General features: G+C 51.0%; 1 pseudogene across 1 annotated transcript; it reads right to left on the reverse strand.

Annotated features, from left to right (window-relative positions):
* Window positions 1–20,854: 20,854 nt before the first annotated feature.
* On the reverse strand, window positions 20,855–24,963 carry LOC148218118 (class I histocompatibility antigen, F10 alpha chain-like; annotated as a pseudogene). Its single transcript, XR_015800640.1, has 8 exons — window positions 24,851–24,963; window positions 23,277–23,540; window positions 22,771–23,047; window positions 21,985–22,257; window positions 21,788–21,892; window positions 21,655–21,689; window positions 21,497–21,529; window positions 20,855–21,027 (listed from the first exon to the last, which is right to left on the reverse strand). The product of XR_015800640.1 is annotated as a class I histocompatibility antigen, F10 alpha chain-like (transcript).
* Window positions 24,964–71,502: the final 46,539 nt, after the last annotated feature.

Consider the following 71,502-nt stretch of genomic DNA (forward strand, 5'->3'; position numbering starts at 1 on the left):
GCTGCCGGACGGGCCTGCCCGGGTGGCCATGAGCAGTGTGGGGCTGCAGCCCAGCCCCAGAAAGGCTGATTAACACCTCAGCCGCCCTCCCCAGCACGGCCTGAGCCTGGCCCAACTTTTGTAGTTGTGTTAAACTTTAACTCTTTAGTGTTCAGATAAGATTTGCAAAGCCTCCAGCCTTTCATTTGAATATGAAGGAATAAGAAGATTTCTGAAGTCAGTGATGTAAGAGCTAAGTTTCTAAGATGGAAGGAGTATGAGAAGATGCTGAAATGGCTGAAAATCTTTTTGTGAAATTGTAGGAATGAACTGATGTACTGAATATTCCTATAAACCATGGAAAGAGACATGGGGGATGGAAATGTTCCATTTAATAGATGATTTGACTAAAGAGCACCTGTGTTAAGAATTTCTGTCCTGAGAAAAGAAGGGGATTTTGGTTTTCTGAAGATGAAGCCTGAGCAGAGAAAAAGGAGACAGAGAGAATATTTGCGGTTGAACATTTCATTCTTAAAAGTAATACCCCATGAGACAGACATGGCCCACATCTACAGCTTTGGGACGGCTGTAGAGTTGGGAGGAGCGTCACGGTTGCAGGTTCCCGGGCGGATGCAAATCGTGAAAGATAAAACCACAAGAGAACTGTTTTTTTCCTTCTTGTGGGAAAAATCCCTACAACTTCAACAAGAAGAAGCTTCTCTCTCCAGAAGTGAACTGAGAAAGACTAAATTGGGCACTGACCGAAGTATTTGTTATATGTTTGTTTTGTTGTTATGAAGATTGGGAGAGGGAGGGAAGGAGTGATCTAAAAAATCTTATTCTGAAATTTTTTTTCCCTCTCTTTTTGTTTGTGTAGTTAATAAATTTTCTTTTATACTCTCTCAAGTTTTAGGCCTGCCTTGCTCTTTTGCTCCTGGTTCTGTCTCACAACAAGAAAAATAAGTTTATTCAAATTGGCAACTCAAACTCAAGACATTAATTTGGTGCGTTGGCCGGGAAAGTCAAAATTAAACCAAGACATTTTTGGTGGAGAATGCGGGCAAATTAATAAGAAAATTAATAAGAGTTGGAGTTGTGAGATGGGATTAAAGGGAGTAAGGGCAAAGCATGTATTAGAGTATAAAGTAAGAATGATAGTAGAAAGTTTATATTATAATTATGGTAAAGTATCTAGGGGTGGTGGTTAATGTTAATTAAACCAAGACAACCCAGCATTGAAACAAATGCCTCGTTAAGCTACAATGAGTTAATGAACAGAATATGGGAACACAGAAGCAGGAACTGATCTCTGTTGAGCACAGTTACTTATACAAATACCTTTGTAGACATTTTCAGCCTTTCTGGTTAAAAGAGATTTTTTAAAAATTTAATCTGGGTATATTTTCCGACCATGGAATCCCCGGCAGCCCAGTGTGTGAGTGTAACTGAGGGGCAGAGTGGAATTGTGCCGTTGTCTTCCCCAGCAGCTGTGGCAGTGCAGGCACAGAAAGCAGCGAAGCTCCAGCAGTGGCAGCAAGGATTGGCCCCAGTGTGTGGAGATGCCAAAGGAGGGTGCCCAGGCAGAGGATTTCAGCAGAGGATCTGTGGGCAGGCCCAGGGGCTTGGCCCGATGTGGAGCCCTGGCTGCTGCTGCGTTGCCTTCAGTGCAGGGTCAGTGGTGCCCTCCCATGCTGCTCCTGCAGCCGGGAAGTCCAAATTCCTTTGGCATGGCCCTATTCAACATCCACACCCCATTCCAGTTTCTCTTCTGACTCTGGTAGAGCCATGGCAGGGGTTCAATCACTTTGGTTTTTTTCATTTTCTCAAATTTTGTTCTTTTTCTTATGTCCATACAATAATATTAAGGCTGTCTGGGGTTAAAAAGTCATACAATATTCTTGCTGGAACAGAGAATCCCCAATGCAGGTCCTGCAATTCCCTATTAATCCTCAGAGTTGTCCCAGCTCCATTTTAGTGCTGGTTAATGTTACTTCTGAGATTGCCTGGTCCCTCTCTGGGTCAAGACACCACAAACCTTCAGTCAAAATATGTCCCAAATATTTAACCCTTTTCTCCAGCATTTGCATTTTTTTTCAAATACTCAAAGATGTTTTTTAGCCTGAACATTCAGCCATTTCACAGAGGCTTCTTCTACCACTTCTTGTCCTCCTGATTGCAGCAAGTCATCCACATCCTGCATTAACCCAATTCCCTGGGTGTGGGGTAAATTCTTGTGATATTTTCTGCAAGGCTTGCCCCAAGAAGGCTGGTGCTTCCGTGCATCCCTGCAGAAGGACCGTCCATGTCTTTTCCATTTTCCCTTCTATCTCTTGTTCCCACTCAAAGGCAAAATCCAGTTTACCATCCTGTGTAAGTGGGCATCCCCAGAAAGCATCTTTGCCATCAAGGACTGAATGGTGTCAGTGTGAGGAGGGCACCTGGTTGAAGATGGTGTAAGGATGTGAGAGCCCCTGGGTGCTGGGGCCCCCTTGGGCCCTGGGGTCCATCCCTGAGGGGCTGTAGAAACTCTGCCATGGCCTTTGCCTTCCCCTTGGCCTTTTCCTCATCCCTTCTTGCATTCCCCTGCTGTGCCTTTGTGACCAAGTGCTCCAGGGGCTTCTTCTGCCCCTCCTGCAGCCCCCTCAGTGCCTGGGGGTGCTCATCCTCTGACAGCTGCTGAGCTTTCTGCTAAATCATTCCTTTCTGCACTGACCCAAGGAAAATGCTTAAAAGCTGATCTCGATGCTTGCACGTCCAATCCCCATTTCCCAGCTGTTCCTTTGTCCTGCTGCTCCTTGTGCTGTGGCTGCCGTGGCCAGCCCGTATCCCAGAGCCGGTGCCTGTCCTGCCGCAGTGTCCAAACGCGGCCCCCCCGGCGGGCAGGGCCGGCAGCTCCACGGGGCCGGGCAGCGGCCGGGGCGTCCCGCAGCCTCCTGGGGGCCGGGGGCCACTGCCGGGCCTGCAATTGCCGGGGGGTGCTGGGCTCAGGCAGCGCCCGGCGCTGAGCCCCGGCTGCCCCACAGCCCCGGCCCGGCCCCGCAGCTCCCCACAGGCCCCCAGCCCGTGCTCCCGGTGCCGCCCCTCTGCGCCCGCTCCTGCCGCTGCCCAGCACAGAGAAACCCCCTGCAATCCTGACCTCCTTGTGTGCCTGTCCTGGCAACCGGGGATACAAAGGATCTGCATCAGCTGGCAACTCTTGAGGATGAGAGCCTGCTGAAAAACATCCCCATCCTCAGTATTTTTCTCTTCCTCCTCTTTTCCATCATCCATTTTCTTCCCACATAGATTTTTCCTGCTGCCTCTTTCCTGAACCATATTCCTGCACACTCCCCTTCACCCAATCCCTTCCCAGCACACCAACACCATCCATTCCCTGTTGTCTAAATCCCTTCTGGACTTCCGTTATTGACTCCCTAGGTGTCCCTGTCCTTGATTACCTCTGGGAGAATGTGCAAACTCCCTCACCATGCTCGCAAGGGACCCTTCAGAGATATTTTGGAATCATCATCCCTTTTGCTGGGATCCCTTCCTGGCTTTTCCTTTCTACCCTCCATGCGTGCCCTGCCATGTTTAGTCCCCGAAGATGCCACTGTAGTCCCTGCTGAGATTTTCAGTGCTCTCTGGCTGCCGACTCTTCCCAGCCCCCCTGATCTGTCACTCGTCTGTCTCCTGGTCACTCTCGGGTACCCAATCCATGCCCGGCGCCGCAGCCACACAAGGGAGCCGGTCACCCAAACTGAGTGAGGCACCTTCAGCTCCATTCACTGCCCCCCCGCCCCGGACGGGGCAAGGAATTCCGGTCGAGTCCCAAGGTGTGTGGGAAAATTCACATCACCAGAGGATTCTGTGCACAAAGAAGACAGAGGAGTCCTGTAAAAGTAATTTCATTCAAAAAAAAAGGGAGAGTCAATGGGCCATTTCCCAAGGGGTCTCTGCAATTGTTGGTAGACAGAGCATCCTTTTCATCCTAATTTTCCCAGCTGCATCTCCCTCTCTCTTTTCCCATTGGCTGAACTTCTTGAGAGGTACAGACTTTCCAGTGCACCTGCTGTATTCCCCCCCCCCCCCGTTAATATGCACCCCACTTTTGAATAGCTAGCGATATTCATGGCTCTGTTAAGTGTTTGTTCTTCCTCTGGGAGTTCATGAATTGAGCAGGACCTTGGCTGAGCAGCAGTCTGTGTGATCAATTAATAACATTTTCTGACCCTGATGGCTTCTGCTGTCACTTCCTTATGTCCACGTCCCCGGCCCTGTGTCCAAGCGGATTCGCAGCATGTGTTTGTAGAGACCCTTTGCTGTTGTTCCTTGCATGGGGGTCCCCCGTTTTGGGGCCATCCCCCCTGGAGCAGGGTGTCCCGGCTTGGTGCAGCCCCGCCCCTCGGGCAGCGCTGAGCCAATGAGAGCGCGCGGCGGTGATGACGCAGCAGTGTCCAGGCAGAGCCGCAGCTCCCAGCGTTGCCCACCTGGAGCCACCTGCGCCCGGCCCGGGCCCCAGCGCCCCCCGGCAGGGGAATTTGGGGAGGTGGGAGGGGGGGAGCGCCAAGGCCGGGCCCCCCCGCGCTGTGGTGGCGGCAGCGGCTGCAGTGGGGAGCGAGTGCGGGCGGGAGCGGCCGAGAGCCCAGCGCTGCCCCAGCCCGAGCTGCCCCAGCTCCATCGCTGCCCCTGCGCTGGGATGCTGTGGGTTTGGGGGGAAGAGGGAGCCGGCAGTGGGTGCTGGGCCTGGGGGCAGCAGCAGAAGGAAAGGAGAAGCGGGGTTGAAGAACAAAATGGTCAAACGCTGCACGTGGGAGGAGCAGGTGGGATTGTGCAGGAGAAAGAAGAATAATGGGCGGGAGTGTGAGGAAGAGCAGGGACACCGCAGGAGGGTCAGAAATGAGAAGCAGCACAATGTTCCACCCCTCCCTGTATCTGTAGCCTCTCCCCCAGCCCCAGGAGCCTTGCTCCCCCCATATGCAGCAAGTGACCGAAGAGGATGATCCATGATTTTCACAGGGGTGTATCTTGGTGTTTGTGAGCTTTATAGGGCTAAATGTTGGTGCTTTGGTTTTTTGCAGGGGCTGAATCTTTATATTTTGGAGGGGATTTGGGCTGCAACTTACTTTTTGGGGAGTGTTTGATCTATGTCTTGATGTTTGGATAATTTTTGTGCTGAATCGTGGTGTTTTGGAGGTTCTTATAGACACAAGATGCCAAATGACTTCCTGAGATGAACTTTGGAAGGAGGAACCCTCAGCCCAAGGTGCTCTTTTTTTTTTTTCCCCCTCAAACTAGGATTTGTCATTCCCATGCCGTGGGTAGATGGAGGAGGAGGAGGAAAAGCCCCAGAGATCTCTCAGGACGAGGAGGGGCTGCAAACCCAGCCCAGGGAGCTGCGAGGAGGAAAGACCCTCCCTGAGCCGGGAAGGCGGCCGGAGATCCAGGCAGAGCTCAGAGCTGGTGGAGAAGCCTCCTGGAGGGGAGAAGCCCCACGAGTGCTTGGAATGTGGGAAGGGTTTCAGGTGGAGCTGCAAGCTGATCCGGCACCAGATGATGCACACTGGAGAACGGCCCTATGAGTGTGGGAAATGTGGGAAGAACTTCAGGACTATTTCTCATCTGATGGAGCACCAGGTGATCCACACAGGGGAACGGCCCTACACCTGCTTGGAATGTGGGAAGAGCTTTGGGTGGATCTCTGCCCTGAGATACCACCAGCACATCCACACCGGGGAGAGGCCCTACGAGTGTCCCAAGTGTGGGAAGAGGTTTCAGACCAGCTCCGATTGCCTCAAACATGAGCGGATTCACACAGAGGAGAGGCCCTTCCGCTGCCCCGACTGCGGGAAGGGATTCAACCGCAACGACATCCTCACTGTCCACCGGCGCATCCACACTGGGGAGAGGCCCTACGAGTGTCCTGAGTGTGGGAAGAGCTTCTCACACAGCTCAGCCTTGACCCGACACCAACGGAGTCTCCACTAAGGGAAGCCCTGTGAGTGCCCCGAGTGTGGGAAGAGCTTCGTGCTCTGCTCCAGCTCCATCCCCAATGGGAGGATTGGTGTTGGATGGTAGAAAAAAACACAAAAACACAACAAACAAACAAAAAACCCCCCCAAACAAACAAACAAAACAACAAAAAAAACCCCAAAAAACCAAAACCAAAAACCCACCAAAATAGTGATATGCACAGAAGCAATATAAAAACACCGAAATCAAGCAAAAGGAATAGTCAGCTTCGAAATAAAGAATGGAGAAAAGTCATGAACTAACATTTCTCTTTTTTTTTAAACTATGGAGAAAAAACTCTTGTTTCCTCTAAAACATGTAAAAATATTTTGAAGTGAATATGACTGTTCCAACTGTACATATAAAGAAAAGCATTAATATTAAAGTAAACAAATGTTAAAATTGCAGTAATCTCCTAGGTTTAAATAATAAGAAAACCCCTGCTGTCCCCCCCAATAAAACAAAAAGGAAAAAACTCTATTCTCAAAAATGAAGTAAGGTTTTGTTTAAACTGTTATAATCCTTAAACTGTGCATCAGAAGTTAATATAGTCCTCAATAAAAGTTATGAGAAAAATTGTTAGTCTGTATAAAGGGTTTTTAGATAGTAATCAGATTTCCATTCTCCTGGGAAGCTAATCACTGTAATATCAAAACAAGAAGAATCCGTTTTCTTATGAAGAAATCTCCATAGACTGAAAAAAAGTCTCCTCTTTCAAGTAAATGAGTGAAAAACTATTTTAGAGATGGTAGACTGAGTTGTTTTTGTACGTGTTTAGTATTAAAAAAATGTATGGAAGAAAAAGTAGTAGACTAAAGTTTTCTTCTAAGGGTTTTTTCTTATAGTTTCTAGTAATAAAATTTCTCTTTATACCATTTAAAGTAAAACCTGTTTTTTGTCTACTTCTTAATCCTCTCTCACAACAAAAAAATTCAAATTAATAAACCAAAACTACTACATTTAACCTCAGTGATTCCAGGATTTTGATTTCCTATTACTCTAGGGTATCTTCTGGAGCCAAATGGTGATTGACTGGGGCAAAGACCAACATTTTGGAGACAGTGGGGTGGAAACTCCTCCAAAAATGTTCTTCCCTCCCTCCCAAGCACGTGGATCCTCTACTTGCACAGACACAGAAATTCTTTTCTTTTGGCCTTGATTTGCTTTTCATTTCTCTTCATCCCTTTAAAACATCCAACACTGGCTAAAAATAAAGACACTGAACTGAGACATGAGTGGGGACACGGGGGGACAATGACATGGTGGGACACAGACATGGAGAGTGACATGGGGACACATGGACATGGAGGGGGATGTGGCCATTCGTGGGGACATGGGGGGACACAGGTATGGATGGAGATGTGGGGGACAGTGACAGGGATGGAAACATGGTGGGGACACAGCCATGGGTGAGGACATGGTGGGACATGGCCAGTGACATGTGGGGACACGGCCACGGCCGGTGCCATGGGGGGAACTTGCAGGGGCTGTGGGGGATGCTGGCTTGGAGGGAGTTGAGGGTTCCTGGCAGGGACTTGGGGCTCGCTGAGGCCTTTGGGGACCCCAGGCCGAGCGGCTCCGGCTGCGCTGGGAGACCCTGGCGGAGGTTCTGGGGCAGCTGCTCAAGGACCCCCTGCCCTGGAGCCCCAGCCGGGCATTGGGCTCCTGGAAGGGAATGAACGTCCTTGTCCCCAGCAGGACAGATTTCTTATTTCTTGCAGGTGCAAATGGTTCTCTTACCAGAATAGCTTGTTGTGTTAATTGTTTTCAGGTTTAAGATTGTTTTCACCTGGGAACAAGCAAGTAACTTAGCTGCACATAGAAGAAGTGACAGGCTAGCTATTAATTTAGCAGAGAGCAAGACCTGATTTTATGAAGCCTTTTATAATTTGTCTGACTGCAACATCTCACCCTTTTTCATTAATTCAAAGAAGGCTCATATGTTCTGATGATAAAATAGCTCTCTCTTGTGAGGCTGTTATCTCATTAAGGTTATCACTGGTTATCTCTTAGATATGGGATAAGATACACAAAAGACCGATTACAATCAACAAAACTTAGTAAATTCTATCATGTCATTGACACAGGGTTTCACAGCATGAGAAAACAAAAGAATAATGTCCAGTGTGTCCTAGGGAAATGGAAATAAATGACCATTGTTTTAAAGTCCAAATAGTCCATTAGCTGGAAATGTTGATCTTTGACATCACTGAATGTGCTCTTGGATCCTGGAACAGGGAATAACTGAAGAAGGTTAGTAGGAACACTATTCCATGATGATGACCTAAGGCTTTTGTTGGCAATTTGCCTGTAAATTTCCAGACACAGCCATGTCTTGGCAGTCCTACTTCTGGTTTTGTTCTGGCCACGAAGGCTGCATGGTGATTAGGTTCTTCTTCTTCTCAATGGGCTTCATTTTCTTGGAGGCAATTGATGTTTGGCTGAATGAACAGGTGACTACTTTGAAGTTGTTGATGATAAAAACACATGCATACCTTCTCCTTAAGTTAATGAATTTATTAGTCTTTGTAAATTCAATTGATGAGCCTTATCTAAAAATATTTACTTTTTTTGTATAAATATAAATATGTTTTGTATAAATATAAATATATATTAATTTCCCCTTCTTTGTTTTAAAAACAACATGCGTGGCTCTTGCCATGCATATGAAGCAAACATCAAAACATAACAATATATACAGTAAAACCAAAAATCTTGAAGTCCCAGGGCTGGAGCTGACATGAGTCCCTTTAGCTGGTTGAAGGCTCGTGATGCTTCTGTTGTCCACTGAAGATCCCTGCTCCCTTCCCTGATTAAGGCATACAGGGGTTTAACTAACAGTCCATAGTTATAAATCCACAGTCTGCACCACCCTGTCATGCCTAGAAAGGTTCTCAGTTCTTTCACTGTCTGGGGTTTCAGGGTTTGGCATATTGCTTCCTTATGGTCTTGCCCCAAGGCCCTTCTTCCTGCACTCACTTCATAGCCCAGGTAAATAAGTGTCTGCGTCACCATCTGGGCTTTCTTTTGGGATACCTGATACCCCTGCAGGCCCAAAAAGTTTAGGAGGCTTACTGTGCAATCCACACGTGCCTGCTGGGTCTGGGTGCCTATTGAGAGCTCATCCACGTACTGGATGACACATACATTCAATATGCTTCACATACTGAAGCAGCTGTCCTTCTCCTGGTGGGGATTCCCAAGACTCCAAATCCATTGCCAGCTGCTCTCCAAATATGGTGGAGGAGTTCTTGAACCCCTGGGGTGGTACACATCATGTGAGCTGAGTTTTATGTCCAGTTTTGGAATTCTCCAATTCAAATGCAAAAATTTTCTGGCTGGCTTTGTGGAGAGGGAGGCAAAAGAAAGCATCCTTCAAATCTAAAAGGATTAACCAGGTTAGTTCAGGTGTTAAATGAGTTAACAAGGTGTAAGCGTTGGCAACCACTGGATATAAATCTTTTCTTATTAACAGCCCTTAAATCTTGTACTAACCTATATGATCCATCAGTCTTTTTCATGGGCAAAATAGGAGTATTAAAATCAGATTGACATCTTTTAATACTCTTATTTGCAAAAAGTTCTCAATGATTAGGCTGATCCCTTCTCTGTATTCCTTTTTCAAAGGACATTGTTTGACCCTTACTGATGGTTTTCCCTCTTTGAGCCTGATTTGCACTGGTAAAGCATTCTTTGCCCTCCCTGGTATTTTAGAGGCCCACACTCCAGGGAACACCAGATCCGTTATTTTCTTAATAAATTCCTTCTTCATTTTCAGCTTCAATTTCTCTGGTTACTAGCATTAAGTTTAACAATTCCATGTATTGTTGATCTTTTACCTCCAAACTAATTTTCCCATCTTTAAATATTTTTACTTCCAACTGCTCTAGCAGATCCCTGCCCTAAAGTGCAGATGGAGCTTTAGGCAAGTACAAAAATCAATGAATTCCCCCTCTAGGGTAGGGCCCTCTGGTCCCCTTCAATCCTCCTTTACCTGAGCCACCACCCCTTTTTCGGTCACCTTTTCTCTGTTTGTCACCCCTTCTTAGTTCTAGACACTGTTTTTTCCAGTGTCCAAATTTCTAGCAAAATGTTTTTTTCCTGGTCGAGGTGGTCCTTGTTTTGGGGCATCTTGCTCATGTTTCCCTTTTACATTTTCCTGTATTATTGATAGTTATTTCTTCGTCCCTGGTTTACACCCCTGTTCCTGATTGCTGAAAACTCTCCACGCCTTGTCCAGCAAAGTCTCTAAGCCCCAGCTCGTTGGGCCCCGGATCTTCTGGAGCCTGATGTCACTTTTAGATTGCCCTAAAAACAAGTTTACCAACTGTTGTGTTCTGTCAGTGGATTCAGGATCCAGGGTGGTGTGTCGGTGCATTGCCTCTCACAACGGGTCTAGAAATTCAGAAGGGACCCTGTTTAATAGCATACAGGGCTGACCAGTTCATGGTTCTAGGAATTGCTCTTTCCAGCCCCTTCACTATCAATTCCTGGTATTTTGTTAGCTGTGCTGATTCCTCTGGCCTATTAGGGTTCCAGCCTGGATCCTGAAGGGGAAATAAATCCTTAACATCCTCCTGTGTTGTTCTGCAATCATCCTCGGCCAGATCTTTAGCCACCTTCAAAGCCAACTGCTTCTCTGAGTCTGTTAAAGAATCAAGCAGTAGCTGGAGGTCAGTCCAACCAGGCCTGTGCTGTCTAACCATAAACTTCATTCTCTTAGCACCACCCATTGGATCGCTCTGATAACTCTTAGCAATCTTTTCCCAGGAATCCAGATCCAATGCAGAAAAGGGAACTTTAACTGGCACTGTTGTTCCCTCAGAGGTTACTGTCTCCTTCAGAGGAGTCTCTCTAATTTGTTTTCGGGACCTTGATGCTGCAGGACCCTGTGGGGAGGGCCCTTCCTCCTCACTGTCACTGGGGTGACGGTGGGTACAGTCAGGTTGGTTCTCATGCTTTGGGAATTGGGGGAAATCCTGCTTTAATTCCTGTTCTCCCGAGGGAAGGTGATGCAGGGGATGAAGTGGGGATAGAGGCTGGAGTTGATGGCTACTCTGAATCTACTTTCTCTATCACCCCTCCCCTTTCCTGCCTTTTAGAGGGTGTTTTAAGCAATTCTTCTGTTTCTTTTTCCTGAGCTTCCATACTATATTCCTTGTCAGGATGTGTGCATCTTTGGTTTACTGAACACTTACTGCAACATCGCTTGGGTTTTCCCCTGTTAGCTTTATTATCTTTTTCCAGAGCCAACACTGAAGGGTCAGATGGTGGCCTAATCCCACAATCCCTTTGCCACTTGTAGTGATTCCAAAGGGTGGAAAACTTCAGGATAATAACCTCCTGCAATTTTTGTTCACGCCTAAGTAAAAGCATTAGCTGTAACAAAGTTTCATAGTCACGCATCCCGGCTGGTGGCCATTTCACCCCTCCTCAAGTCTATAAAGTGGCCACCACTGCGGGCACAGCTTAACAAACTCTCTCTTGGTTTCTGTACCACCATGGCCCACCAGCTCTTTCCAACGTGTCAAAATACATCCCAAGGGGCTGTCTTTAGGAATCTCTCTGCTCTCACTCGCCCCCATGCTGAGAGTTCCTCCTCTCTCAACGCCTTTTAATCTTGTCCCAACTCCGAAGCTTCACCTGGTGATAATCAGGTACAAAGGTACACTGAGTGCACTCACCCCTAAGGATCTGCGCTGGTTTCTGTGGGGTTCCTGAAATCCCGTTTTCTAACAGCTCAAATATTCTATTGCTACCGTGTGCCTCCTGACCAGTGACCAATAAAATCCATATAACTATCTGGGAAGCCTTTTATTCCTTTCTGTGACAAAGATCGCAAATTCCATTTCTAGGCATCCTCCACTTGTGTACTCGCCAGACCCACAATTCTCGACAAATTACACAACGAAACACAACCCACGGGTTACAGTCACAGCTCCCCCTTGGACAGGGAAGTTCCTTTGGCCTGGGATCCCCCTCCCTGAACCTTCTATTCCTAGGCATATAATTTTACCAGCAGGAGAGAAAGGGAAAAGATAAAAGCAACTGAAGGAAAAGGGTTAACAGTGAAAGCAGCGAACCAAATCACTGAAGCTCTGCAATTATAATCTTTGACACAAGATGGCTGTGTTGCCTAAAGAATGAAACCCTTCAACACAAAATGGCGATATCTTTCTAAAATACTCACAACGCGCACTACACAACTAAAAAAAAAGTTCCTTTTTATTCACCTCTAAAGGAATTCATGTATCACAACCAAACACTTCCAAACACTTCACTCACAACACTTTTACAAAATGGCAAAATTCAAAACAAAAATTCGTTTTCTCCCCCTTCAAATTTCTGATCACAGTTCGCTGGCAAACCAAGCCTCTCTCGTTGTACCTTGGGCTGAATATTCACAAAGCCACGCCGAAAATCCGGCAAACTTCGGCCAAGGCACAATTCCTCTGCGGGGGGAGGGTAGCTCTGAACTCACGTCGCTGCCTCTCCCCTCCGCACCTAGGGACCAACAACAATTGTCAGAATAGTGCCCCACACACTGGTGATTTTAAAGCCTCACAAACAACTAACTATATTTTCTCGCAGTTAAAACAGCCACAATTAAAACTTCGGGGTTGGACGGAAACCGAGAAATGTTGCTCAAAGCTGCAAACCCGCAGTACCGGGTACCGGGGTTACTCCCGACTGTGCCGGATGTAATTTCAAACCGCACCCGCACTGCTCGCTTCCTTTAAACACAAAACAAACAGCTTAAACACAAAACTGCCGCTCTCACTGCTTGCACACACACACAGCCAAAGCTCACACGCATCAACCAAAACTCACACACACAGCCAAAGCTCACACACACAGCCAAAACTCACACACACAGCCAAAGCTCACACACACACAGCCAAAACTCACACACACACAGCCAAAGCTCACACACCACCCCAGCCCCCGCGATTCAAGTGTAATACAAGTGCTTTGGGTTCCTCCGCCCTCCCGGGTGTATCTCTTCTGCTAATCAGCCGCAAATCTCAAAATTCTTCCACAACCTACACATACATAAATTCAAAACACATACAATACTTTGCGAACATGCTCCCAAAACCACACAAACCAAAGTGCATACAGCACACCGCTAACCCACAGTCTAAGCACACAAAACAAGTTCCATCCACACGCTCAAGAACACACGCACATCTGGAGCACACAGACTGTGATCACCATATTCTGCAACCCAAAAATGGAGTCACCCACACACCACCACTCGTGACGGATCCCTCAAGCTAAAAGCCCACCACGCTGCTTTTAAACCACAGATAGAACTGGAGCCACCACAGCTCCCGTACCACAGCCCTGCCATGAACGCTGTTATTGCCCTGCCCCAGCTCTGCCCACGCTGCCGGGCGAGCTCCGCTCCCGGCGGCCGCCACCGGCCCCGCTTCGGGACAAGAGTTCCTGGGGCTGTTACTGATCTCACCCGGAACACAAACCACTGCCAAATTCCACGGAAAGTTACAAACAAATCCACTTCAGGCTTTTTCACTGCGCGCTTGACGTCTCGCAGCATCTTATCAGTTTGCCTTTCTTAAAGGTGGTTATCTTTAATTTTTAACCATACCTTTTTTGTCCGTATCTCCGGCAGATCTCGTTCTTTCCCCCGGGGTGCCAGCGAGGAAAAGGAGCCCTCTTCCTAGGAAGATCCCAGGTGGGCGCCCAAGAGGGGTCCCGAACCTCGCTGGCCCTCGGCCAGAGAGAAGAGAGTCCTGCTGCGGTCACCAAATGATTTACCAAAATAAGAGTATTGGCCTATTACTGATACCCAACTGTGACGGACAAAAGACTCTTTAGCAATTTAAAGTTAGAAAGTGTATGTTTATTCAGTGCTGGGCAGCAACCTGAGGTAACCCTCCAATACACACTGCAAAATTACAGGTGATCACAGAGTCGATTTATTGACAAAAGCTTCAAACAAATACATATTCATAATACCAGCCTCTCCCATCCCCCCCGCTTCCTGTGGTAATTAGCTTGAATAGCTATTAAGCATGCGTGGTTGGCTTCTTGAATTAAGTCTGGGGTCGTTTTTGTGGGGAGGGGTCTTAAAAAGAGGAAGAAAGGCGAGTCTTCCTCGCCCTGAACTCTCGACCCTTTCTATCGACGACAATACAAATGGCTTCTGGGAGAACCCCAATTTTCCCTCCCTTCATGACTTTGAATAAGTTTCTGCTTGCAATTGAAACTACTTACTAGTTTCATCTGTTCCCGTTGCAAGCACAGCTGAGCAAACATAAAATGACAGTCAATAAATTATTTAAGTTTCAGATAACCATCTGAAGGCCAGTTTCTTCTAACTTCTAACTCTTAATTATTTTCAGCAAGGCCTATGTTTATTCAGCGCCATTTAATAAACTCTAGTAAATAACTAACTTTTAACTAATCCTAATTTCTCTAAGACTAAGTGTTTCACTTGGGTGACACATTGTAGTGTATGCACCCCATGCCACAGCAGCTGTACACAAACTAAAGGGGGGACATTGGCTGGCCGGGAATAGGATGCTTAAATACCAATCGCTGTTATTAGAGCAGGATGGTGTTACCTTGGGAACAACTTCTGTTGTTAAGCCTGCCATGTTTCTGTCCTCCACCTTAACTGACGATGTGCCTGATCAGGACTGTTTGCAGACAATTGAAGAGGTCTATTCCAGCTGGTCAGACCTGAAGGACGTGCCCCTGGAAAATCCAGATCGGGAGCTTTTTACAGATGGCAGCTAGCCCAGAGAGGACATGAAAACATTTCAATATTTTTGTGTTGAAAATCTTTTGAAACATCTAAAACAGGTAATAATAGGAAAAGGAATGACTGACATTGTACAATCAGTAGCGAGCAAATATTAAATCTGCTGTAGAAACAACCCTGATATGAGAAAAAAAGTTGTGTTAGGAGTAACAAAGGCCAGGGATCTTCCTGGAGATTACTGGCAAATAGATTTTGCAGCATTACCAGGCAAAGAGGGATACTGGTCCATACTGGTATTAGCTGACACTTTCAGTGGATGGCCGGAAGTTTTCCTCTGTTGCACTAACACAGCCAAGGAAGGAGTGAAAGTTTTGCTCAATCATGTAATTCCAAGGTTTGGGGTTCCCTTGGGGATGTCATCAGATAGGGAACAGCACTTTGTCACAACAGTGGTTAAAGAAGCGAGCCGGATTTTGGGAATTACTTGGGATCTGCACACACCTTACAGACCCCAAGCAAGTGGTGAAATTGAACGTATGCATGGGACCCTCAAAACACAAATTAGTAAACTTGGTCATGAAACATCCATGACATTGGTTCAAGCCTTGCCTGAAGCTTTACTGAGTATCCACATCCAACTGAGGTGGAGGGAAAACATCAGTCCCTATGAAATACTGTATGGCAGCCATATCAGATTCCACATGTTCCAGGTGAAATTCACGTGAAGGGCAAACTTGATTCACAGAGATATCTGATGGCTTTGGCTCCACATTGCAGAAGCTCCAGAATTACATCCTGCTGTCCAGACCCATAGGACTGGACACACCTGCACATCCCTTCCAGCCTGGACACTGGGTCTGTGTGAAGTGGTGGGACAGTGATCCTCTGCAAGCCAAGTGGAGAGGACCATTCCAAGTCCTGCTGACCACCTTCACTGCAGTCAAAGCTGCTGGCAAAGGATCCTGGATTCACTGCTCCAGAGTTAAGAAGGCTTCTGCTCCTGAAACTACTAAAAGAACAGAGATTGATGCAGATAAAAATATGTTTTAAATGATTCCTCTTTTATGCCCAAAGAAATGTTCATAACAATCATTATTCTTCTTTGCATGATAGCCAACTGTGCAAGACATTTCTACTGTTAGATATTTATCTATTATTAGATATTTATCTGCTGATAAATATTTCTTATTGTTATTTACTATATTTTAGATACTTATCCATTATTAAACACCTATTATTAGCAGATATTTAGAATAGAGACTTGACAAGGTAAAGGCCTTGTTAAGCCTTTAAAGGGGGGAAAAGATGCCTTAATTTTCAATTTTCATATTTTTCAGATTCTGTGCTACCCTAGTGCATGACTCTGAACTTCAAATAAAGTGTTAGCAAGTTCTCTTCACAGCTTAGTTAGACAAAACAATCATTTTCCAGCCTGAGAACCAAGGACACCATTGCAGCTTCAGGCCCAAAAATTGTAAACAACAATGAATTGAGGAGAGCAATCTGGGTGAATGAGACTTCATAACCTAGACTCTAATTGGACAATTAACTCCAAGATGTAAATTGACCAAAACTGATAAAAGTGTGGAAATCTGTGACCGCTCGTCCATCTTGGGTAGAGCCACGGCCGGGCTCTTGTACTGCCCAAGGTGAATCCTTTGAAGGCCTTTTAGTAAAAACCTCCTTGACTCCTTTAACTCTGTCCAGCCTCTCTAGACATCAGTTAGAGATTCCCCAGTGACCCTGGTGATCCGTGTTGGGAAGACACCTGGCTGGGGGGCTCCACATCTTCCTGGCTCCCTGTGGACACCTGGATGAATGCAGGGGCAGGAACGTCCATTGGGACCCAAACTGACATTGGGAATTCCTTGGGGAGAGCAGATTTGTTGACTTCAAGCAAAAAAAAATCTTCTGCATTCAGTCCTATCTTCTGGTGGCATCAAAGAATACTGAACAGTCTTGGAGATCTTTTCCAACCTCAGTGATTCCACAATTTTGATTTCCTATTGCCCAAGGGTGTCTTCTGCAGCAAATACTGATGAACTGGAGCAAAGACCAAGATTTTGGAGACAGTGGGGTGGGAACACCTCCAAAACAGGTTCTTCCCTCCCACCAAAGCACATGGATCCTCAGCTGGCATGGACAAGGAAATTCCTTTCTTTTGACCTTGATTCGCTTTTCATTTTTCTTCATGGGGTAAAAATAAAAAAATAAAAATTCTTCTTGAGGTAAAAATAAAGACCTTGAACTGAGATATAGGTGAGGACATGGGGGGATGTAATAATTATGTTGAGATGGACATGACTGGCATCATCAACAGTCCTTTATTAAAAACTTTTCATGCCTTATTTCAATGGACTTCTCTTAGGCAACTCTGACTCCTTCCCTCACAGGCAGCTCCACACAGCTCTGACTCCTCCTCTCCTCTCTGCAAGTTTCCTTCTTCCTTCTACATCACTGGCTAAACCTCATCCTGTCCCTTACCCAGCCACCTAACCCTGTCTGTCACAACAACTTCTTACCTTATCTGTCCCTGGCACAACCCCATGTTCCTTCTCTCCTCACAGCACAGCCAGCAGACTCCACCCCAAACTGCAGCAGATCCTCAGTCTCAAGCTCCAACTGCCAGTGTGACTGTGACTAGTGGCCAGCTAGCCCACTCTTTTATAAAACACCCATCCTCACTGGGCAGGCAAGGCTGTTTGCACTCCTCAGTAACCAGTACAGGTGTAGTTCATTGTGAAAGATTGCCTTCTAGCCTTTCAACCTATCTTCCCACAAATTCCCCCTTTTTTATTTAATTAAAATAAATTGACATGATGACACATTCACATATTTCACCTCAGACTAACAGTTATACAATTGTTTGGGCAACACATCACAATAAGGACATATACTTGAAATCTTAGTTCTCAAATATCACAAGTAGTTTGCCTAGCTTTACTTCATGGTTGTTTCTTTCAGCAAGTTCTTATATAAGAAATAATTGTCTGCATGCTGTAGATTGATTAGACATTTACCTTTCCCCAGAGCCAAGAGTCTTATTATTTTTCTCCTCACATATAACCAATTTATTCCGTTTTCATTACCCAAAGTGAAAGTTTACAGCAGCATTAACAACCACATCCAATTAATTCTGATTGATTCTTCATTCTTTTCTCAGTGATTGTTAACTTTCTTTTTAAAATTACTTTGGTATAAATTTGGCTTTTAGCAGTACAGAACATCAACCTAAGGATTCTCTTAGCTCTGAAATGCCTTTGTGAATTAAGCTTGATACATTACCCAGATTCACACAGTACATACTATTAAAGCTCAAAAAGCAGAAAGCTGCAATTCATAAACACAATATATATATTTCAGCATCAAACAGACACATTGCATTCAACAGCAGAACCACCATCTCCAGCTTTTCCTGTGTCTTGTTCCTTTAATTACTTCACTTTTTCCTTCTTCAGCTTAGTTGCTTTTGTAAAGTTATTTTAACTAACTGCTGTGCAGGAGTAACATATTTGAACTTGACTCTTAATTCAGCTTTTTGGGGGACACAGAGGCAGCTCTAGCAGGCTCTACTTCAGGGAAAGGCACATTCTCAAGCTGAACTTCATTCTTCTCTTGCTCCCCATTAACTTCAATTTCTAGCTCTGATTCTTCTTCTACCTCCTGCTCTGTTTTCTATTCTTTTAGAGTCTCATAGAGCAATCTCCAGGTGGCAGTCAAATTTGCAGCTGCCTTGTCCCCTTTGCATACTGCATCCCACGGTCTTTCCCCAACTTCTTTCCATACTCTAACACTAAAGGCAGTGCTTTCATCAACCTTAATAACATATTTTTTTCCCCAAGTGTTTTTTTAATACACATAAAACAGTCTGTTGCTAGTGGCTCATCTGGATAAGCATCCCTTCAGGTGTCACAGTCAATCAGGTTCAGACCAGCGGCTTCCCCCACTGCTCTCAGCTTCCCTGGGCTCCATCTCTTGCTGTACCTCACCCTACAGCCCAAGTCCAACCACGTTGGCACCACCATTATGTAGTAACTATGTTGAGACGGACTGGACTGATACCACCATCAATCCTTTATTAAAAACTTTACATGCCTTCTTTCTGTGGACTTCTCTCAGCCAACCCTAACCCCTTCCCTCAAAGGCAGCTCCACACAGCACTGACTCCTTTTCTTACAGGCAGCTCCATACAGCTCTGACTCTGTCTCTCCTCTCTGCAAGTTTCCTTCTACATCACTGGCTAAACCCCAGCCTGTCCCTTATCTGGCCACCTAACCCTGTCTGTCACAACAACTTCTTACCTTATCTGCCCCTTGCACAACCCCATGTTCCTTCTCTCCTCACAGCACAGCCAGCAGACTCCACCCCAAACTGCAGCAGATCCTCAGTCTCAAGCTCCAACTGTAACTGTGACTGTGACTAGTGGCCAGCTAGCCCACTCTTTTATAAAACACCCATCCTCACTGGGCAGGCAAGGCTGTTTGCACTCCTCAGTAATTAGTACAGGTGTAATTCATTGGGAAAGATTGCCTTCTGCACTATCCTTTCAACCTATCTTCCCACACTTATTCTGTAAGGCTTTTCTTATTTCCTATAGTCATGGTCACCTCACAGTCACCTCATGGTCACAATCGTCTCACAGCCATGGTTGTGTCATGATCATCTCATGGTCTTGATCACCACATAGCCATGGTGTGTTGTGGTCATCTCGTGGTCACCTCTTGGTCAAGATGTGTCATGGTCACAGTCATGATCAACTCATGGCCTTCAGGATTTCATGGCCGTGGTGGTGTCATGGCAATCTCGTGGTCATCTCATTGTCACCATCATCTTGTGGTCATCTCATGGTCAGGGCCATCTCATGGTCATGGTCATTTCCTGATCACCATCATCTTATGCTCACGGTCATCTCACTGTAATGGTCACCTCATGATCATGTCATGGTCACCTCATGGTCATCTCATGGCCACGATCACATCAGGGTCACCCCAAGGCCATGGTTGTGCCACAGCCAACCCATGGTCATCTCTTGGTCCAAATCATCTCTTGGTCAGGGTTGTGGTTGTGTCATGGTCATCTCATGGCCATGGTCACTCTCATCCCATGGCCATCTTGTACTTGTGTCATGGCCATGGTCATGGCCAGGGAACTTCTCCAAGCCCCAGTTTTGGAACACTCAAGGACCATTGGGGGCAACGATGCCTGGCCTGACCCCTCTCCCATCCCACTGCCCTTCCAGGAGCCTGACATGGCCAAACTTGTCGGGGCTTGGCCTGCCCTGACCCCGGGCTGGTGTCAGTGAAATGGCTAAATAAATAATAAAGGGACTGGAATGACTAAAGGGCTAGAAACTGAAAGTGTAAGGAGAAATAAAAAGGGTGCACAAAGGCCCCTTTAGAAGACCCTAAAATGGGGTTGAGCAGACACTGATACAGACTATGAAGGAATGTTCTAGAAAGCTTCCAGCCAATCACAGACCCTTGTGCAGTCTCTATTTGCATGGTTATGCCCAGTAGTTCCCATAATCCTTTTCTTCTCCTCTACTGCTCGCCATAGTGTGACTGGATGTTGTCTGTCTTGGCTCCTCAGTGTCCAGGGTTGTTACCTGCTGTGGGGCCAGTTCCCAGCCTGTCCCTTCCATGATGGACTGCTACACAGACTCTCCTGGGGACACATGGGATATGGGACATGGAGCAGGAAACAAAACCTGGGGGATGGAATTGGGTGTGGCTGAGAAGCCCTCATTTTGCTCCTGGTGTCCCCATCCCAGTCCTGGTGTCCCCCTTTATGTGTCCCCATCCCAGTCCTGGTGTCCTCACACTGATCCTGGTGTCCCCATTCCCATGAATGTGTCCCCCACCCTAGTCCTGGTCTTCCCATCCTGCTCCTGGTGTCCCCGTCCCAATTCCTGCTGTCCCCATTCCCATTCCTGCTGTTCCCATCTCTGTCCCTTGCTGTCCCTATCCCATTCTGGTGTCTCAATCCCCGCGTCCCCATCCCTGTCCCCAGTGTCCTTATCCCTGTCCCCAGTGTCCCTATTCCCACTCCTGGCTCCCAGTGAGGAACTGTCGGCCACTGGAGGAGGGAACCCGGATTTATTGCCCCAAGCAGGATTTATTGCCCAAAGTAGGATAATTTCACACCAGAACAAAAGCATTGGGAATATTTGTAATTCTTAGCTTTAAAACACTAGAAAATGGGAAATGTATCTGTTAGCAAAAGCTGTGGGTGGATGGGAACAGTGGGATGAGCTCTGCTGGCATCTCCTGGTTTCCTGGGAAGAGGGAAGGGGCCGGATCCAGCTCCATGGATCGCTCAGGCAATGATTTCTGTCAGGATGAGAGAGGGTCACGGTGTCACCCTCTCCATGTCCCCATCCCACAGGATGGACCTGGCTGGAGCCCATGGAGAGTGGGAGCTGTTTCGGAATCCCACCTCATCCCGCCCCAATCCTGCTCCATCCATCCCACGCAATCCCGTCCCATTCATTCTGCCCTAATCCCACTCTGGAATTCCACCCAATCCCACCCAATCCATCCATCCATCCATCCATCCATCCATCCATCCATCCATCCATCCATCCATCCATCCCAACTGACGCTGCTCCATCCAACCTGCAACAATCCTGCCCCATCCATCCCACCTGATCCCACTCCAGAATCCAGCCCCGATTCCACTCCACAATTCCATCTGATCCTGCTCTGGACCCCTGCATTGATCCAGAATCCCTCCCTGATCCCAATCTGTCCATCCTGCCCCGATTCTCCTCTGGAATCCCACCCTGATCCCATTGTGTACCTGTACTCAAGCCGTTGGTTCCCATGTCATTTCCTGCAGAAAGAGAAGATCCATGAGATTCCAGCACAGATCCAGTTAATCCACTGGGATTAACTCCAGGATCCATCCTGGGATCCAAACGGAGAGGATCCAGAGCTGGATCCACCACTGGTACTCACTGGCTGCCATGTTGCATCCATTCTGTCCCTCCTCCCTGTGGAAAAACAGTGGGATCAGTGTTGGTGGCACAGGATTCCCAGAACAGTGCTGGGTGGATCCGTGCCCCTTCCTGACCCCCATCCCGTGTGTTACCAGATTGGCGCTTCCAGATGACAAATCCAATGAGGACAATGAGGATGATGATGGCAGCGACGGACACAGCGACCACCACGGTGAGATTCCTGCCAGATGTTGGCTCTGAAAAATGTGGGATGGTGAGGAGGGGGAGGGGAATCCCCATTTGGGAATTCCAAATTCCAAATTCCCACATTCCACATTCCCAGCCTCACCCCAAGCGTAGATCCCAGGCTCCAACATTCCGGGATGCTCCACCCGGCACCGGTACTGCTCCCGCTCCTCCAGCCGCGCCTCGATCCTGGCCCAGGTGTGGAAGGTGCCGTCGCTGTTGGGAACGATCCCGCCCCACTCTGTCTCCTGATCCCAGATTTCATCCCCCTTCATCCAGATGACTGCGATGGAGCTGGGGTAGAATCCGTACGCGTGGCAGGACAAGATCAGCGTCCCGTGTTCCTCTTTTCCAGACACATGGACATCAGGGGGATCTGGAATGGGATAACGGTGAGAGACATCCATGGAATTCCATGGGAATGGGATGGGGGTGAGATCTGGCAATGGAATTCCCACTGGAATGAAATGGGGGTAAGATCAGCCCATGGAATTCCATTGGAATGGGATGGGGGTGAGATCTGCCACTGGAATTCTCACAGGAATTTCCATGTTACCAAGTTGTCCATTCCAAAATTCCAAATTCCTGTCACCGAATGACACAGAGGGAAAGACACACACTCAGTGACTCTGAGGAATCAAGCAGGAAAAGAACCATTTAATTTACATTTCATGTCTATTTATAGAATTCCAACAGTGACCACGGATTGGACAGTGAGGATAATACCTCCTGACCCGATAGGTCCCATCAATTCTCTCTTCCTCCAAAGAGGAATGCAAAACATTCATTGTTTACAAGAACAGAGTGTGAGAAACTGCAAAAATTATCTGTCAACAATCAGAAGGCTGAACACATGGGCAACACATTCCCACAGGAATTCTGCTCCCACCTTTGTGGTCCAGCTCCTTCTGCCCATATCTGACGTGATTTCTTGAGCCATTCCGGGCAGTCGTGCTCCAGGTAATTCGTCCAGCTCTCAGCCACTGTCCCTTCACCTTCCCAGCGCCTCCTGGTGATCTCAGCAGCGCTGTCGGCCGCCACCAATCTCCCGGATCCCAGGTCAAAGGAGATGAAATCCTGCCCATTGTAGCCATCCCGGTAGGACCCACGGACGCTCCCATCGGACAGGAGGTCACAGCTGGAAAGCCACTGTATGGTGTGGAGACCTGGGAGATTGTACCCACAGAGACCCATGGAATTGTGTCCCAGCCCCACAGAGCCTCATCCCAGCCCCATGGATCCACATCCCAACCCACGGATCACAAGATAGCCCATACCAGCCTGATGGATCCCCATCTCAGCCCCTTTCGTGCCCTGTGAATCCTCATCCCAGCCTCATAAATCCCATCCCACCCCCATGGATGCCATCCCAGCCCCACAGATGCCCCCACTCACCCCTGCTCTGGTTGTACCGGTCCCGCAGTGTCTCCAGGTTCCTGGCATCCATGTGCTGGTTCCTCTTGCAGGTCTCAGTCATCCTATCCCAATATCCCGGCTCGGCTCCATCCTTTATCCACTGTGTCAGTGGCACCGCCCGGCCCCGCTCGCTGTCGTAGCGCTCGAAGGGGATCCCATCCAGGTACCCAATCATCATGAACTCAGGGACCCCCGGGCTGGGTTCTGACACCGCCACAGACAGGTAACGCAGGGAGTGGAGAACTGGGGGGACACGGAGATTTAGGGGGGTTGAGTGAGTCATGGATCAATGAAAGAGGAACTGGGAGAGGTGGGAATGGGGTGCATGGGTCCCAGTGCCCAGGAATGGGGCTCAGGAGACTCCCAGTGTGAAGGAAAGGGGAATACAAGGACTTGGAGAGATGGAAGAGGGGCTCCAGGCAATCCCTGTGCCCAGGAAAGGAGGTCCAGGGGTCCCCAGTGCCAAGGAAAGAGGGGTCATAAGGTGGAGAGACCTGGGATGGCTGGAATGGGGGGCTCAGGGTCCTTAATGCAGAGGTCAAGGTGGGGCTGGGGACTGAGAAAAGCAGGAATGGGGGTCCGGAGGGTCTCAAGTTCAAAGAAAAGGAGGGGCTGGGGAAGGCGGGATGGACGGGAAATGGGGTGCAGGAGGGGATTGGTACTGGATAAGGGAGTGCAGGGGGGTCCCAGTGCCCAGGACTGGAAATTCAGGGGGGGGCCCAGAGCCCAGAATCCCCCCTGGGACCCTCCACGACCCCCAGAAACCCTCCCGGTCCCCTTGGGACCCCCCCCAGCAGGACGAGCAGGGGGTGGAGAAGTGGGGGGACGCAGAGACTGGGGGGGCAGGAAGCGGAATGAGGAGAGCCGGGAAGGGTCCAAGGTCAAGGAAGGGACTGGGAGAGGCGGGATCGGGGATCCAGGGGGTCCCTGTGCCCAGGAAAGGGGGTCCAAGGGTCCTCGGTGTTGAGGGAAAGTGGGGTCTGAGGCTGGGAAGAGCAGGAATGGGGGGCCAGGAGGTCTCTGGGTGACGGGAAAGGGGAGTCTGGAGCTGGAAGAGGCGAGTGGATCTCGGAGGCTCAGCCTGGGACACGGGAAAGACACGGAGGGAGTGCGGTGGGGGAGGGGACAGGGAAAAGGGGGAATTTCAGGGGGTTCATCTGGATCCTATTGGATCTCCGCTGCGACCCTCCTGAGACCCCTGGGACACCCGGGACCCTTAGGGACCCCGTTTCGGGAAGCGGCGGGAGTGGAAAACGGGGTGGGGGGGGGACGACACAGAAAGCTGGGAGGTCTGGGGAGTCCAAAGTTCAAGGAAAAGGGAGGGAATGGGGTTTGGGAAAAACGAGATGATCGAAAGGGGGTGCAGGGGTGTTCTCAGGCCGGAAATGGAGATTCAGGACTGTCCCAGTGCCCAGGAATGGGGGTTCAAGGGGGTCTCGGTGCCGGGCAAAGAGATAGGGGGATTCACAGGACCCAAAATGAGGGTTCAGAGGGGTTCCCGGTGTCCGGAAATGGAAGTTCAGGGTGGTCGCGATTTCAGGCGTCCCACTGACCTCTCGTCGCGCCCCCCGGGTCCCAGAGCAGCCCCAGGAGCCCCAAGAGCAGCCCCGGACCCAGCGCTGGAGCCATCGCGCTGCTCCGCTGCGGGCCCGTCCCCAGCACTGGCCACGCCCCAGCACTGGCCACGCCCCCAGCACTGGCCACGCCCCCAGCACTGGCCACGCCCCCAGCACTGGCCACGCCCCCAGCACTGGCCACGCCCCCCTGGATCCACCTGAGACCCTGCACAGCCCCGCACTGCGGGACCCCCGGGCCGGGCTGTGCTGCGCTCCCGGACCCTGCGCTCGAACTCTGCCCGGAACCCGCCGGGTTCGGCCCGGAGCGGGGGGAGCACCGAGATCCAATTTTTCCTGCGGGTGCTGATCCCACCCTGGCGGAGCAGGACTGGGCTCTGTGACCCCGATCTCTGATTCCCAATCTCCTTCTTTCTCTCCCTCTCCTGTTCTCTCCCTTTCCTTTGGGTGATCATACATCCCAGAGCGGCTGGAGAGCCCCGTGCCCAGTTCGGGTTTCCCAGGAAAAGGAGGCCTGGGGGTGAGGTGCCCCGGGCTGGCCGGGAATGGGGCTCTGGGGGTCCCCGGGGTGACAGAAACAGGAGATCCAGGGGCTGGCAGAGGAGGATTCCCGGGAAAGGGGGTGCAGGGGGGTCCCAGTGAATGGAAGTGGGGTAGGGCGGGTGAAGGGAAGGGACTGGGACAGACTGAGACACCGAGGTACACCAGGACTGGGACAAGAACTCTCTGGGAGCAGAACTGGGGCACTAGGGATCACACTGGGATATACTGGGACCACACTGAGGGCTACTGGGAGCAACTGGGAGCATGCAGGGGACAAGTGAGATACACTGGAAGAGACTAGTAGATTGACTGGAATCATGCTGGGAATGATCAGATCTGTAGTAGGGGTGAATAAGAGAAACTGGAAAAATGCAGGGGTAACTGGGATCACACTGGGAGCAGCTGGCCCATGCGGGGGTCATACTGGGACTGACAGGGTCACACTTGCAGTGACTGGAATAGTATTGGGAGTATCTGGGAGTAGCTGGGATCCTACTGGAGGTGACAAGGATCAAATCGGACTCACAGTGGAAGTATCTGGGATATGCCTACTGCATGTCCTCGTTAACATGCACCCCTCCTTTTGTATAACATCCGATATTCCTGGCTCTGTTAAGTGTTTCTGCTTCTCTAATTTCAGGAATTGAGCAGGATCTCGGCTGAGCAGCAGTCCGCGTCAATTAGTAACATTTTCTGAAACCGATGGTTTGTCTTCTTACTTCCTTTTGTACAAGTCCCTGGTCCTATCTCCAAGGACATTAATCCTAGTCTGTTCAAACCCTCTTCTCATTTTCTCAGTAATTATCTTCACTAACTTTATTACCATTGACTTAATTTCTTTTCCTGGGTCCTCTTTGGTTTGGGATTATTCTCAGTGACCTCATTCCCTGTCCTTTTGTAGCCGTTTCTGGATCAGGAGGCCTGGCTGCCACCTGCGTCCCCTTGCTCACCTGCTGAATGAGCTGCACTCAGTGCATGGTAAAAAGATGAGAGTTGCTGCAGCACATCAGAGGAGGAACAGCATTCGTTTAACCCATGGTCTGCCAGGGAACCACAGAAACGTGTCCCATTCTCATCCTTTCTACATTTGGACTGGTACATGAGCTACTTTCTTATTTCCTTTGTTATCGGTTTTACCACTTTTCGGTTGTCATGTATTTGCCAAGAGCAGTTTGAGTAATTTAATTTTCCACAAACTCCTCCTCATTCTGTGAATAGATAATCTGATCCCGTGCCAGGGTGAAATGTCTCGTTCTTTATTTCAGTGGATTGGTTGGCAGGAAGGTCAGGCACCCAGGAGCTGTCTGGGTTATTATTTTTTCGAGAACTTATAATATATTCTTTAAATAGGAAGAAGAAGAAGAAGAAGAAGAAGAAGAAGAAGAAGAAGAAGAAGAAGAAGAAGTTTTTAACCTAATTATGCCACTCAAATTACGGGTGAATTTTCTGTCTTCTGATATGAATTCATTGGGGTTCTCAGGGGTTGGTCAATCGATTTGTAGCATTTGTTCTGGTCTCTGTTCATATTTTCCCCATTTTTGGTTGTTTCCTCCAGCCAGGAGGCTGCAGGTGGCTGCATCAATTGGCCACTTTTTTTTAATTAAATCATCAAATAATTGAATTACCAACTGATTTCTCTGGACTAGCAAAAACACCCCAGTGCTCTAATACACCACCCTATATAACCTAGACAGGGACAGCACATGTTGGAGTGGGGAGAGGGATGATTTCCCCCCCTCTTTTTTTAGTGAAGTTTTCCCAACATTTTGCGTTTGCTGTTTCCCTTTGCAGCTTAACCAATTTCTGTTGCAGTCAGATATCCTCACTATGGGCTCTGCCTTTAGTTGTGCAAATTCCATCTGTGCAAGCAGGCAGAGCTTGGGGTGAGGGGCAGAGGGAATCAGCCCAATTCCTCCCCCAGGCAAGAAAAGTTTGTTACGTTGTCCACACATTGTCTCAGCCGTGTTAATTTGCATTTCTAAAGCTCCTCTCCTGGCTCCCTGGAATGAAGCTTCTGTTCAAGACCAGCCATTGGATGACTCGCATTTCATCTCCCTACAATCTGCTTTTTTCCCCCCCTTTTTCTTTTTAACAATATTCTAGTAACTGTTTATGCATTAAAGCATCACCATTAAAGTTCTTCTCGTCTTGCAAAATGCTACCTAAAGGTGAGCACCGAAAAACCCATACCAAAATTTTGTCATCACTAAGAGACATGCACAAAATTACACAAAAAGTTTGCAATGCAGTCAAATTTTTTCTACTTCTCCTAGGAGTAAAAAGTGATTATCACATCCCTGACCCAAACCTAACTGACAATACAGAAGTAGGATTATTACGAAAAATTATTCTTATGGTGTAATCTTGTCCCTGAAACTGCAGGAAAAACAAAAACAATCCAACACTATCTTTAGTGTTAGAGTCAAGGCATTATTTGATGCTGGCCATGGTGTGGAACAGAAATCATTTCATCCACACATAGCCCGGGTGTGCAGAGAAAATCATTCCATGGCATGTGAATTTTACGGGATTTTTCCTAAAATTTATGTGGTCTGAACCCATTGAAATCCATTGGTTTAGTGTTTATTGCTTCCAAATTGTGTAGTTCTCAGTATTTGGTTTCCTATTGGACCCGGATTTGTCACCCTCTGATGTTAATTAGGTCCGCATTCCTGGATTTCCTTCTCAGCCTTTTCCAGACCAGGTGTCCCCAGCTATGTCGAAGGCAGTGTTTGGCGTGAGTGTCCCTTGATGTTTGCTGATGGAGTTTGATGTTTTGTTGATGTTTGTTATTTTTGAGGGTATCTTTTGGGCTATTCCCAGTCTGTTGAGGTGTTAAACTCATCTCTGTTGAGTGGTCTAACATCTCTTAAAAAAACCCTTTAAAATTCCTTTCCCCAATGCAAAGGCGAACCAAGCGTGAGTAGACAAATAAGATTTGTTTTTTAAAATTAGACTTGATATGTTTTCCAGCAGTCGAATCCCCAGCAGCCCAGTGTGTGAGTGTAACTGAGGGGCAGAGTGGAATTGTGCCGTTGTCTTCCCCAGCAGCTGTGGCAGTGCAGGCACAGAAAGCAGCGAAGCTCCAGCAGTGGCAGCAAGGATTGGCCCCAGTGTGTGGAGATGCCAAAGGAGGGTGCCCAGGCAGAGGATTTCAGCAGAGGATCTGTGGGCAGGCCCAGGGGCTTGGCCCGATGTGGAGCCCTGGCTGCTGCTGCGTTGCCTTCAGTGCAGGGTCAGTGGTGCCCTCCCATGCTGCTCCTGCAGCCGGGAATTCCAAATCTCCGGGGCTTGAGAGCCCTTGAGCCCAGGGTGAGGGGTCCCCCCGTGTTGAGCTGTGCTGGCGGCTGTTTCTGTGCTCAGGGACTCTTGGCATGGGCCACGGCACTTGGCCACCAGTGGTGCTTCTTTGCACTCCTTAGGCAGGACCCGATGTCCTGGGTGGATGCTGTGAACAGCAAAGTGCCAAGGCAGGCTCTGTGCCAGCCCAGCTTCCTGTGGCAGAGATTTCACAAGAGACAGGATTCTGGCCACAGACTGCTTGAAATATACATCCCTTATCTCCAGCCCGCACTAGGTGGAGAATTCCCAGGGTAAGGAATTGCAAAGATCAATTCCAAGGGAGAGAATTGAATATCTGCCCTGGATCTGGCTCTTATTCTTGCCAAAGCCAATGGCAAAAGCGATACCCATGGCATCTTGGATTCTATTAGCAGCTTCCAAAGGAGTTTCTTTATTTCCCTATTCATTCTTTCTACCTGATTTGACCTCTAGGAATGCCAGAGCAGCGGCCGGGGCGTCCCGCAGCCTCCTGGGGGCCGGGGGCCACTGCCGGGCCTGCAATTGCCGGGGGGTGCTGGGCTCAGGCAGCGCCCGGCGCTGAGCCCCGGCTGCCCCACAGCCCCGGCCCGGCCCCGCAGCTCCCCACAGGCCCCCAGCCCGTGCTCCCGGTGCCGCCCCTCTGCGCCCGCTCCTGCCGCTGCCCAGCACAGAGAAACCCCCTGCAATCCTGACCTCCTTGTGTGCCTGTCCTGGCAACCGGGGATGCAAAGGATCTGCAGCAGCTGGCAACTTCTGAGGATAAGAGCCCGCTGGAAAACATCCCCATTCTCGGTCTTTTTTTCTTCCTCCTCTTTTCCATCACCCTTTTTCTTCCCACATAAATTGCTCCTGCTGCTTCTTGACTGAACCATATTCCTGCACACTCCCCTTCCCAGAAAACCAACAGCATCCATCCCCGTGTTGTATGAATCTCTTTTGGACTTCCCTGATTTCCCCCGTGAGTGTCCCTGTCCTTGATTACCTCTGGGAGAATGGGCAAACTCCCTCAACATGCCCCCCAAGGGACCCTTCAGAGATATTTTGAGATCATCATCCCTTTTTCCGGGATTCCTTCCTGGCTTTCCCTTTCTACCCTCCATGGGTGCCCTGCCATGTTTAGTCCCCGAAGATCCCACTGTAGTCACTGCTGAGATTTTCAGTGCTCTCTGGCTGCCGACTCTTCCCAGCCCCCCTGATCTGTCACTCGTCTGTCTCCTGGTCACTCTCGGGTACCCAATCCATGCCCGGTGCCGCCGCCACCCAAGGGAGCCGATCACCCAAACTGGGTGAGGCACCTTCAGCTCCACTCACTGTCCCCGCCCTGGATGGGGGAAGGAATTCGGGCCGAGCCCCAAGGTGTGTGGAAAAATTCACATCACCAGAGGATTCTGTGCACAAAGAAGACAGAGGACTCCTGTAAAAGTAATTTCATTCACAAATAAAGGAAGAGGCCGTGGGCCATTTCCCATGGGGTCTCTGCAATTGTTAGTAGACACAGCATCCTTTTCATCCTAATTTTCCCAGCTGCATCTCCCTCTCCCTTTTCCCATTGGCTGAAGTACTTGAGAGGTACCGACATGCCAATGCACCTGCTGAATTTCCGCCCCCCCCCCCCCCGTTAATATTCATCCACTTTTGTATAGCTAACGATATTCATTGCTCTGTTAAGTCCTTCTTCTTTTTCTGGGAGTTCATGAATTGAGCAGGACCTTGGCTGAGCAGCAGTCTGTGTGGTCAATTAATAACATTTTCTGACCCTGATGGCTTCCGCTGCCACTTCCTTATGTCCACGTCGCTGGCCCTGTGTCCAAGCGGATTCGCAGCATGTGTTTGTAGAGACCCTTTGCTGTTGTTCCTTGCATGGGGGTCCCCCGTTTTGGGGCCATCCCCCCTGGAGCAGGGTGTCCCGGCTTGGTGCAGCCCCGCCCCTCGGGCAGCGCTGAGCCAATGAGAGCGCGCGGCGGTGATGACGCAGCAGTGTCCAGGCAGAGCCGCAGCTCCCAGCGTTGCCCACCTGGAGCCACCTGCGCCCGGCCCGGGCCCCAGCGCCCCCCGGCAGGGGAATTTGGGGAGGTGGGAGGGGGGGAGCGCCAAGGCCGGGCCCTCCCGCGCTGTGGTGGCGTTTTGGAGGTTTTTCCAGGCACAAGATGCCCAGTGACTTCTTGAGATGAACCTGGGCAAGGAGAAACCCCCAGCCTAAGGCCCTCTTCTCTTTTGTTTTCCTCCAAACCAGGATTTGTCATTCCCAAGTCGTGGATGGATGGAGGAGGAGGACAAGTCCCAGGGATCCCACAGGAAGAGGGGCTGCAAACCCAGCCCAGGGAGCTGCGAGGAGGAAAGACCCTCCCTGAGCCGGGAAGGCGGCCGGAGATCCAAGGAGAGCTCAGAGCTGATGGAGAAGCCTCGTGGAGGGGAGAAGCCCCACAAGTGCTTGGAATGTGGGAAGGGTTTCAGCTACAGGTCCCATCTGACCCAGCACCAGAGGATCCACACTGGGGAAAAGCCCTACAAGTGTGGGGAATGTGGGAAGGGTTTCAACTACAGTTCCAGCCTGATGCATCACCAGGTGGTCCACACAGGGGAACGGCCCTACACCTGCTTGGAATGTGGGAAGAGCTTTCAGTGGAGCACCAACCTGAGATACCACCAGCGCATCCACACTGGGGAGAGGCCCTACGAGTGTCCCAAGTGTGGGAAGAGGTTTCAGAGAAGCTCCGATTGCCTCAAACATGAGCGGATTCACACAGAAGAGAGGCCCTTCCGCTGCCCCGACTGCGGGAAGGGCTTCAAACGCAACTCCCATCTCACTGTCCACCGGCGCATCCACACTGGGGAGAGGCCCTACGAGTGTCCTGAGTGTGGGAAGAGCTTCTCCAGGAGCTCTCACTTGACCCGACACCAACGGAGGCGCCACTAAGGGAAGCCCTGTGAGTGCCCCGAGTGTGGGAAGAGCTTCGTGCTCTGCTCCAGCTCCATCCCCCATGGGAGGATCGGTGTTGGATGATCCCCAGTGACCCCCGTTGGGCAGAGCCCTGGTGATCCGTGGTCCCGGTGATCCGTGTTGGGTGGAGGGAAGGGGTTGGAGAGATTTCTTTCCCTTCTCCTCGTGTTGCTGTGATTTGGTTGGTAATAAATTCCCTCTCTGTGCCCAGGCTGGGTGTGTTGTTCCCGTGCCGGTGCTCGGGGCGGGATCTCTCCTGTTCCTTCTCTCAACTCCCGGGCCTCTCCTCAGCCAATCAGAGAATGCGATGAAGAAGATTCAGCCAATGAGAGAGAGCAGCTGTGATGACTCACCGGTTGCCGGGCAGACCCGCAGCACCCAGTGTTCCCCACCTGGACCCCACCCTCCCCCCCAGCCACGATCCCCCCGCGGGGTTCCCCCAAGTCCTTTCCCAGTCCCTCCCCCCAGTAAACGGAACTGGGTCTAATTGGGAAGCTTTATTGGGGAGGGGGGACATGACCCCCGGGACCCCCCCACCCCACCTACTTGTACAGGTAGAAGCCGAGCACCAGGAAGATGAAGCCCAACACGGAGCCTCCGATCCCCATCAGCACCTTGCTGCGGGCGGCGTCTGGCAGCATCTCTGGGGATCCACAGGGGTCAGGACCCTCCAGACCTTCCGCAGCCCCTCTAAGCACCTTCCTAGTCAACTCCTGCCCACCCAGGACACCCTGTAACCTCCTCCCAATCTCTTCCCAGCCTCCCCAGGACCCACCAAAGCCCCTCTATTTTCGCTCAGGATCCCATAACTCCCTCCTAGTTACCTCCCCACTGCTCCAGGATCCCCAAACCCTCTCCCATTCCTTTCCAGGACCTGTCAGAACTCACCAAGGCCTTCCCAGTCTCTTCCCATCACAACCAACCTCATTCCAAGCCTTGCTTTCCAATCCCTGATCTTGTTCCAGCCCCTCCAGGCTCACTCAGATCCCTCCCAGTTCCCCCCAGCTGATCCCAGTGTGTCCCCACTGTCTCCTAATGTCCCCTAGTTTGTCCATCTCACTGTGGCCTTCGAGCTCCCAGCCCAGCCCCAGCTGCCTGCTCTGCTCCGTGATGGATTTCTACGCTGCCAAGATCCAGGTGAGGTTTTTTCCAGGGCCAGCAGGAGCTCTCGGGCCACGTGGTGGCCACCGACCTCAGATGGCCTAGACCTGCTCCCCAACAGCCCAGACTGCTCAAGTTATATCATGACAATAGTTATAGAATGATTTACATTATAAAATTACAATTGGGATTAGTTATAACTGGAAGGCCTCCAGGCCAGCTGTTAGCTACTACAGGTTTAGTGCTGGCCAAATCTTCCACTAGAATTATTTACTCATTTCCTGCTGTGAGATAGGATTAGGAGGAAGGCAAAGCAGGCTCAAACCTTAAAGGGTATAAAGAAAGAACTTCATTAACAGAACTAAAAGAATAATAAGAATCAGAATAAAACCTTCAGAACACTTCTCCTCCCCCACACCCTCTTTTCTTTACACTGACAACATGCAGGAACAATTCAGCCAGTTTACCATCTCTAAAATAGTCTTTTTCCAGTTCACTTAGGGAGAGGAGTCTCTCTTGTCATGCTATGGAGACTTCTCCACGAGAGACAATTCTCTCGTGGCTTCAAAGTCACAATGAATCAGCTGCCCAGGAGAATGGAAATCTCATCACTTTGTAAAAGTCCTTCCCCTCGACCTACAGCTTTCCCCACAATTGTTTTTGAGGGCTCAATCTTTGGCTAATGGGGTACACTTTTAAGGATGAGCTGTTCAGAAGCAAAGGTTCTCTTCATCTGTCTCTGAGATCATCTTCATCTCTGGGAACAGAGTTTCTCTTCTTCTTCCCTGGGGTAAAGGGTCTTCATCACTCTCATCTCTCTCTGTTCAAGCTACTTCAATATCTGCTGGTTCAGCATGGATGCTTTTGCTCATGTCTACAATTGAAACATTTCATCCTTCATGTGCTTTTCAACAAGCTACAGGGAAATAGAGTCTGACATATCAACTTTATCTTTCCCATAGACTTACAAGAGGATTTCAGCCCAAGAGTGAGGCATCTCCTCAATCCCTCCCATCTGGGACCTGAATTCTACTTCTCTAACCTTGGGGTCCACATGTTGTTCCTCTACGTGTCTTCACTCTGTCCTGTTCTCTCACTCAAGAGAGAATTGAAGGTCTGCAAGTCTCATCTGTACAGTGAAAGAGATAATATCTTGTTCCAAGGCCTGCAGATAATCATATGATCCCTGCTGGGTGGTGGCCAGAGCTGTTTACAGTGGAGAATTCTGAGGGGCTGTGCCAGGATTTTTAAGGGGCCCAGCCAGAACAGTGTGGCCGCTGTGGCTGCACAGCTTTTTCAGTGGTTTGACAGGTTGTCAGTTCTCAAAACTAATCACTGATTAGATTTTGTCAGACATGGAGGAAGCTCTTAGCAGCTCCTGTCAAAAAAAATCATTTCCGGGGGTGGCTTCTTCCCTCCTCACCAAATGTCAAATGTGCAAAACCAGCACAGAGGGTCTCCCCTTTCTGTTGTGAGGTCTCATGTTGTCACCCTTGGCTCCATGAGGCCCTGTAAAGTCAAAATGGATCCTTCATTCCAGGAGACCCCACAATGTCACAATGATCTCTGGACACCATAAGGCCCTGAGGCATCACAATGGCCCCTTGGTTCCAAAAATCCCCACAGAACCATAGGGGCCTCTGGATTCCATGAGACCCCACAGTGTCACAGGATCCCTTTCTTTCCCTGAAGCCCCAAAATATCAAAATGGATTCTTGGTCCCATGAGGCCCCGCAGAACTATAAGGGCCTCTGGATTCCACAAGACTCCAAAGTGTCAGAGTCACTTTATTTCTCCAAATCCTGAAAGTGTCACAATGGATTCTTGGATTCGAGAGACTCCACAGTGTCACAGCGTCCCCTCAGTTCCATGAAGTCACAGAGAATGACAAGGCCTTGTGGGATCACAATGGATCCTTGGTTCCATGAGGACCCGCAGAATCACAGGGGCCTCTGGATTCCACAAGACACTGGAGTGTCACAGTGTCCACACAGTTCCATGTGTCCCCTCAATGTCACAATGGCCCCAGGGTTCCATGTGTCCCCTCAGTGGCACAATGGTCCCACAGTTCCAAGAGGCCCTGAGGTGTCACAATGTCTCACGGTTCTGTGTGTACCCTGAATGTCACAATGTCCCCACAGTTCCATGTGTCCCCTCAGTGTCACAATGACCCCAGAGTTCCATGTGTCCCCTCAGAGTTACAATATCCCCAAAGTTCCACGTGTCCCATTAGTGTCACAATGGCCCAGGGTTCCATGTGTCCCTTCGGTATCACCATGGTCCCAAAGTTCCAAGAGACCCTGCCATGTCACAATGGCCCAATGGTTCCATGTGTCCCTTCCTGTCACAATGGCCTCAGGGTTCCATTCGTCTCCTCAGTCTGACACTGGCCTCAGGATTCCATGTTTCCCCTCAGTGACACAATGGCCGCAGGCATTCATGTGCCCACCAATGTCACAATGGCTCCACAGTTCCATGTGTCCCCTCAGTGTCACCATGGTCCCACAGTTCCAAGAGCCCCTCCTGTATCACAATGGCCAAATGGTTCCGTGTGTCCCCTCATGTCACAATGACCTCAGGGTTCCACGCTTCTCCTCAGTGACACAATGTCCCCAGGCTTTCATGTGTCCCCTCAGTGTCACAATATCTGCATGGTTTCATGTGTCCCCTGAGTGTCACTTTGGGCCAGGGTTCCATGTGTGCCCTCAATATCACAATGGTCCCACGGTTCCATGTGTCTCCTGAGTGTCACAATGGCCCCACGGTTCCAGGAGGCGCTGCAGTGTCACAGTGACCCCACGGTTCCATTTGTCCCCTCTGTGTCACAATGGCCCCAGAGTTCTCTGTGTCCTCCCAATGTCACAATGTCCCTACAGTTCCATGTGTCTCCTCAACATCACAATGGCCCCAGGGTTCCATGAGTCCCCTCAGAATCACAGTGTCCCCATGGTTCCATGTGTCCCATCAGTGTCACCATGGTCCCAAGGCACCAAGAGACCCTGCTGTGTCACAATGGCCCAATGGTTCCATGTATCCCCTCATTTCACAATGGCCTCAGGTTTCCATGTGACCCCTCAGTGTCACAATGGCATCATGGTTCCATGTTTTCCCTCAGTGTCACAATGGCCCCAGTGTTCCATGTGTACCCACAGTGACACAATATCCGCACAGTTCCACGTGTCCCCTCAGTGTTGCAATGGCCCCACACTTCCAGGAGGCTCTGCAGTGGCACAATGGCCTCAGTGTTCCATGTGTCCCCTAGTGAAACAATGGTCTCAGGGTTCCATGTGTCCCCTCAGTGAGACAATGGTCTCAGGGTTCCATATGTCCCCTCAATGTCACAATGGCTCCAAAGTGTCATGTGTGCCCTCAGTGTCACAATGGCCCCACAGTTCCACCTGTCCCCTCATTGTCACAGACAAGCAGCACTGGAGTGGGAGCAGCACCACTGGAGGGGTTGCAGCTGCACTGGAACAGGAGCAGTGGCTGTGGAACAACAGGGGAGAAGCTGTGGAACACAAGTCCTGTGAGGAGCAGCTGAGGGAGCTGGGAATGTTTATCCTGGGGAAGAGGAGGCTTAGGGGAGACCTCATCACTCTCTACAACTCCCTGACAGGAGGGTGCAGCCTGGTGGGGGTCGAGCTCTTCTCTTAGGGAACAGGGACAGGACAAGAGGACACAGCCTTAACTGCACCAAAGGAAGGTTTAGCCTGAACATTAGAAAGAATTTATTCACAGGGTGATTGGGCATTGGAATGGGCTGCCCAGGGAAGTGTTGGATTCACTTGTAAATGGGGTAACTGCACCACCTAATTAGTGCCTTGTCTTCATTTTCTTTTGCTTTTAGTCAGAGACAGGATTAAAAACACAAAGGAGGTGAATTTTCTTGAATTTGGGCTTGGTTGTTTAATGAATCTTAATGTACAGAGAGTTCTGCAACATGTCTAGCCACCAGCTAAAAGCCAGCAAAATGGAGGCGTATCAAGCTAGATACAAGGATTTTAAAGTTAAAAAGTTCAATTAAGAACTAACACCTATATTATTTATACTTTTCACTAAATAACCAAACTGCTGTGACCTACTGTGCAGCAATAACTGTCCAACCAGAATCTACTACCTGAAACCATGAAGAAAGAAGAAGAAGACAGAAAGAGACAACAATTAAAGCCTTCCGTCTTGTTCCATACTGTCCTAGGGTGATGTTATGGTGCTTGTATCTCCAGTCATGTGTTCTATTTATGCTTGGTATTATGTCCTGTGCTTTCAGGACTGAATCTGAAAGTGAAGGTTTATTTTGTCTTGTTATCAGCCGGCTCATCTCCCCCATGGTCGGTGTTTAGGAGAGGCTTGCTCGCTTGCTCACTTTTGCTCCTACTTTTTTTGCTTTTGCCCTTGCTTTTGCTTATTAGTTAGCTCAGCTAGGCAGTCCAATTTTTTCTCTGGACTGTTTTTTTTCTCTCCCTTTCCTGAATACCATCTGAACCTGTTCTGGACGGGGACCTGGGAAACACCAAGGAACACCGGCAGTCTGCATTCTGTCACCTGCAGCAGTCATTCCCCAGTGCCAGAGACTGATAACTGGTCGACCACTCGCAGGAGAGACTCTCTGAGTTTGTCATCCATTCAGAGGGGTGAAAGAGTTTTTTATCATCATGTCTTTTTTTGTGCTGGGGAGTGTTTTGCTTGTTAAATAAACAGGTTTTTTCCCACACCTCTCTGAGGAAATTTTTCCGGTGGTGGGGGGAGAAGTCGTGGGTGTTTGCTTTCTGGGGGCTCCTTCCAAAGGTTTTCCCCCCAAATTTGCCCTAAACCAAGACATATAAATTTTACTATATTCTAAAAACCCCAAATTCCAAACCCTTCACCATGTGAAATCACATATTTTATTCCAATAATACACCTGTGACTCCAACTCTATTATTCAAATTTGGAAGCCTTCTCCAAGGCCTCAAATCAAAAGCAGTGTTCTCCTGGGGGTCAGTGTCAGAAAGCACAGAAAGTTCAAAAGTACCAGGTTTCTGGGATCCAACAGTCACCGTCCCTGGAAGTGTTTAAGGAAAGACTGGATGTGGCACTCAGTGCCATGGGCTGGTGACAAGGTGCTGTTGGGTCATTGGTTGGACTGGATGATCTCAAAGGTCTTTTCCAACCCCAATTCTGTGATTCCGTGATTCAATGGAGCATCAATGGCAAATGGGTGGATAAAGAGTGGAACAGGCCTGGCAGCTGTTCTGGGAGCAGTGCTGGAGATGCCGAAGGGAACGGCGGCGGAGCGGGAATGGAGCGGCGCCGGAGATGCCGAAGCTGCGGGACACAGAGCGGCTCCGAGCGCTGTGTCCTGCAGGAGCCAGCCCTGCACACCAGAGCCGAGCCCGTCAGGCTGACCCAGAGCAGGGGGCAGAGGCAGGAATTGCTGCTGGGCCATGGGAGCTGTGGATCGAGTGCATTTAATGGTGACTTGGGGGTTTGATTCTTGTCACTGCAGCCACATTCTGTGGTGCCAAGACCCTTCCAGTTCATCTGAAGTCATGAACTCAGGACAAACTGAGAAAAAAAGGAATCAAACGGCCTTCTCAGCTGCAGGGGAACACATCTTGGTTTAATGATTTCTGATATAGGAGCCAAACTGGGTTAGCTATTGGTCTGTGGTTTGTTCTAATGCAGGAAAAAATTCCTAAGTACTGACATTTGGCATTAAAAATTAGCAACGTGCCTCATCATCTGGATATTGCACACAGAGTACAGAGCTATTTGTGGTTGTTAATATTAGGTTTCGTCTTCTTTTTTCTCCTCTACCAGAGTTAGAATTAAAAGCTCAAGAGACGGTATGTTGTGTTTGGACTGAAATGTTTATTAATTCTTGTCTAAATTACAGCGAGTTCTACAGCACGTCTAGCTAACAAGCTAAAAATGGTGATGTATCAGTCATTACAAGGTCTTTCAAGGCCTAACTGTCCAATTAAGAACAAACATCTAAATTATTTTTACTTTTAACCCAATAACCAATCACCTGTGACCTGCAATGCGGAATTTCCTATCCAATTAAACAAGATCCCACCTAGACCCATGAGAAGAAGGTGAAGAAGAAAGAAACCTCCTCCCTAAAACCTCCCTCTTGCCTTCTACATATGACTATATTCTAAAACCCTAAATTCCAAAATTTCCACCGTGTGATATTACACACTTCTATTCAAACTACACACCAGTGATCCCAGTTCTATCATTCAATTTTGGAAGCCTTCTCCACAGTCTCAGGTCAAAAACTGTATTTTCTTGTGGGTCAGTGTCTGTCAGCACAGAAAGTCTAAAACTCTCGGTGTCCAGGGTTCCAACAGTTATGATCAAGAAAACAACTGGAATTATTTTCTCTCCGGGTTTCACTCTCTCTCTAGGTTTTAGCCTCCACCAGTCCCTGCAGGTCTGCTTTCCATAATCTGCTCCTCGGGAGTTGGGATGTGACAAATGAGCAGTGGAAAGAGGGAGGATAATGGATAATGGACCATTCCTACTGCATATTCTGCATTAGCAGCCTCTGGATTTCCAGTGTTTAGAAATTACCTGACCAAATCCCACATTTCTCGCTTTTGCCCTGGCTGAAATCCTTCCTTTGGCCTTGTTTATGAACCAACCTTCAGAAACACCTCATTGCAGACGCTTTTCTGTTGGTTTTGATAAGAGATGACAAGAAAATCAGCACGAGGGGGAGGGATGAGTGAGAGGGGAAAAACAATTCCTTCCTTCTGTCTTCCTTGTGGAAAGTCTCCTCTAGAGGTTGTGCTGCAGCTGGAGACTTGGCCAGAGGGAAGGGATTGAGCTGAGGCAGCAGAGGCATCTCCTCCCTGGTTTGTAGCCCTGGGGCTGGGAGGGGACACAGGTGCCCCCCTTGCACTCCACAACCCCCTGGAATGGGGGATTCTCCCTGCCTCTGCCAGGTGCTCCTTATCCATGCCTGGCCTGGGTGCTCCTGGTCTGAGATCCCTCCCATGGTCATTCCTGATGGTGGGGAGTGGGAGGGAGGAGTTCAGTGCCAATCTGGGAGGTGCCAGCAGGGTCAGAGATGTGGGGAGGTGACAGTGACAGAGTGACAGGATGTGCAGATGGACACAGGGACAAGACAACACCTCTGGGGGAAACCTCTTGGAGATTTGGGCGGTTTTTGTTTGTAAAATACACACGGACACAGAGCAAAGCTTTGCTCAAAGGGTTTATTGATTATTCAGGGGAAATGGCCCTGGGCTCAAAGGGTTCAGGGGGTTCCTCCAGGGATGATCATCTCCTCATGCCACCAGAGGGGATCAGGACACCGGTGTCCCCACAGCTTGCAATCCTAAAAATCAAAACCCAGAAGGTGACCTCTGGTGCCCACTGGGAAATGAGAGGGGCCCTGTCCCCACCCCTCTCCCTGCAGGCACGGCTCACCTAGACACCCAGAGAGGCAGCCAGGCGCTTCTGCCGCAGAACAGCCTCCAGCTTCTCAACAAGAGGGGGCTGGGGACAAACACAGCATTAGAGACACACTGGGGGCACTGGGCTGCACTGGGAGGTGGGGAAAGAACAGGGGTCATTGGGGAAGGGGCCTGTGGGGGGAAATGGGGGGTAGGAGCTGCTGTGCTCCTGCCCAGAAGCCCTGGGGTCCTGCCAAGAGGCACAGCTGGGGCAGGGGCTGCGTCCTGGGTCACCCAGGGGGGTGCTGGGGGAACAGGGATGGGAATGCAATGGGGGCCTGGGAAAGGGGTGCTCTGGGGAGGATCTGTGGAGCAGGGGAGTTGTCTGGGGTGTCAGTAGGGGTGCACTGGGCTGTGCTGGGACAAACTGGGATGGTCTGGGGTGTGGTGGCCATGCAAGGGGAGGGTCTGACACTGCCAGAACTCGTGGTACCCACCAGAGGCGTCTCCAGGATCGCGACATCGTCTACATCAATCTGCAGAGAGACCAGGAGACCTCGCTGGGCACTGGGATGGCCCCGGTGCCAGCAAAGGATGGGGGGACACAACTGTCCCCAAATTCCCAGAGGGAATGCCCTCCAATCCCAGCACCCCACTCACCTCCCGCAGATCATCTTGGGTTCCTTCCAGGAGCGCCTGGGAAACAAGAACAAAACTTTAATCTGGATTAGATCCAGTGGGGCTGTGGGGGGACAGGGAGCAGGGTGGAGGTGATGGGGTGGGAATTCAGGGCCTCCAAGGAGATCTGTTTGAGGTGGAGGGAGAGCCAAAGACACTGAACTGGGGTCAATGGAGGGCCCAAGGGACTGGGCTGGGTCTGGGGAAGGGGCTCGGTGTGAGGTACAGGAGAGGAGAAAGGAATTGCAGGGTAGGGACATGGGAATGCAAGGGAGGGGCTGGGTGGGGACAGAAGAACGAGGATGGGTGGGGACAAAAGCGACAGGACCGAGTGAGGATTTGGGAAGGGGGCATGAGTCAGGGCATTGTTGAAGGGGACCCCGCTGCAGTAGCCAGGGAGAAAAGGAAATTATTGCGGGGGGGGGACATGGAAGAAAAGGCTTCGGGAATGGTCAATGGGAGGCGTTTGAGGACCCTGGAGAAGACACAGAGGAGGGAGCAGGGACGGAATTCCTCAAGGAACCCAAAGGGTGGGATGGGAGGGGACAAAGGGCAGGGTGTGGGGACAGCGTTTGGCTGGTGCCTCACCTTGGCCTGTGCCGGGGGGCACAGCAGGATGGAGAAGAGCAGGGCCACGCTGAGCACAGCCACCTTCATCTTCCTCTCGCACTGGGCAGCGCTGGCTGAGGCTGCAGCAGGGCAGGAGCACCTTTATCCCTGCCGGGACTCCTCCCTGCGCCCTCCCTGACAGCCCCCAGGCCAAAGCCCGGCTTGGCACAGCCCCCAGCCCTGGCCACAAGCCCAGCCCTGGCCACAAGCCCAGCCCTGGCACAGAGTCCATCCCGCCTGTGGCACGGATCCAGCCCCGCTCCCCGCATCCCTGCAGCTTCCTGCACGGGGCAGCTGCCCCTGGAGGGGACCGGGCACCCGGGGGGCCGAGGGGGGCAGGCAGGGATCCAAAGGCAGCTGGGGACCCTGTGGGGACACCCCCACTCCAACACAATCCATCCTCCAACAGCCCCCAGCCCCACAACCCCCATCTCCCGGTACCCCTCCTCTCCAAGGGTTTTTCCTTCCAGACACCCCAGAGCTGACCCCAGCCACTCACCCTGTGGGTCTGAGCAGAATTGCCACTGTTCATCCTCCTGCCCCACGGGGAAACAGGAGATGGACTGACCCCTCTTCTGGGGACAACGAGACTCCGGAATATTGGAAAATTGGGATATGAGAGGACAGAGGTGTCATGAACCTGGGAAATAGCCAGGTGATTTGGATCTCCAGGCACTGGAGACACTGGAGAGAAATGGGAAATGATCACCTCAAGACAAGGCTGAAGCTTGGGGAATTGCTCAGGTGTGGCACTTCCCACATCCACACCACCCCATTATTTCCCTTTCCCTGCATGACCCAAACTGGTCCCATCTTCAGCCCCAGGGTGGAGTCCAGGTGGGAATATCCCCTGCTCTGGGGCTGATCCTCATCCTGTCACACCTGCAGCCAATAAACCCTCCCAGAGCTCCTTGGTCCTGCTCTGCACAGCTGCCACACATGGGGGGTGCCAGCGACCCCATCCCCAACAAAGCTCCCACTCCAGCTCTGTCCCTGCCTGGGACTTGCCCACAGCTCCCCAAGGCCCTTGTCCCCACACAGGGTCTCTGCAATTCCCTTGCCTTTGAGCAGGATTTGCCCATCCTAGGGGACATGAGGAAGTTGGCACTTCTCCTAGAGCAGCCATTGGGATCTAATTGGGCAAACAGAGGTGCCCAGTCAGGGGAGGGATGTTGGTCCTGTCAGAATCTCTGATAAGCCCTGTTTACCCAGGGCCTGAAGCACCAGGAAGACATTCAGACATCTTGGGCATCCAAGAAGTGAAAATCCCCTGAGAAGTGGTTCCTGAGCCTGTCCATGGCTGTGATTCCCCCGCTGTCTGTTTTATCCCAGAGCTTTCCCCGTGGGACAGCCCAGAGCTGACCCCATCCCAAACCTGTTGGATCCGAGCAGAATTGCCCCTATTCCCGCTCTGGCACTTTGAAGAAACAGCAGTGGGCACTGACTCCTCTTCCTGGGACATCAGGAATTGGGGAAAACAGGAATGTGGGAAAACTTTAAGTCAAGGGTTGGCGGGTGATTGGGATCTGCAGTCACTGGAGACCCTGGGAACACTGGGCAATGCTGATCACCTGAAGACAAGGCTGAGGCTTGGGCAATGCCTCAGGTGTGCTTGTTCCCACAGCCAGACCACTCCATTTCCCTTTTCCTGCATGCCCCAAACCAGTCCCATTTCCAGCCCCTGAGCAGAGTCCAGACAGGAATGTCCCCTGCCCTGGGGCTGAGCCTGTCCCACCCAGAGCACCTGGGTCCTGCTCTGCACAGCTGCCACACACGGGGAGTGCCAGGGACCCCATCCCAACCAGGCTCCCATTCCAGCTCTGTCCCTCACTGGGACTTGGCTGCAGCTCCCCAAGGTCCTTGTCCCCACACAGGGTCTCTGCAATGCCCTGATCCAAGGCCAGCAGTGGCCCAGAGCAGGATGTGCCCATCCCCAGGGATATGGGGAGTGGGTGTTTGTCCCCAGACACCACTGGGATCTAATTGGGCAAACAGAGGAGCCCAGTCAGGGGAGGGATGTTGGTCCTGTCAGAATTTCTGATAAGCCCTGTTTACCCAGGGCCTGAGGCACCAGGAAGACATTCAGACATCTTGGACATCCAAGAAGTGAAAATCCCCTGAGAAGTGGTTCCTGAGGGCTATCCATGGATGTGATTCCAGTTTGACAATCCAGGGCATTAGTGAAGGCTTCTGCTTTCTCTGTCCTGTGGCTCCATCAGAGATGTGTTGTGGGCCAGCTGGGAAACATTTCAGGCCACTGCCTTGACTGTTTGACCTGGAACTTGCCCAAGGAGCCACAATGTCCACAGGGGAAGATTTTCCTCTGGAGTTTTGTTGCTTTATGCCCCATGGATGAGGGAGCAGTGTGTCCCTGTGGGAGATTCTTGACCAGATGGACAAGTGCTGTGACATCATTGGTGTGCTGACCACTATTCCTAATCACCAAAGTTACTAATCACCTTGGAGAGGAATTCAGTTGGATGTTGTGAACAGCAAAGTCCAAAGGCAAGGTCTGTGCCAGCTGAGCTTCCTTAAAAGTTATCAAGGGCTCCTGAGTGGTGGGTCCTTGGTATAATAGGAGCCCCTGACACCCCTAACAATCCATTTCCATTATCCTCTGGACTTCCTCCTCCTGAGGGTCCAGTTGTTTCTGCGGACACTCGTTTTTCCAATGCCCTTCTGCCCTGCAGACAGCACACTGGTTCTTCCCCAGCCGCTGTTTGGGTCGGCTGTCCCCTGCCGAGGAGGGAATCCCTCTGCCCCTTCCTTGTGGCCGACCCCGTCCCCTCTGTCCCTGAGGACCCCTTGGACCCTGCGGTTTATTCCTCTGGGGCTGCAAAAACTCTGCCATCATCCTTGCTTTAGCTTCTGCCTTTTCCTCATCCCTTCTTACATATATCTGCTGTGTTTTTCTAACCAATTCCTCTAGAGGCTTATTTTGCCACTCTTCATCTTTCTGTACTCCTTTCCGTATATCAGGCCAGGCCTTAGTAACAAATTGTACTTTAAGCAATGTGTTAAAGGCTGGCCCTTCAGGATCCATCCCCCCGTGCTTCCTCAAGGCATCCCTAATCCTCTCCAACCAATGAGGGCTTTCCTGTTTCTCCTGTTCTAACGACAGAGCCTTAGCTATGTTGTTAGTTCTGGGAGCCGCTGACTTGATTGCCCTGATCAAATAAGCACGGCAATCACGGTGAGCCAGACTGGCCTGGTTATTTGGGTCCCACTGGGGGTCTGCCTGGGGGATGGCATCACCCACCGTAGGTGCATTGGGTCCAGCCCCCCCTGCTGCTTGTGGGTGTTCATCCTCCCACAGCTGCTGAGCTTTCTGCAAAATCATTCGTTTCTCTGATGACCCAAACAAAATTCCCAAAAGAAAATCCCAATCCTTCCATGTATAAGCCGCATTTCCCAAATATTCCTCTATCTTTTCCCCCACCCCTATGGGATCATCCAAATATGGGGGTAATTCTTTTTTCAACCCTCTTATATCCTGGGTAGTAAGTGGTACAATTACAAACCCAAATCCTCCCCCTTGACCCCCCAAAGGAACTTGACAGAGTGGCATCTGGTGTACCCCTGTCTCTTGGGGGGCTTCTGATGCCCTAAACTGAGTTCCTCTTGTAGTTCTGGGGGGTGATACAACATGCTGCTTCCCTCCCCCTACACCATCATCCTTCTCAGGTGGGGCTGTAGGAATAACATTTCCCTGATCCCCTTGCTCTGAAAGTTGAGGATACAGACGACCTGCAGCTGGCAACACTGGAGGACAAGACGGGGGAAGGTGCTGAAAAACATCCCAATCCTCACCACTTTCCTCTTCCTCCTCTTTTTCCTCTTCTCCTTTTTTTCTTAACACATAAATTTCTCTTGTTCCTTGTCTGACCCATATTAATCCACATTCCCTTTCAATCCATCCTTTCCAATTCTCCTCTAGATACCTCCACAAAATTAGACACAAATTAATTTTATCTGTTCCATAAGGTGGCCATATAAGTCCCCTTGCCAACTTATACTCTGGCCACACAAAATAACAATATTTTACCATTATTTCCATAGTTACTTCTGGGTGAATATACAATCTGTCCCAAGACCTCAGCATTCACCCCAAGGGACTCTCCGGGGATATTATGGGATCGTCATCCCTTTTTCCAGGGCCCCTTCCCGGCTTCACCTTTCCAACCCTCTCTGGATGCCCCGTTTTACCTGTGCTACCCTCCATGGATGCCCTCTCAGGTTCACCTGTGCTACCCTCCATGGGTGCCCTCCCAGGGTTGCTCCCCGAAGATCCCATTTTACTCACCGGTGAGATTTGCAGTGGTCCTTCCCTGCGGACTCTTCACGGACCCCCCTGGTCCGCCACTCGTCTGTCTCCTGGACAGTCTCGGGAACCCAATGGATCGCCCGGTACCGGCCGGCACCGAGGGGAGCTGATCACCCAAACTGGGTGAGGCACCTTCAGCTCCACTCGCTGCCCCGGACGGTGGAAAGATCCCGGACGAGCCCCCAAATTGTCAGGAAAATTAATCCACAAACACCAGAGGTTTATGTCCAAAAAGGAGACAGAGGAGTCCTTTTTGCTTTATTCGAATAAAGGGAGAGGCCATGGGACATTCCCCTGGGATCTCTCAAATTTTCGGAGGACGCAGCCTCCTTTTTATCCTATTTTCCCGGCCGCATTTCCCTCTCTCTTTCCCCATTGGCTGAGGTACTTGAGAGGCACAGACTTCCCGGAACGCCTGATACCTGAAATTCCCCTCTAATGTATAACCCTGCCTTTTAATTTTTAATTCTTATAGAATTCATAGTTTTCCCCCCGTTGCTTCTTTCATCTTTCGATATCCAATTTCATTTATCAGCAGCCCTACAGTTTGTTTGTAAAGGCAAATATCTCTTTCCATTCATCAATCAGTGGAATCCATCCCATTGTTTCTTTTATCTCTCAGTGCTAGCCTTATCTACAGGCAGATCCAGAGCTCATTTGGAAAGACTAATTCAACATTCCTCTCATTGCCCCCCTGGGTGTCCATGTCCGTGATTACCTCTGGGAGAATGTTCAAACTCCCTCCACATGCTGCCAAGGGCCCCTTCAGAGATATTTTGGGATCATCATCCCTTTGGCCAGGAGCCCTTCCTGGCTTTCCCTTTCTACCCTCCATGGGTGCCCTGCCATGTTTAGTCCCCGAAGATCCCACTGTAGTCACTGCTGAGATTTTCAGTGCTCTCTGGCTGCCGACTCTTCCCAGCCCCCCTGATCTGTCACTCGTCTGTCTCCTGGCCCCAGCGCCCCCCGGCAGGGGAATTTGGGGAGGTGGGAGGGGGGGAGCGCCAAGGCCGGGCCCCCCCGCGCTGTGGTGGCGGCAGCGGCTGCAGTGGGGAGCGAGTGCGGGCGGGAGCGGCCGAGAGCCCAGCGCTGCCCCAGCCCGAGCTGCCCCAGCTCCATCGCTGCCCCTGCGCTGGGATGCTGTGGGTTTGGGGGGAAGAGGGAGCCGGCAGTGGGTGCTGGGCCTGGGGGCAGCAGGAGAAGGGAAGGAGAAGCAAGGTTGGAGAACAAAATGGTCAAAGGATGCACGTGGGAGGACCAGGTGGGATTGTGCAGGAGAAAGATGAGTAATGGGAGGAAGAGGAATGTGCGGAAGAGTAGGGACACCAGAGGAGGAGTAGAAATGGGAAGCAGCACAATGTTCCACCCCTCCCTGTATCTGCAGCCTCTGCCCCAGCCCCAGGAGCCTTGCTCCCCCAACATTCAGGAGGTGACTGAAGAGGACCATCCATGATTTTCACAGGGGTGAATCTTGGTGTTTGTGAGCTTTATTGGCCTAAATGTTGGTGCTTTGATTTTTTGCAGGGGCTCAATCCTTATCTTTTGGAAGGAATTTGCTGTCCCACGGGGAAAGCTCTGGGAGAAAAGAGGCAGCGGGGGAATCACAGCCATGGACAGCTCTCAGGAACCACTTCTCAGCGGATTTTTCACTTCTTGGATGTCCAAGATGTCTGAATGGCTTCCTGGTGCCTCAGGCCCTGTGTAAACAGGGCTTATCAGAGATTCTGACAGGACCAACATCCCTCCCCTGACTGGGCTCCTCTGTTTGCCCAATTAGATCCCAGTGGTGCCTGGGGACAAACACCCACTCCCCATATCCCTGGGGATGGGCACATCCTGCTCTGGGCCACTGCTGGCCTTGGATCAGGGCATTGCAGAGACCCTGTGTGGGGACAAGGGCCTTGGGGAGCTGCAGCCAAGTCCCAGTGAGGGACAGAGCTGGAATGGGAGCCTGCTTGGGGATGGGGTCCCTGGCACTCCCTGTGTGTGGCAGCTGTGCAGAGCAGGACCCAGGTGCTCTGGGTGGGACAGGCTCAGCCCCAGGGCAGGGGACATTCCTGTCTGGACTCTGCTCTGGGGCTGGAAATGGGACTGGTTTGGGGCATGCAGGAAAAGGGAAATGGAGTGGTCTGGCTGTGGGAACAAGCACACCTGAGGCATTGCCCAAGCCTCAGCCTTGTCTTCAGGTGATCAGCATTGCCCAGTGTTCCCAGGGTCTCCAGTGACTGCAGATCCCAATCACCCGCCAACCCTTGGCTTCAAGTTTTCCAACATTCCTGTTTTCCCCAATTCCTGATGTCCCAGGAAGAGGACTCAGTGCCCAGTGCTGTTTCCTCAAAGTGCCACAGCAGGAATAGGGGCAATTCTGCTCGGATCCAGCAGGTTTTGGGATGGGGTCAGCTCTGGGCTGTCCCACGGGGAAAGCTCTGGGAGCAAACAGGCAGCGGGGGAATCACAGCCATGGACAGCTCTCAGGAACCACTTCTCAGGGGATTTTCACTTCTTGGATGCCCAAGATGTCTGAATGTCTTCCTGGTGCTTCAGGTCCTGGGTAAACAGGGCTTATCAGAGATTCTGACAGGACCAACATCCCTCCCCTGACTGGGCACCTCTGTTTGTCCAATTAGCTCCCAATGGCTGCTCTAGGAGAAGTGCCAACTTCCCCATGTTCCATGGGATGGGCACATCCTGCTCAGGGCCAGTGCTGGTCTGGGCACAAGGCCAGGGCATTGCAGAGACCCTGTGTGGGGACAAGGGCCTTGGGGAGCTGTGGGCAAGTCCCAGGCAGGGACAGAGCTGGAGTGGGAGCTTTGTTGGGGATGGGGTCGCTGGCACCCCCCATGTGTGGCAGCTGTGCAGAGCAGGACCAAGGAGCTCTGGGAGGGTTTATTGGCTGCAGGTGTGACAGGATGAGGATCAGCCCCAGGGCAGGGGATATTCCCACGTGGCCTCCACCCTGGGGCTGAAGATGGGACCAGTTTGGGTCATGCAGGTAAAGGGAAATAATGGGTGGTGTGGATATGGGAAGTGCCACACCTGAGCAATTCCTCAAGCTTCAGCCTTATCTTGAGGTGATCATTTCCCAGTTCTCTTCAGTGTCTCCAGTGCCTGGAGATCCAAATCACCTGGCTATTTCCCAGGTACATGAGACCTCTGTCCTCTCATATCCCAATTTTCTGAGGTTCTGGTGTCTCGTTGTCCCAAGAAGAGGGGGTCAGTCCATCTCCTGTTTCCCCAGGGGGCAGGAGGATGAACAGTGACGATTCTGCTCAGACCCACTGGGTGAGTGGCTGGGGTCAGCTCTGGGGTGTCTGGAAGGAAAAACCCTTGGAGAGGAGGGGTACCGGGAGATGGGGGGTGTGGGGCTGGGGGCTGTTGGAGGATGGATTGTGTTGGAGTGGGGGTGTCCCCACAGGATCCCCAGCTGCCTTTGGATCCCTGCCTGCCCCCCTCGGCCCCCCGGGTGCCCGGTCCCCTCCAGGGGCAGCTGCCCCGTGCAGGAAGCTGCAGGGATGCGGGGAGCGGGGCTGGATCCGTGCCACAGCCGGGATGGACTCTGTGCCAGGGCTGGGCTTGTGGCCAGGGCTGGGGGCTGTGCCAAGCCGGGCTTTGGCCTGGGGGCTGTCAGGGAGGGCGCAGGGAGGAGTCCCGGCAGGGATAAAGGTGCTCCTGCCCTGCTGCAGCCTCAGCCAGCGCTGCCCAGTGCGAGAGGAAGATGAAGGTGGCTGTGCTCAGCGTGGCCCTGCTCTTCTCCATCCTGCTGTGCCCCCCGGCACAGGCCAAGGTGAGGCACCAGCCAAACGCTGTCCCCACACCCTGCCCTTTGTCCCCTCCCATCCCACCCTTTGGGTTCCTTGAGGAATTCCGTCCCTGCTCCCTCCTCTGTGTCTTCTCCAGGGTCCTCAAACGCCTCCCATTGACCATTCCCGAAGCCTTTTCTTCCATGTCCCCCCCCCGCAATAATTTCCTTTTCTCCCTGGCTACTGCAGCGGGGTCCCCTTCAACAATGCCCTGACTCATGCCCCCTTCCCAAATCCTCACTCGGTCCTGTCGCTTTTGTCCCCACCCATCCTCGTTCTTCTGTCCCCACCCAGCCCCTCCCTTGCATTCCCATGTCCCTACCCTGCAATTCCTTTCTCCTCTCCTGTACCTCACACCGAGCCCCTTCCCCAGACCCAGCCCAGTCCCTTGGGCCCTCCATTGACCCCAGTTCAGTGTCTTTGGCTCTCCCTCCACCTCAAACAGATCTCCTTGGAGGCCCTGAATTCCCACCCCATCACCTCCACCCTGCTCCCTGTCCCCCCACAGCCCCACTGGATCTAATCCAGATTAAAGTTTTGTTCTTGTTTCCCAGGCGCTCCTGGAAGGAACCCAAGATGATCTGCGGGAGGTGAGTGGGGTGCTGGGATTGGAGGGCATTCCCTCTGGGAATTTGGGGACAGTTGTGTCCCCCCATCCTTTGCTGGCACCGGGGCCATCCCAGTGCCCAGCGAGGTCTCCTGGTCTCTCTGCAGATTGATGTAGAAGATGTCGTGATCCTGGAGACGCCTCTGGTGGGTACCACGAGTTCTGGCAGTGTCAGACCCTCCCCTTGCATGGCCACCACACCCCAGACCATCCCAGTTTGTCCCAGCACAGCCCAGTGAACCCCTACTGACACCCCAGACAACTCCCCTGCCCCACAGATCCTCCCCAGAGCGCCCCTTTCCCAGGCCCCCATTGCATTCCCATCCCTGTTCCCCCAGCACCCCCCTGGGTGACCCAGGACGCAGCCCCTGCCCCAGCTGTGCCTCTTGGCAGGACCCCAGGGCTTCTGGGCAGGAGCACAGCAACTCCTGCCCCCCATTTCGCCCCACAGGCCCCTTCCCCAATGACCCCTGTGCTTTTCCTCACCTCCCAGTGCAGCCCAGTGCCCCCAGTGTGTCTCTAATGCTGTGTTTGTCCCCAGCCCCCTCTTGTTGAGAAGCTGGAGGCTGTTCTGCGGCAGAAGCGCCTGGCTGCCTCTCTGGGTGTCTAGGTGAGCCGTGCCTGCAGGGAGAGGGGTGGGGACAGGGCCCCTCTCATTTCCCAGTGTGCACCAGAGGTCACCTTCTGGATTTTGATTTTTAGGATTGCAAGCTGTGGGGACACCATTGTCCTAATCCCCTCTGGTGGCATGAGGAGATGATCATCCCTAGAGGAACCCCCTGAACCCTTTGAGCCCTGGGCCATTTCCCCTGAATAATCAATAAACCCTTTGAGCAAAGCTTTGCTCTGTGTCCGTGTGTATTTTACAAACAAAAACCGCCCAAATCTCCAAGAGGTTTCCCCCAGAGGTGTTGTCTTGTCCCTGTGTCCATCTGCACATCCTGTCACTCTGTCACTGTCACCTCCCCACATCTCTGACCCTGCTGGCACCTCCCAGATTGGCACTGAACTCCTCCCTCCCACTCCCCACCTCTAGGAATGACCATGGGAGGGAGCTCAGACCAGGAGCACCCAGGCCAGGCATGGATAAGGAGCACCTGGCAGAGGCAGGGAGAATCCCCCATTCCAGGGGGTTGTGGGGTGCAAGGGGGGCACCTGTGTCCCCTCCCAGCCCCAGGGCTACAAACCAGGGAGGAGATGCCTCTGCTGCCTCAGCTCAATCCCTTCCCTCTGGCCAAGTCTCCAGCTGCAGCACAACCTCTAGAGGAGACTTTCCACAAGGAAGACAGAAGGAAGGAATTGTTTCTTCCCTCTCCCTCATCCCTCCCCCTCCTGCTGATTTTCTTGTCATCTCTTATCAAAACCAACAGAAAAGCGTCTGCAATGAGGTGTTTCTGAGGGTGAGTTCCTAAACAAGGCCAAAGGAAGGATTTCAGCCAGGGCAAAAGTGAGAAACATGGGATTTGGTCAGTTAATTTCTAAACACTGGAAATTCTGAGGCTACTAAAGCAGAGTTTGCAATTGGAATGGTCCATTATCCATTATCCTCCCTCTTTCCACTGCTCATTTGTCACATCCCAACTCCCGAGGAGCAGATTATGGAAAGCAGACCTGCAGGGAGTGGTGGAGGCTTAAACCCAGAGAGAGAGTAAAACCCAGAGAGAAAATAATTCCAGTTGTTTTCTTGATCATAACTGTTGGAACCCTGGACACTGAGAGTTTTAGACTTTCTGTGCTGACAGACACTGACCCACAAGAAAATACAGTTTTTGACCTGAGGCTGTGGAGAAGGCTTCCAAAATTGAATGATAAAACTGGGATCACTGGTGTGAAGTTTAAATAAAAGTGTGTAATATCACATGGTGGAAATTTTGGAATTTAGGGTTTTAGAATATAGTAATATGTAGAAGGCAAGAGGGAGGTTTCTTTCTTTTTCACCTTCTTCTTCATGGGTCTAGGTGGGATCTTGTTTAATTAGATAGGCAATTCCTCGTTGCAGGTCACAGGTGATTGGTTATTGGTTTAAAAGTAAAAATAATTTTGGTGTTCATTCTTAATTGGACAGTTAGGCCTTAAAAGGCCTTGTAAAGACAGAGATACATCACCATTTTTAGCTTGTTAGCTAGAAGTACTGTAGAACTCACTGTAATATAGATAAGAATTAATAAACATCTGAGTCCAAACGCAACATACTGTCTCTTGAGCTTTTAATCCTGACTCTGGGAGAGGAAGAAAAAGAAGACAAAATGCAATATTAACAACCAGAAATAGCTCTGTACTCCATATGCAATATTCAGATGATGAGGCATATTGCTCGTTTTTAATGCCAAATGTCAGTACTTTGCAAATTGTTCCTGGATTAAAAAAAACCACAGGCCAATAACTGACCCAGTTTGGCTCCTGTATCAGAAATCATTAAACCAAGATGTGTTCCCCTGCAGCTGAGAAGGCAGTTTGATTCCTTTTGTTCTGAGTTTGTCCTGAGTTCGTGACTTCAGATGAACTGGAAGGGTCCTGGCACCACAGAATGTGGCTGCAGTGACAAGAATCAAAGCCCCAAGTCACCATTAAATGCACTCGATCCACACCTCCCATGGCCCAGCAGCAATTCCTGCCTCTGCCCCCTGCTCTGGGTCAGCCTGACGGGCTCGGCTCTGGTGTGCAGGGCTGGCTCCTGCAGGACACAGCGCTCGGAGCCGCTCTGTGTCCCGCAGCTTCGGCATCTCCGGCGCCGCTCCATTCCCGCTCCGCCGCCGTTCCCTTCGGCATCTCCAGCACTGCTCCCAGAACAGCTGCCAGGCCTGTTCCACTCTTTATCCACCCATTTGCCATTGATGCTCCACTGAATCACGGAATCACAGAATTGAGGTTGGAAAAGACCTCTGAGATCATCCAGTCCAACCAATGACCCAACACCACCTTGTCACCAGCCCATGGCACTGAGTGCCACATCCAGTCTTTCCTTAAACACTTCCAGGGATGGTGACTGTTGGATCCCAGAAACCTGGGAGTTTGGAACTTTTTGTACTTTCTGATACTGACCCTCAGGAAAACACTGCTTTTGACTTGAGGCCTTGGAGAAGGCTTCCAAATTTGAATAATAGAATTGGAGTCACGGGTTTCTTATTGGAATGAAAGTGTGTGATTTCACATGGTGAAGGGTTTGGAATTTGGGGCTTTTAGAATATAGTAAGAAGTATGGAACGAGATCGAAGTTTTTAAGTGTTGTCTCTTTCTGTCTTCTGCTTCCTTCTTCTTCATGGTTTCAGGTAGTAGTTTCTGGTTTGACAGTTAATGCTGCACAGTGGGTCACAGGAGTTTGGTTATTGAGTGAAAACCTATAAATAATACAGGTGTTAGTTCTTTATTGAACTTTTTAACTTTAAAAAACCTTGTAACTAGCTCTGTACGCCTCCATTTTGCTGGCTTTTAGCTGGTGGCTAGACTTGTTGCAGAACTCTCTGTACTTTAATTAAGATTTATTAAACTACCAAGCCCAAAGTCGAGAAAATTCACCTCCTTCATGTTTTTAATCCTGACTCTGAGTAAAAAGAAGAGAAAATGAAGACATGGTACTAATTAGGTGGTGCAGTTACCCCATTTACAAGTGACTCCATCACTTCCCTGGGCAGCCCATTCCAATGCCCAATCTACCTTTTCTGTGAATAAATTTTTTCTAAAGTTCAGGATAAACCTTCCTTTGGTACAGTTAAGGCTGTGTCCTCTTGTCCTGTCCCTGTTCCCTACGAGAAGAGCCCGACCCCCACCAGGCTGCACCCTCCTGTCAGGGAGTTGTACAGAGTGATGAGGTCTCCCCTGAGCCTCCTCTTCCCCAGGATAAACATTCCCAGCTCCCTCAGCTGCTCCTCACAGGACTTGTGTTCCACAGCTTCTCCCCTGTTGTTCCACAGCCACTGCTCCTGTTCCAGTGCAGCTGCAACCCCTCCAGTGGTGCTGCTCCTGCTCCAGTGCTGCTCGTCTGTGACACTGAGGGGACAGGTGGAACTCTGGGTCCCTTGTGACACTGAGGGCACACATGACACTTTGGGGCCATTGTGACGTTGAGGGGACATGGAACACTGAGGCCACTGTGTCACTGCAGAGCCTCCTGGAAGCATGGGGCATTGTGTCACTGAGGGGAAACATGCAACCGTTGGGCCATTATGACATGGCAGGGTGTCTTGGAGCTATGGGACCATGGTGACACTGAGGGGACACATGGAACTGTGGGGTCATTGTGACACTGAGGGGACACATGAAACAATGGGCCATTCTGACACTGAGGGGACACATGGAACCGTGGGGCCATTGTGACACGCAAGAGACACATGGAACTGTGGGGCTATTGTGACATTGAGGGCACACATGGAACCCTGGGCCCAAAGAGACACTCAGGGGACACACGAAACCGTGCGGATATTGTGACAATGAGGGGACACATGAAAGCCTGAGACCATTGTGTCACTGAGGGGAAACGTGGAACCTTGAGGCCATTGTGACATGAGGGGACGCCCGGAACTGTCGGGCAATTGTGATACAGCAGGGGCTCGTGGAACCATGGGTCCATGGTGACACTGAGGGGACACATGGAACTGTGGGGCCATTGTGACATGGCAGGGTCTCTTGGAACCGTGGGACCATGGAGATAGTGAAGGGACACATGGGACCCTGGGCCATTGTGACACTAATGGGACATGTGGAACTTTGGGGATATAGTAACTTTGAGGGGACACATGGAACCATGGGGCCAGTGTGACATTCAGGGTACACATCGAACTGTGAGACGTTGTGACACTTCAGGGCCTCTTGAAACTGTGGGACCATTGTGACACTGAGAGGTCACATGGCACGCTGGCACTATTGTGCCACTGAGGGGACACATGGAACTGTGGTGCCATTGTGACACTGCAGGGCCTCCTGGAACAGAATGGACATTGTGACATTGAGGGGACATGTGGGACTGTGGGGCCATTGTGACACTCAGGGGTCACATGGAACCGTGGGGCCATGGGGTCACTCCAGCGTCTTGTGGAATCCAGAGGCCCCTGTGATTCTGCAGGGCCTCATGGAACCAAGGATCCATTGTGATCCCACAAGGCCTTGTCGTTCTCCACGACTTCATGGAACTGAGGGGACACTGTGACACTGTGGGGTCTCTTGAATCCAAGAATCCATTGTGACACATTCAGGATTTGAGGAAAGAAAGTGACTCTGTGACACTTTGGGGTCTTGTAGAATCCAGAGGCCCTTATAGTTCTGTGGGGCCTCATGGGACCAAGAATCCTTTGTGATATTTTGGGGCTTCAGGGAATGAAAGGGATTCTGTGACACTGTGGGGTCTCATGCAATCCAGAGGCCCCTATGGTTCTGTGGGGATTTTTGGAACCAAGGGGCCATTGTGATGCCTCAGGGCCTTACGGTGTCCAGACATCATTATGAGACTGTGGGGTCTCCTGGAGCAAAGGATCTATTTTGACTTTACAGGGCCTCATGGAGCCAAGAGTGACAACACGAGACCTCACAACAGAAAGGGGGGACCCTCTGTGCTGGTTTTGCACATTTGACATTTTGTGAGGAGGGAAGAAGCCACCCCTGTAAATGACTTTTTTTGACAAGAGCTGCTGAGAGCTTCCTCTATGTCTGACAAAATCTAATCAGTGATTAGTTTTGAGAACTGACAACCTGTTAAACCACTGAAAAAGCTGTGCAGCCAGAGTGTCCCCACTGTCCTGGCTGGGCCCCTTGAAAATCCTGGCACAGCCCCTCAGAATTCTCCACTGTAAACAGCTCTGGCCACCACCCAGCAGGGATCATATGATTATCTGCAGGCCTTGGAACAAGATATTATCTCTTTCACTGTACAGATGAGACTTGCAGACCTTCAATTCTCTCTCGAGTGAGAGAACAGGACAGAGTGAAGACACGTAGAGGAACAACATGTGGATCCCAAGGTTAGAGAAGTAGAATTCAGGTCCTAGATGGGAGGGATTGAGGAGATGCCTCACTCTTGGGCTGAAATCCTCTTGTAAGTCTATGGGAAAGATACATCAGGCTCTATTTCCCTGTAACTTGTTGAAAAGCACATGAAGGATGAAATGTTTCAATTGTAGACATGAGCAAAAGCATCCATGCTGAACAAGCAGATATTGAAGTAGCTTGAACAGAGAGAGATGAGAGTGATGAAGACTCTTTACCCCAGGGAAGAAGAAGAGAATCTCTGTTCCCAGAGATGAAGATGATCTCAGAGATAGATGAAGAGAACCTTTGCTTCTGAACAGCTCATCCTTAAAAGTGTACCCTATTAGCCAAAGATTGAGCCCTCAAATACAATTGTGGGGAAAGCTGTAGGTCGAGGGGAGGGACTTTTATAAATTGATGAGATTTCCATTCTCCTGGGCAGCTGATTCATTGTGACTTTGAAGCCACGAGAGAATTGTCTCTTGTGGAGAAGTCTCCATAGCATGACAAAAGAGAGACTCCTCTCCCTAAGTGAACTGGAAAAAGAGTATTTTAGAGATGGTAAACTGGCTGAATTGTTCCTGCATGCTGTCAGTGTAAAGAAAAGAGGGTGTGGAGGGAGAAATGTTCTGAAGGTTTTATTCTGATTCTTATAATTCTTTTAGTTCTGTTAATAAAGTTCTTTCTTTTATACCCTTTAAAGTTTGAGCCTGCTTTGCCTTCCTCCTAATCCTGTCTCACAGCAGGAAATGAGTAAATAATTCTAGTGGAAGATTTGGCCAGCACTAAACCTGTAGTAGCTAACAGCTGGCCTGGAGGCCTTCCAGTTATAACTAATCCCAATTGTAATTTTATAATGTAAATAATTCTATAACTACTGTCATGATATAACTTGAGCAGTCTGGGCTGTTGGGGAGCAGGTCTAGGCCATCTGGGACACAGGCAGCCATTGGCCAGTTAGCCAGGTGACAACTAATTTAGCCAAGCAGAGCTAACCGTGCAGACTTCAAAGGCTATATAGGGAGAACAGCCCTCAATAAAAGTTGGCTTTTCTTGCATGAACACAGAGGTTTTTGTCATCACTTCTGTCTCAACTGCAATGAGTGGTGACCCCGATGTGATAGGCAATAGCCCGGCTGTGGGGATCGTGGTGGAGTTGGAACCCCAGTGGGGGAAGGTGACTGGGAAGAGCTGCCAGCAGTCGAGAGCTGTGGAGGTCCAGACCTTGTAAATAGAAGAACCTGCTGGGGACCCTTGTAAATAGAAGATTCTTACAAAAACAAGAAGCAGATGGAGATACAGGAATGTGATTTTCCAGAGAAGAAAGAGAAGGGGCTCAGAGCCATGGACTGGACACAGCTGCAAGAGCTGCAACAGAGACACCATGGGCAACGCCCACCTGGGAAGTGGCCAGTCAAAATTGAAATGTTTCTGCCATTCCTTCCCAGTCAGGCTCACCTCAGCCTCCAGCAGAGTCAATTCCTGCAATCCTCCCATCACCCCAGCAATGGAAACAGGATCTGCCCCCACATGTCCCAATGGCATTAGGGTACATTTTGAACCAGGATCAAGTAACACTCTATATTTCTGTGGCTCTGATGTGCCAGGACATTGGATCCACACCATCCAAATGATCCAGTTTTCCTGTGCCTCTCCCTGTCTAGAGGCAAGGCCCCTCTAGCCCTGGTTATTATTTCCTTCCTGGGCATACATACCAGAGGTTCCTTCAAGGGGATCTGACAGATCATCCTCCCTTCTGTAATACCCAACAGCTCAGTCATGGGAGGTTGAAGCATCCTTCACTTTAGTGGAGCTCCCTCAGTTAGTGTTTTCCTCCTTGAGTTGACACACCCGTGCTGCCAGGACAGAAGTGGGTTTCCCATCCCACCTTCTCATGTCTTCCCCATGGCCACGCAGAGAGAACCACAGGCAGCTTGTGGGGTGTACCCTCTCTCTAGCTGGGGGATGTTGGGTTCTGACTTTGGGGTCTGTGACTTACACAAATGCCATTTGGGAAACTGTTCCTCCTCACCTCTTCCCTCATCTCCTCTTGGAGGCTCTTAATCACAGCAGAGACATGAGCCTGCATCAGGCCATTGATCATACTCTTGTAGTTCCTAAGCTTGTTGGTGACAGAATCCACTGTTTCTCGGCTGTTACCGGCATTAATTGTTGCAATGAAGGTGCTATATTGAAATGGCTCTAGGTTTGCCAGATTCCACAACATCTGCCCTGTGCACCTGGCCTTGTCAGGGTCATTGTCATGCTGTCTATCCCTCCCAAAGAGCATCTCCAGCACTGCCACTTCTCTCAGCTGTTGGATCCCTTCCTCAAGGGTGCTCCTGCATTCTCTCTCTGTGGAAAAACATCTCTCTTACGCTCATTAAAAGTCGCTCCCAGAGGGAAAGAGATCTGAGTCCTGGGTCAAAGGTCCCAAATTCCTTGCCTCAGTACCATCCAGTTGCACACCTGCACCCATAGGGCCTCAGACCCAAAGTAACCAGGTTGTATAAGCCTCCCAACCTTCCCCTGTTCAGTTGTGTAGACTGTTAATAGCAAGTTCTCAGATCTCGTTGTTCCTATTGCTTACTTTTCGCTGCAGGAATTATAATATTGCTAACTGCTCTTTCCCATTGGATCTCTCCCTCAGACCCTGCCTTAATCCCTCCCTGCACCCCAGTGTATAAATATCCCTACCCTACCCTGGACCCTGCTTTTTTCCAGTTCATTCCCAGTACAGTGCACGCCTTCCTGTTTGTTGTTTTCACCTCATTAAAATTCTTTTTCCAAACAATTGGATCAAAACTGTCTCTCTCCATAAAAGTCGTTAGATCCATTTCCCGGGGAAACCACCGGTCAGACTGTACGGGCTTGGACCGGGGGGTTTCGAGCCGAGCAAAAACCCACGGTGCACAGAGAGAGCCGCGGAAAACCCGAGCAGCGAGGCTTCAAAACGCCCGCGGAATGAACAAGGAGCCTCTCCCCGCCCCGGCCCCGCACACATCCCCTCCCGGGCTGCCGGGGTTTAGATACAATAACCATTCTTTGGGCACAAAGCAGAGGATCATGGAATTACCATCACAATAACTCACTGCAAGAGAATCGTGTACGCACTAATCCCATGTAAATATCTATCTATAAAAGCATGTACTGAACTCTGGATCCAGCAATGTGCTCTAGGACAGGAGTGGAGAGGCTGAACGGAAACCAGGAGAGATGGGGAATATACGGACACAGCAAACCCTCCAAGGGCTTTAAACTCATTCCCAGCTTTTCCATGTTTCAAGGGCATTGATTGCTGGATTTGAATAAACTGAGATGTCACTGTGAAAAGCAGAGTAGTCTGGAACCAGACACTGCTGCTGGAGTCAAAGCCTGGACTTGTCACATCTCAGATTTGAAAAGATATTGAATAAAAAATTCCATTTCCCACGACCTTTCCCGGCACATACCTCTTCGCACATTACAAAATACAACGGAATTATTTCTATAGGGTAAAAAATAAAGTAAAATGAGCATTGAAAATATTCCCTGATAAAAAGTGACGTTGAGAAAATACAAAATAATGAAGTGTGTCTAGAAAAGCCGGCTGTGATTTCTCAGGTATTGGGCTCAGTGTCAGCCCAGAGCCGGGCTCTGTCTCCCAGGTGCCCAAGTGCCCGGGCCAGCTCTGAGCAGCCTCTCCCGGCTCTCCAGCCCGGCTTTGCCCCGGCTCTGCCCCGGGCAGGCACTCGGTGTTTCCGTGGTGCCCCTGCCCCGCTCAGCTCCCCGTGCCCTGCAAAGGCGCCGAGGCTGCGCTCGGTGCCCCTGGGTGTCACTGAGCGAGGCACTGACGAGCCCCGGTGCCCGGGCACAGCCCTGAGGGACACCCCTCGTCCCCGGCCTCCCGCGGGACACGGAGCCACTGCCCACAAGGCCCTGGCACGTCCAGCCCGGCCAATTCCTCCTGCCCCGGCCAGCCCGGGCTGCAGCCCCAGGGCTCTGCAGGCCGGGGCTGGGGCTGCCGGCTCCCACCGTGGCCAAAGCCTCCCAGGGCTCTGGCCACGCCAGGGGCTACAAGGCCACGAGGCCGGGGCTGCTCCGGGCCGCTTCCAGGCTGTCCCTCTGCTCTTGGGTGCCGGGGGTGGCCCTTTGTGACACGGATGTGTGTCAGGGCCCTCGGTGATGCGGGACATTGTGGTGCTGTCATGAATGAGATTGAAAGCCATTGAAATCCATTTATCCACTCATCATCAATGAGAGTATTTAAGATCGCTTAAAAATTGGTGACAAGGGCATGAACAAAAGTCAGATTTAATACTGAGCGACAAAATACAACAAGTTTGTTGGCAAGATTCACTCTACTGCCTACAGGACAGCTAAGGAACAAGAAGGGAAAACAAGCAACAACAAAACCAAACAAAAACCAGTCAACCAAAACAGAAATGAACTGAGAACTCCCTAGGGGAGTGTGGGTGGGTGTGTGCTGTGTTGAGGTGCATGGGACAAAAGACAGTGCAGGGAAGGATTAAAAGGAGCATGGCGTAAAAATGTTACAACTCTAAAGAACACTTTAACTTCTCCCTTAATTTGTCACTTAACTTATACCTTAGCCCCTGCAAAGCAACAGAGGTACAATACTGAACTAATACCTAACTTAACTTATAACTTAACGTTAAGAATTCCAGGGAGGAATAACACTTAACAGCATTTAACCTAACTTATAGCTATAACTTGCAAGTTGTACTTAGCAACTTAATAGAAAAACACCACTTAGCTTATGACTTACATTTAACAATCTAGCAATAGAATAATAGAAGTATTTAAGAAAGTTCATAACTATAACTAAACCTTGCATACAGAACATAGGTATCCAAGATACTTTCACATCTAGGAAAGTAAGATTTATCCCAGATTTGCTATAGCATATGTGCAGGGGCACACACACAGACAGTACACTCAGTGCAAGCAAGGTACCTGGGAAAAATTCCCCTCAGAGCTCAGTGAAATCCTCCCTTCAGATGTTTTTGCATCTCCCACTGGCCGAAGGATGGGGCCTTGAGCAGTGAGGGTATGGGCCCAGGATACGTCGTGTTTCAGCGATCCTCCAGGCACAGCAAAGCCGAGGGTTTGCTGGCTCTGAGAGGCCCCTCAGAGGGAGACTGCTGGTCACAGCCCACGGTGGCCCAGGAGAGCTCAAAGGTCTCCTTTTGGATTTCTGCTGACAGGGTCACAAGGGAGTGGGCTCCAGTCATAACCATGTTTCATCTTGACCTCAGTCTGGGTGGGCACTTTCTCTAGGAGTGGGGGAATGCATCCCCACACTGGGATCTCAGGGGTGCCCATGGCCTGGGTGACGCTGGCCCGATGCCAAGCACCCATCAAAGCCAATATGACCCTGCCTCTCCAGCTGCACAGGGGACAGAAAATGTAATAGAGAATTTCTGGGTCAGATTAAGACAGGGAGAGATCGTCCAAAAACAGCAGAACAGGCATCACAGACCCAGCCTGGGAACAGGGAGGAAATTTATTACCAACCAAATAGCTCAAAGACAAGGAGAGTGAAAAGTTCTCTCCAACTCCATCCCCCCACCCAACACGGATCACCAAGGCTCTGCCCAATGGGGGTCACTGGGGATCATCCAACACAAATCCTCCCATGGGGGATGGAGCTGGAGCAGAGCACGAAGCTCTTCCCACACTCGGGGCACTCGTGGGGCCTCTCCCCAGTGTGGATGCGCCGGTGGACAGTGAGGTTGAAGTTGCGGTTGAATCCCTTCCCGCAGTCAGGGCAGCGGAAGGGCCTCTCCTCTGTGTGAATCCGCTCATGTAGGAGGAGATTGGAGCTGGTCTGAAACCTCTTCCCACACTTGGGACACTCGTAGGGCCTCTCTCCAGTGTGGATGCGCTGGTGTCTTCTCAGGTGAGAAATCAAGCCAAAGCTCTTTCCACATTCCAAGCAGGTGTAGGGCCGTTCCCCTGTGTGGATCACCTGGTGCTGCATCAGATGAGAAATAGTCCTGAAGCTCTTCCTGCATTTCCCACACTCATAGGGCTTCTCCCCAGTGTGGATCCTCTGGTGCCAGATCAGCCTGCACCTGTAGCTGAAACCCTTCCCACATTCCAAGCACTTGTGGGGCTTCTCCCCTCCAGGAGGCTTCTCCACCAGCTCTGAGCTCTGCCTGGATCTCCGGCCGCCTTCCCGGTTCAGGGAGGGTCTTTCCTCCTCGCAGCTCCCTGGGCTGGGTTTGCAGCCCCTCCTCGTGAGAGATCTCTGGGGCTTTTCTGCCTCCTCCATCCCCGCACACCTGAGGAATGAAAAATCCTGGTTTAGGGGGAAATAACAAGAAGAGAGCTCCATAAACTGGGTGTTCCTCCTTGCCCAAGTTCATCTCTGGAAGTCATTGAGCATCTTGTGTCTCTAATAACCTCCCAAACACCAAGATTCCCACCCAAAATCCTCCAAACTTTAAGACACAGATCAAAACCTCCCCAAATATCAAAATTCAGCCAAAATCCCCTTCAAAACTGTGCTGGTTTGAAAGCAAAACCAGTGAGAGACTCCAAGTCAGAAATACAGTTTGATAGGAAAAAAAATAAGAGAAATAAAATACATGCAATAGTACAAAAGAAAACAACTGACAGAATCAGAATACAACCTGACACCCCACTAGTTAGGGTGGTGGTAGCAGTCCCGATGAAGTGGTCTTGTTGTAGTAGTGATGCTGTAGAAAGGTCTGGTAGCTCTTGTCCTCTGGAAACCAGTGGGTAAGGGCTGCCTTGGTGTTCCAAATCTCAGATTTTATCTAGGTAGGAAAGGCTTGGCTCCTCCCCCTGGCTGGAGCATCTCCCAATGGGATGATGGAATTTTATCAGTCATGCAGTGGCACTCAATGGCCCATTAACAGAAGATATCTTCCTGGAGGAAGGATGGGTTGTGGAAAAGATAAAGAACACTGCCCCACCTGGTTTTAACAGATGGCCCATTAGCAGAGGATATCTCCCACACAGATAAGGATCACTGCTCCACCTGGTTTTTTCCATCACTCTTTGTTCTTTTGTTTCTTCCTGGACCTCTCACTGGTTACTTCATGTTTGCTGCTGATTTCCTCTCCCTTTTGAAGATGAAAATGGTAAAAGTGTCTTTGACCTGCCTTGCTGGATATTGTGAAGAGGAACAGTCATCTACTGCAAGTGGAAGTGTCCCAGGTGGAGCAGAGTTCTGTGAGTGCTGTATCAAACCAGACCTCGTCAGACCTGCCAGAACAACTGGTCCATGCTGCCCTGCACTGCTCTGCCTGTTCCCCACTGTTTCATGCCAGAGTAATTTAACTGCTGTTAATTGGGTGTGTGTTTCACTCGAGCCAGTTCAGCAGAACCAGCAGAAAGCAGCCCCAGAATGAATGGGGCTCTGCAGAGGAGTCCCAGTCCATTCATCAGCCTGCCCGCAGAACTGGCTCCAACTCTGAACCCTTGTGACCACACTCTGAAGAAGACACACTTCTGATATTTCTGAGGCACTTATGACTGAGGCACTGCACGTGCTTGTGCAGGGAAGAATCCCAAAGTTCTTTCTTACTTCAGGAAAAACCCTGCAGCTGTGCATACCCAGCATCTGCTATCAGCACATCCTGGCTGCACGTGCAGGAGAAGCAGCAGCAGCATTGTACACGTGGGTTTGTTAAGCTGAACTCCCCTACACTTTGAACAGTGCTCATCACAAACATATTTAATGGCACACCGATGCCATACATTTCTCCTAAAAGCCTCCCTTGTAACTAAACTTTGCTGGAAAGTTAATGCCGAGGATGAAGGAGCAACTTCGGTCTCAGTCCGGAGGTGGAGGGGTTCTAAACACTGACTTTCCGAGAGCAGCATCTCTCCTGAAGCGCTCGGGGCCACCCGAGCCGCCGCCGGGAGCGCGGTGCAGAAGCCGGCCCGGACTCAGCCGCAGCGCCGGGCACCGCGCATCGCTGCTCTGCAGGGCGGCCCGCACGTCCTCCAGCAGCTGCCGCAGGCTGCCCTTCTCCTGCTGCAGCTCGGCCATGCGCTCCTCGGCCCGCTCCAGCGCCACCATCTCCTCGCAGCGCTCTCGGGAGCAGGGCCCCGGCGGCCGCCGCTCGGGCTCGGCGGGGGCTGCGCGGGCGGATGTGGCTCTCGATGTGCTCGCCCTCCCGGCCCAGCGGCAGCCGCGGCCCCGCGCGGGTGCTGAAGTGGCCGCAGAGCCGCGCGTGGAGCTGGCGGAAGGTGAGCTCGGCCCAGAGCCCGTCCCACAGCCCCGCGCACTCCTCGGGCTCCGTCACCTCCTCCGGCGCCAGCGCCCGGCACAGCGTGCGGGACTCCTCGCCGGGGCTGGAAGATCTCCTGCAGGGACTGCTCCGGGCCGCTGGCCAGCACGACCATCTCGTTCTCCACGCCGCGCTCCAGCCCGTAGCGGTGGGCGAGGGCGCTGAGCAGCCACTGCGTGCGCCGGGCCGGCCGCCCGGAGGGGTCCCAGCCCTCAGGCGGCTCCATCGCGCCCGCCCGGCCCGCGGCGCTGCCCGAGCATCCTGAGCGCCGCCCGCCCGAGCGCTCGGCCCCGGCCCCGGCACGGAGCGCCCGGCTCGCCCCGCACGGAGCCGCGTCCGCCTTTGTCCGGCAGGAGCAGGGACTCGGGCAAAGCGGGCAGGTGCCGCCCTGCTCCCTTTGTCTGCCAAGCCCGAGCCCCAAGTGTGGTTCTTATTTCTTAGCTAATTTCTCCCTGGTTTCTCTCTAAGACAAGCAAGACAATAGCATCGCACAATCCAGTTTGACAAGTAAGGCTTGTGATAGAGGGAATGATTCCACTAAATAAAAAACCCAATGTGCTACAATGCCGCTCAGGCTTCCTCACCTCTGTGAATGCGGTGACTTCCTGGTGTTGGTGTGTGGGTATTAAGAGGTCTGTGTTAGAGATGAGTAAGTGTTCAACTCATTCAAACGAGCTGCCCAAAGCAGTGATTTTGGTCTCTCTTTGCCTGGGGAGCAGGACTGGGGTTGTTGAACACAGGCAGCAGCACGAGCAGGGCTCATCCAGCAGCAGGGACACGCCAGGAGCCAGAGGGGACCGTGGCAGCAGAGGGGACCGTGGCAGCAGAGGGGACCGTGGCACCAGCCGTGCCCGAGGCCTGAACAGGCTGCCAAAGTCAGGCGGTGCTGACAGGCTGCGTTAACAGCCCAGGCAAGGCGTGGTGAGGAGCCAGGGCTGGGGGCCACCCAAGGAGTCCTGTCAAGAGCAAATCGTTCTAATATTCTCTCTAGGACAAAAAAGGACCAAACCAGTCCAGCTGACACGTGAAGAAAAAGAATTCAAGTTCGTTTAAAACTCTGCTTAATACAGGGTTGGGTTTCTTTTGAGTGAACTGATGCTAATAAATATTTGCTCCCATATGGTGGGGTTTCTCTGCAAATAGGCCTTGATGGGAAATTTCTGACCACCTTTAGTTTTGCTCTTTCTTCGGTTGAGCACCTGAGTAGCTTTGTTGAGGAATGGAGAATTGTTTGTAGCTCAGTATTTTCTCAGGACGAACCTTAAATTTTAGCACAGGAGGAAGGAAAGGCAAAGGTTTGAAAGCCTTCCCGTGCTGAAGTGACACACTTTGAGAGGAGTCTGTGAGGAGAAGTCCCCTCAGGCACTGCCAGGGCTGTTTGCCTCCTCTGCAGGCTCAGTATTCTGGGAGTTCCACAAGCCTCAGCTGCCACAGTATTTTCCCCTGAATATTTCTTGTCGTGCAGTACACAGGGAGAATATTTTGTGCTAGATTCTCCTCTGGGCTTTGGGGTGAATCCCAGTAATAGTGGTGATTTTCATGTCCAGATGTACTTTTTATAGATAATAAGGAAAAGGGCAGAGGTACCATGGAAAATTAGTTGCTCAAAATGTGAGTGGCCAACCACACCAAAAATTAAGTCTGAACTGAAGAATTTTTTTATTGCTTTCTCTCAAGAGGTGGGGTAAAACACGCAGTGCTAAAAATGTTCTTTGAAGAGATTCAGCCAGCACCCAGGTGTATGAAAATCAAAACAGCAAAGGATGAGGCAGGGCATGGGAAGCATTTTTAGCCCTTCCTGTTGAAGGCCCAACAGTATGAAAACTGCCTCTGGATGTTATCCATAGATACCATATGTTATTTGTAGAGAGGAGCAGATGCCCCAAGCTGTTGGTGGCCCTGACGAGCAGGGGATGTGTCTTAGGTCACAGATGTGACCAAAAGTATGTATTCTATCACCATATGTGGGACAGTGATCCTTATCTGTGTAGGAGATATCCTCTGCTAATGGGCCATCTGTTAAAACCAGGTGGGGCAGTGTTCTTTATCTTTTCCACAACCCATCCTTCCTCCAGGAAGATATCTTCTGTTAATGGGCCATTGAGTGCCACTGCATGACTGATAAAATTCCATCATCCCATTGGGAGATGCTCCAGCCAGGGGGAGGAGCCAAGCCTTTCCTACCTGGATAAAATCTGAGATTTGGAACACCAAGGCAGCCCTTACCCACTGGTTTCCGGAGGAAAACTGGACCTTTCTGCATCATCATTAACCTTTGGAGGAAAACTGCACCCCTCTACAGGAGCACTGCTTCACCTGAACCACATCTGTCACTCCAGGAGGACTGCAGCCACCATTTAATGGGACTGCTACCAACAGCCTGACTGACAGAGTGTCAGGTTGTATTCTGACTAGGTCAGTGTTTTGGGTTTGTTCTTTGTAATACTGTATTTCTATTTTAATTTACCTGGTAAAGAACTGTTATCCCTATACCCATATCTTTGCCTAAGAGCCCCTTAATTTCAAAATTTTAATAATTTGGAGGGAGGGGGTTTACATTCTCCATTTCAAAGAGAGGCTTGTGCCTTTCTTAGCAGACCCCTGTCTTTCAAACCAAGACAGGAGGATTTGGGGTCTGAATCTTGGTGTTTGGGAGGTTATTACAGACACAAGATGCCCAAAGACTTCCAGAGATAACTTGGGTAAGGAGGAACACCCAGTCCATGGAGCTCTCTTGTTTTTTCCCCACACCAGGATTTTCTATTCCCAAGGTGTGGGCAGATGGAGGAGGAAGAAAAGCCCCAGAGATCCCACTCGAGGAGGGGCTGCACACCCAGCCCAGGGAGCTGCGAGGAGGAAAGACCCTCCCTGAGCCGGGAAGGCGGCCGGAGATCCAGGCAGAGCTCAGAGCTGGTGGAGAAGCCTCCTGGAGGGGAGAAGCCCCACAAGTGCTTGGAATGTGGGAAGGGTTTCAGCTGGAGCTCAGGGCTGATGCAACACCAGATGATCCACACTGGGGAAAAGCCCTACGAGTGTGGGAAATGCAGGAAGAGCTTCAGCACTATTTCTTATCTGATGCAGCACCAGGTGATCCACACAGGGGAACGGCCCTACACCTGCTTGGAATGTGGGAAGAGCTTTGGATGGAGCTCTGCCCTGAAATACCACCAGCGCATCCACACTGGGGAGAGGCCCTACGAGTGTCCCAAGTGTGGGAAGAGGTTTCAGAGAAGCTCCACTCTCATCAGACATGAGCGGATTCACACAGAGGAGAGGCCCTTCCGCTGCCCCGACTGCGGGAAGGGATTCAAGCACAACTCCACCCTCACTGTCCACCGGCGCATCCACACTGGGGAGAGGCCCTACGAGTGTCCTGAGTGTGGGAAGAGCTTCTCAGACAACTCAGTCTTGACCCGACACCAACGGAGTCACCACTGAGGGAAGCCCTGTGAGTGCCCCGAGTGTGGGAAGAGCTTCGTGCTCTGCTCCAGCTCCATCCCCCATGGGAGGATCGGTGTTGGATGATCCCCAGTGACCCCCGTTGGGCAGAGCCCTGGTGATCCGTGGTCCTGGTGATCTGTGTTGGGAAGACACCTGGCTGGGGGGGGGGGTCTCTGCATCATCCTGTCTCCCTGTGGGCACCTGGATGAACACAGGGGCAGGAACGTCCATCAGGGCTCAAACTGACATTGGGAATTCCTTAAGGAGAGCAGATTTGTTGACTTTGATCCCCAGAAAATCTGTGTTTCATCCTGTCTCCTGCTGGCATCCAGGAATACTGAACAGTCTTGGAGACCTTTTCCAACCTCACTGGTTCCAGGATTTTCATTTCCTATTGTCCAAGGTTGTCTTCCGCAGCCAAATGGTGATGAACTGAGGCAAAGACCAAGATTTTGGAGACAGTGGGGTAGAAAGTCCTCCAAAAAATGTTTTTCCCTCCCACTCACACATAGGACCTCAGCTCACACAGACACGGAAATCCTTTTCTTTTAGCCTCGATTTGCTTTTCATTTATTTTCATCCTTTTAAAACAACCAACACGGGTGAAAATAAAGACACTGAACTGAGACATGGGTGTGGATACGGAGGGACAAAGACATGGTGGGGCACAGACATGGAGAGTTGAATCATGGTTTTAAAGAGTTAAGATTTTTGCTAAGGGTAGAAGGAGTTTCCATGGCCCAGATGTAAGTTAGGTAGGTAATTACTTGATGCTTAGGCAAGAGCTAATTGGTATAATTATCTGCTATTATGAACTTAGGTATAGAAGAACATAAAATAATAAACCGTTATTTATGAAGCACGAGTCCTTGGATCATGCCAAAGGATCACAGAGACCTGATGAAGACTCTCCTGACTTCATCCATCGAGACCACTGACCCATGTCGAGAGCACCGACCCAATTCAAGAGAAGAACTGCGCACACGTGAAGGACGAATGGGCTCATTTTAATATGGGATGGGGATGGGAGGTGCTGGGGTTATGCACATGTATTGTATGTAAGATCTGGGGCAATAAATAGAGGGCAAAGAACCTTGTTCGGGGCGGTCACGCCTTTGGGAGGTGACTCCCGTGCCGGTGAATAAACACACCACTTTGTCACTTTAATTAGTTACAGCGCCTTTGTCCGTGATTATACCGGATTTTAATGATTCAGGGGGACAAACTGCGGTCACGTGGGGACACTGCAGGGACATTGTAGTGACCCAAAACAGGACAGGCGACATCAGGGTGGCCTCGTTGTCCCCAAGGCAAGGACACCAAGGTCCCCAGTGTCCCTCCACCAATGTCCCCAAGGCCACCACAATGTCCCCGAGGGCCTGGGCAGCTCTGGGGAACCCCTGTCGCCATGTCCCCCATGTTTCACCACCATGTCCTGGTGAACAGCGTCTACCAAGGTCCCCAGGTGCCATGTCACCGTGTCCAGCCGCCCCTGGACATTGTGGTGACCTTGCTGGTGGCCGCGGTGGCTTCGGCACTGGTCCTGGCTGTTGCCACCCACTGGGCGCGGTCTCGCAGGCGCTGGGCCATGGCCCGGTGCTCACAGGCAATGGTGGCCAGGTGTCACCACGATGTTGCTGAGGCCTGCAGGGCCACCTGGCAGGACACGGCCACCATGCCCAGGGCCAGCAGCAGGTGACTGTCCTTGGCCACCCCCAGGGCAGAGCGCACTGAGTCCAGGGACACTGCGGGGACATGGGGACACCGCACAGGTGGCACCGGGGACACGGCAGCAGGGCAACCAGCACAGTGGCACCTGAACAGTGGCACCGGGGACACCCCAGAGCCACCAGCCCAGTGTCCCCAGGGCTGCCCCAGTGTCACCACCCCAGTGTCACCTGTTCAATCCCAGTGCCACCAGCCTGGTGTCCTCAACTCAGTTGCATCCCAGTGTCCTCAGCCCTGTCCCAGTGGCACCAGCCCAGTGGCACCAGGGCTACCAAGGTGTCACCAACCCAGTGTCCCCAGTTCCATCCCAGTGCCACCCGTTCTATTCCACTGTCACCAGCCCAGTGTCACCAACCCAGTGCCACCAAGCCACTCCCATCCCAGTGCCTCCAGTCCCATCCCAGTGTCACCACCCCATTGTCCCCATAGCAATGTCACCATCCCAGTGTCCCCCATGCCAGCCCAGTGTCCCCCATCCTGTTCCAGTGTTCTTGTCTCAGTGCTACCAGTTGTGTCCCAGTATGACCACCCCATTGTCACCATACCAGTGTCACCAACCCAGTGCTACCAGTTCTGTCTGTCACCACCCAAGTGCCACCAGCCTGCTATCACTAACCCAGTTCCAGCCCAGTGTCCCCAGTCCTATCCCAGTGCCACCAGTCCTGTCCCAGTGCTCTTGTCCCAGTTCTCCCAGTTGTGTCCCCATGCCAGCCCAGTGCCACCCCGTCATTGACCCATACCAGTGTCACCAGCCCAGTGCCACCAGTCCTGTCCCAGTGCCACTAGCCCAGTGTTCCCAGTGCCAGCTCAGTGTCACCATCCCAGTGTCCCAAGTTCCATCCCAGTTCCCCCAGTTCTGTCCCAGTTTCATTAATGCAGTGTCACTGGTCCTGTCCCAGTGCCCCCAGTGCCATCCCAGTGTCACCACCCCAGTGTCACCAGTCCCTTCCTAATGTCCCCATCCCAACGTCCCCTCCCAGTGTTCCCAGTTCCATCCCAGTGTCCCCAGTGCCATCTCAGCGTCACCAGTGCCACCCATGGCACCACCCCAGTGTCCCCAGTTCAGTCTCAGTGTCCTCAGTCCTGTCCCAGTGTCACCAGCCCAGTGCTCCCAGTTCCATTCCAGTGTCCCTGTCCCATCCCAGTATCCCCCATCCTGTCCCAGTGTCCCTGTCCCAGTGCACCCAGTTGTGTCACAGTGTCACCAGTTCCATCCCAGTGCCACCAACTCATTTTCCCCATACCAATGTCACCATCTCAATGTCACCAAACCAGTTCCCTCCCAGTGCTCCAAGTGCCAGCCCAGTGTCCCCATCCTGGGACAGGGGAAGGTCTCTACTGGTCCATACTGGTCTGTACAGGTCTGTACTGGCCCATACTGCTCTATACTGGTCCATACTGCTCTATACTGGTTTATACAGGGTTTTACTCACACACAGCACCATCAGCCCTATGGCCAGCCCATGCCCAGCCTGGAGCTCAGCTCACCCAAACTGGTCTGTACTGGTCTGTACTGCTCTATACTGGTTTATACTGGTCCATACTGGTTTATAGTGGTCTATATGGGATTTTACTGGTCTGTACTGGTTTATACTGGTTTTTACTGACACACAGTATCATCAGCCCTATGGCCAGCCTGTGCCTGGCCCAGAGCCCAGTTCACCCAAACTAGTCTATACTGGTCCATACTAGTTTATACTGGTTTATACCGGTTTATACTGGTCCATACTGGTTTTTACTCACACACAGCAGCGCACAGCACCATCAGCCCCACGGCCAGCCTGTGCCCAGCCCATAGCCAGCTCTGGCACTGCTGTGCCCCTTCCTCCTCCCGCTCCAGCATCATCATCACTGCTGCCTCAGCCAGGACCCCTTGGTGCCGCAGCTCCTGCTCGTCCTCGTCCCCCAGGGTCCCCCGGGCCACCGCC

Source organism: Sturnus vulgaris, unplaced genomic scaffold (genome assembly GCF_052056855.1).
Source record: "Sturnus vulgaris isolate bStuVul1 unplaced genomic scaffold, bStuVul1.hap1 Scaffold_195, whole genome shotgun sequence".
Lineage (NCBI taxonomy): Eukaryota > Metazoa > Chordata > Aves > Passeriformes > Sturnidae > Sturnus > Sturnus vulgaris.